This window comes from Vigna umbellata, chromosome 1 (assembly GCF_029865625.1).
Source record: "Vigna umbellata cultivar VRB3 chromosome 1, Vumbellata_1.0, whole genome shotgun sequence".
Classification (NCBI taxonomy): domain Eukaryota; kingdom Viridiplantae; phylum Streptophyta; class Magnoliopsida; order Fabales; family Fabaceae; genus Vigna; species Vigna umbellata.
The window spans coordinates 89280274-89352362 of NC_142165.1; the positions used below are offsets into that span (position 1 = coordinate 89280274).

General features: G+C 34.4%; 5 protein-coding genes across 9 annotated transcripts; 2 read left to right on the forward strand and 3 right to left on the reverse strand.

Moving 5' to 3' along the window:
* The first annotated feature begins 379 nt into the window (after positions 1–379).
* On the forward strand, positions 380–1983 carry LOC148206743 (dof zinc finger protein DOF3.4-like). The gene has a single exon (XM_088114616.1). The coding sequence runs from the start codon at positions 989–991 to the stop codon at positions 1685–1687; it is 699 nt and encodes a 232-aa protein (XP_087970742.1). The 5' UTR covers positions 380–988; the 3' UTR covers positions 1688–1983.
* An 8395-nt stretch (positions 1984–10378) lies between these two features.
* LOC124830600 (uncharacterized) lies at positions 10379–18412 on the forward strand. Of its 5 annotated transcripts, none has more exons than XM_088104657.1 (13): positions 10379–10631; positions 10742–10807; positions 11949–12089; positions 12178–12264; positions 12367–12972; positions 15155–15637; positions 16029–16090; positions 16174–16279; positions 16399–16478; positions 16860–17189; positions 17299–17482; positions 17573–17802; positions 17904–18412. In XM_088104657.1, exons 1-11 carry the CDS (start codon positions 10566–10568, stop codon positions 17360–17362), a joined length of 2091 nt encoding a protein of 696 aa, XP_087960783.1. In that variant the 5' UTR covers positions 10379–10565; the 3' UTR covers positions 17363–17482; positions 17573–17802; positions 17904–18412. The 5 variants fall into 5 exon arrangements, with proteins under 5 accessions (XP_087960783.1, XP_087960782.1, XP_087960784.1 ...); XM_088104656.1 differs by having other exon boundaries at positions 17299–17466; XM_088104658.1 differs by having other exon boundaries at positions 10380–10631; positions 11998–12089; positions 17299–17466.
* Positions 18413–21837: 3425 nt separating this feature from the next.
* LOC124830601 (salicylic acid-binding protein 2-like) lies at positions 21838–24306 on the reverse strand. Its single transcript, XM_047304372.2, has 3 exons — positions 23853–24306; positions 22345–22470; positions 21838–22250 (listed from the first exon to the last, which is right to left on the reverse strand). Exons 1-3 carry the CDS (start codon positions 24276–24278, stop codon positions 21978–21980), a joined length of 825 nt encoding a protein of 274 aa, XP_047160328.1. The 5' UTR covers positions 24279–24306; the 3' UTR covers positions 21838–21977.
* An 18621-nt stretch (positions 24307–42927) lies between these two features.
* On the reverse strand, positions 42928–44405 carry LOC124830602 (salicylic acid-binding protein 2-like). Its single transcript, XM_047304373.2, has 3 exons — positions 44008–44405; positions 43415–43540; positions 42928–43309 (listed from the first exon to the last, which is right to left on the reverse strand). Exons 1-3 carry the CDS (start codon positions 44371–44373, stop codon positions 43031–43033), a joined length of 771 nt encoding a protein of 256 aa, XP_047160329.1. The 5' UTR covers positions 44374–44405; the 3' UTR covers positions 42928–43030.
* A 12257-nt stretch (positions 44406–56662) lies between these two features.
* On the reverse strand, positions 56663–69885 carry LOC124830605 (salicylic acid-binding protein 2-like). The gene is made up of 3 exons (XM_088104661.1): positions 69429–69885; positions 57192–57317; positions 56663–57114 (listed from the first exon to the last, which is right to left on the reverse strand). The coding sequence occupies exons 1-3, from the start codon at positions 69804–69806 to the stop codon at positions 56830–56832; spliced, it is 789 nt and encodes a 262-aa protein (XP_087960787.1). The 5' UTR covers positions 69807–69885; the 3' UTR covers positions 56663–56829.
* Between the last annotated feature and the right edge of the window lie 2204 nt (positions 69886–72089).

A 72089-nucleotide genomic window follows, 5' to 3' on the forward strand; every position in this document is an offset into this window, starting at 1 on the left:
CAGCAATTAATAACAACTGCATGTCCCTTGAAAATCAAATCAAATTATTCTTATAGTATATGCATTTTCTACATGTGCTGGTAATGACATTTCCATAGCTGAATTGGGTTACGTTTGCCTAACTATAGGAAAAAATTTACAAGCTAAAATGAGTAGAGTGTGACATTATCCATAGTTGTTAATAACAAAAAAAATCGAACTTCGAGGCATACAGACAGACAGCATAGATGGGCTAGATTAGCGTAGGCCTAGGAGCTCTACGTCAAACCCGATTGAATAAGGAAAAGACAGGAGAAACGAATATATGGATATAATATTGCAACATGGCATGATTAGCTTGAGAAGTTGGAAGAAGAGGTAATCGTGAACAAAATCTATGTTTATTTATTTTTTAATGAAAACAGTTGGGTAGTTTTGCATTCCATAATTATTGCTACTCCCTCAAAGGCAGAATGCATATAATGGCCCTGCAAGGGCTATAATACCGGACAAGATAATGCTGGGACTACTTTATGTATACTTGTAATTAATTAAGTCGTTGTGAAGAAAACAAAAATAGTTTGTTTGATTGATTGGGGGAAGAAATAGGGGTTTGTGTAAATTGTGTTTGTGGGTTGGTGGTTTGTGTGTGTGCAGAAGGCGCAGCCCTATTAGCCGACCCAAGTAGAGAGAGGCTGTTCTGGAGCCGACTGAAATGTCGTGCTTAACAGAACACTGTAAAGCTGATCCCACTCTGCCTCATATAAGCCTCAGAAGATGTCTCTGTTTCCACCACAGATATTCTCTCTGACCCGCTTTCCTTTCTCTTCTCAATTCCTTTCTCTTCTCAATTCCTTTCCACCTCCTGACTCTCTCCTTCCCCATAAAACCCCACCGCATTCACATCTCAACACCCCAATCCTTCTTCACTCACCACTTACTCCCTACATTCATCTTCCCATAACAAACCCAACACTCAACTCTTCTTCCTCTTAACCCATTACACAACATGCCATCGTCCAACTCCGGCGAGAGCCGCCGACCAGTCAAGCCCCAGACCTCCGCCGGAGCACCGCCACCTCCAGAGCAAGAAAACCTCCCCTGCCCCCGTTGTGAGTCAACCAACACTAAGTTCTGCTACTACAACAACTACAACTACTCCCAGCCACGCCACTTCTGTAAGTCCTGCCGCCGGTATTGGACCCATGGTGGCACCCTCCGTGATATCCCCGTCGGCGGTGGCAGTCGCAAGAATGCCAAGCGTTCACGCACCCACCACACTGCCACGTCATCCTCCTCCTCCACCATGACGTCAGCTCAGGAGCACGCTCTACCTGCATTGGCCCCTGTTCCAACGACCCAAGGAGGCTCCATGCACTTCGTGGACGGTGACGTTAATAAACAGAACAACGTGAATGTCTGCGGGAGCTTCACCTCTTTGCTGAACAACACCCAGGGCAATGGGTTTCTCGCCCTCGGCGGGTTTGGACTTGGGCTCGGACACGGGTTCGATGATATGGGCTTTGGGATTGGCAGGACGGGCTGGGGCTTCCCTGGAATGGTGGATGGTGCCAACATGGGCAGCGGCGTTCCGTCTTCTGGATTGAGCCCATGGCAGTTAGAGAGTGGCGAAGGTGGGTTTGTTAGTGGAGACTGTTTTTCGTGGCCTGGGCTTGCGATTTCCACACCTGGGAATGGTCTCAAATGAAATGCTTCTTTTTATTTTTGGTCTTTTTTCTGGCTTGGGTGCAATGGTGGGCGTGCTTATGGTTTGAGTTTAGGGTTACTTTTTCCTGGGTATAATCATCTGTGAAATTTGAACTACAACTGAGACTTCTCTTTTCCACTTTAATTTTTTGTTTTTGTTTTTTTACTTCTTTGAATTGTCCAGTGCTGTGTATCTTTACTTGCTTACTGTTAATTTTTGGCTACCTGTGTGATTCAATTAGTGGCTGACGTAGTGTTGTTTGCTCTCTGGGATTTAAATATTTCTGAAATTGGATTGATTTTCTCGCGAAATTAAAGCAGTCATGGCTACATGAGTGTTTCATAAACTCATTATACCATTATAGGTTGATATTAAATATAAGATAAACAAAACACACCAATTTCTGATGTTGAAGTCTGTCTTTTCTGTTGGGAGACCAGACTTAGTCCAAGGGAAAATAATAGTACGACATTATCTCTTTAAAATTGTTAAGATTATAGTGAATTCTCCTATTTAATGAATTTCAATTAGCTAGGTAATTCTAAATAATCTTATTCTGGAAAAATATTTGAAATAACCTGTTTGTGTAACTTTTAACGCCGTTGAAAAGAGAAGGAACACTCAAGCATTTGTTTTATTAGTGTATAATGTATAGGGACCTTTGTTGTTTATTTGACTGTTTTGCTTTCCTAAAGTTTAGCTGAAAGATCTCTCGATTTGTGTTGTCTTGTTCCATTTGTTTTTTCGACTTTAGGATTCCAGTAAAGTTGCTTCTCTTCAGTTCTAAGTTTGGCAGTGGTCGTGTCTGAAAAAACGGCTTCAAAGGCTATGATAAATCCTTCTCAATAAGAGCCATTACTCGTTTTTTAATGCTTAATTGGTGTTAGTGTCTGTACTCACAAATTGCTTTCAATTGCCTCTGCCCTTAGTGTTGGTCTTGATGCTTTAAGCTCTGAGAAAATAAAATGAACTAAAATTTCCGCAAGTATCAGAAGAGAAAGAGGTTAATTTTTGACTAAATGATTTTCGGAAGAATTGGTATTTGTTAAAAAAATAATATTCTCAAGATAACCAAGTGTATCATTATATAAGATGTTTTGATAACAAAACAACCCCACCAAAGCATAGTTACATTCGAACTAATTGTATTGATAGTCTACCACACAATTAATGTATATAAAACAGTTGCCAAAGCAGATAGTCTACCAGTGACTTTTGTGTACAAGCTTATTGTTGGATGATTAAATCATTTGAAATTAATGTTTGTTATATTTTCATTCTAGAATTATGTGTGCTATTTAAGTTTTTTTATTTGTAGTTATTGTTCGGTTAATTTAATTAATAGGTAGTTCTATTTAATGTTGCAGATGTTGATGTGTGTGTATATAGTATCTACTTTATTAAGTAGAATTATTGATAAATTTTAGTATTTACTTGTTAATATTGATAAATCCATCATACTGCATAAAAAAGTTAAAATTGATTTTTAAATATAAATTAAGAAATTTACAGAACATAATTAATAATAACAGAGCATAATTAACAATAAAAATTTAACTTATTACATAATAATGGCATAAATCAGTATATGAATATAGCATATATATCAATTATGACTCTAACTGACATTATATGTCTAAATTTTTTCTTGAGTTTTAATTGATGTATAAAATCTTTCATATTTAACATTGATGACATTGACATTTGATCATTCGCATAGTCTAAAATGTCAGAACGCAAAGTTCTTCATAATATCTCAGGTGTCAAATTCATATTTCTCTTTACATTCTTTAATTTCAATCTTGGTTAACACATCACTAACTCAATATTATTTTTTTATTTTGTAAATATTCCCTCTATGTTAAAGTCAAGCATGATTGATTTTTAATTGTCATTCAAATATTATTTCTAGGTGAATAATATAAAACAATGTTAGTTTTCAACTGTAATTGGGTAGGATTCTTTTGTTAACATCAATAAATACAGTTTTTTTTTTTGTTAACATCAACATATAATATGCAAATTGATATTAATATGCATTATCTTTTTGTTTATATTGTTAATTACTTATACTTTGTGAGTCAAAACAATTTTTTACTCAAAATATTTACGAATTTTCTAAGCTATGTTAATGGACTATTTTTTGATGCGTGTAAATCAAGTTTTCCTTCTATTGAAATTTATATTAATTATTATTTATTATATTTTTGGTGTAACTAAAATCTTTCATTTAAAAAAATAAAATTTAATAACTTTATTTATTTTTATTTAAATAATTATTTACAAAATTAAATAGTTTAAATAAAAGTAGTTTAAATTTAATGTTTTTTTAAATCATAATTTTTTCTTTTGAAGATAATATACTCTAAAGAACATATAAAAGTATTATTTTTAATTTATATCATTACAATGTGCATTGGGTTAGTTGTGCTGAGTTTATTTTTGGATTGAGTTAGTTGTGATGGATGGCCTTATCTCATTGAACCTATGTCTCTTGGATCTCATAAAAAAGAAAATGAAAATATACACACACACATATATATATATATATATATATATATATATATATATATAAAAGTTTACTAACTTATATAACTTCTTAAATTATACTGTATTCATAAAAAAAAACAGACTTTAAATATAAAATTATTTTAATAATTTTTATTTTTAATTTAAAATAAAAATTATTCAAATATTTTTAACTTAAAAATTTATAATCATAATATATAAGAGTATTTTTGTCAAAACCAAAGTTTAGTACACTTTAAAATATTGTAAAAATATATATATTTGAATTACCGAAAATAAAATAAAGAAATGAAAACGTTGTTGTGACTATCTTGTCGGCAAGGCAGGGAAATGGTGAAGTTTCAAAGTTTTAAAACCGGTGAAGTCTATTCTTCTGCCATGATCTGCTGTTACCACCATTTTTTTTTTCTCATTGATGTAGTAATATTTCTACTCCGTCTTACATGATGCCAAACCTATTCTTGTCTTTTTGAATAATGCTATTTAAAAAACAAAATCAGGTGAAATAGTTTCAAATAAAATAATAATAATTCAATAGATTTTTTTAAAGTAATAATAATAACTGTTTATTTTTTACTTACTTGTTATATATATATATATATATATATATATATATATATATATATATATATATATATATATATATATATATATATATATATATATATATATATATATATATAATACTGTATTCTGGGAAATAATATACAAAGTGATGGTGTCAATTTTTGCGACATGATAGAACTCAGGGGACTATAGTTTAGTGTTGGGTTATTTCAGTGGACATACATAGATTTGGATTTACTTAGTCATGAGATCATCTGATGGTATTTTTAACTTAAAAGGTTAATATAATAGATTTAATATATAGACTACAACTTTAATATAATAAATTTCATGTCAAACTTTCAATTCCACGTTATTAAGATTTAGAAATTGTGAAAATGTGATATTTTATGATAGTCCATCTATACTTTTAAAATTTGTGTAAAAACAAGTCTCAATCATATTTCACAGTTTTAGATCAATTTTATTAAATGTTAAAATAAATTAAAAATAAGTAGGTGCATCATAGGTTATTTAAATTTTAAATAAAGATAGTATTCCAACATAACAACTTCCACAAAAATCTTACATTAGAAAAGTTAAAAGCAAATTATAATCAAGAGTGATTATCTTACAATTTTTGGGAAGTCGATATATCTTGAGAAACTTAGTTTCATCGACTTTCTGAATCATTCATAGCGTCGAGTGTTCTTCTTTTAACCTTGTTTCTGATATTCGCACTTCATGGATGGATGATGTGTCTGCAAAATACATTTCAACACCCAAATTCGTAAGGTACATCGGAACCTTGTAAAATGTGAACGACTTTCATTTCCCTTAATAACTGTATTATTTATACAATAATTATAGGTTTGTGAACTCTCATCTAAATGGGCAGGGTGAACCCAATAGTCCACTTACCTTTAATGTAGATTATGTCAATCTAAAGAATATCACGATAGACCTACTTGTGACCGGATAGGTAGAGCTAGGCTTGTGGCCCTATTAGAGGCTACTTGTGATCGAATTAGTAGAATCTGATTTGTGATCAGACTGATAGAGGTAGACTTGTGACAGAACTAGAAGAGGTTGACTTGTGATCTGTTTAGGTTATGCATAGTACAATAAATATTATTATTGAACTTTACATCAATTAAAAATTAAAGAACAATTTAATTTTAATATATAATTAAGAGTAATTTAGTATATAATTGAAAATAATTTTCATCTTATAAGTTCATTTATCCATAAAAAAGATGTTATAAAGGAAGCCACTATAAAGAGGTTTGTGATAAGAACATCATTATGTGTTGTGGAGTTATTAACAAACTGTTATTCAGCTAATCCTATTGTCAAGCTTTTCAATATGATATCTTTTTTTCTCTCTTATGTTTCGTATCTTCTATATCCTTTTTCTTTAATTTTTTTTTAATACATAATATACACTCTTTTCTGAAAAACTTTGTAAACGCTAACTTTGTAAAAAAATTTGATATAAAAAAATCACTTCCTTTGTATGTTTTTGTATTGTTTGGAATTTTAGTTTATTACAAATCAAGTTTGCAATGACTTTATCTACTATCTAAACAAAGTATACCACTGTCATAGTGTGAATAAGACACAATGCTGAAACATTAAGTTTAGAAACTTCAGAATTGAGAAGATTATCTTCAAGGATAACCATATAAATGTGTTTACGAAATTTTTATCAAGATTGATAGTGCTTTATTACTTTCTCATTTGAAGACAAGAAAAAGATGATGTTGAGAGTTATTTTATGATTTAAAGTCAATGTAGAGAATTATAGTTATTGACTTTAAATCTTGTGGAGCAACTGAATTTTTAATCATTGAAACATCTAGATCGCCTAATAAAAGGAAACATAAGACTATCCACCAAAAACAATTTACTAGTGTTAAGACTAATTAGAAAATTTTATGCATTTTAATTATAATTATCTTAATGATTTTCTATTATTCTTTAAAAATATATTAAATGTGGTAGAATATTGTATAAAACCTTCCTCATATAAATAAAAAAAGTTTTTCTTCGATTTATATCATTTTGTTTCTTTTATTGGTTTGTTATTATTCAGAACCACAGTAAACAAATGTCAAAATGTATTATTTTACGTAAATATTCGGTATTTTTTAATTTTCTTTGAGGAAAATTTATAATTAAGTGATATCTAAGTTTACAATGCTTTTTAGAATATTTGATTCATAAATCAAATTAATTTAATTTATCTTAAATTATCTTTTGGTTATAATTATTCCACTGTAAACTAGATTTGCACTATTCAAATCAAAGAGAATAATTGAGTTAAGGAGTTTGTTGATCTGGTAAAAATATAAACCAGATAAAATTCTTATCACGCAACTCGAACATGAAACAAAATAATATTATAATAAGGAGAGGTTTGAAGAGTTAAATGGTAACATCATAGTCAATGATCGCTGTGATTCAAAGCAACTCTGTTTCGTGTTCAACATGTCTACTAAACAGCCAACATGTGCCAGGCCTGTGGTCTGAATTCATGACTGAACCATTATTCATCCTCTGTACAAGATTTTATCACTAGTTTTTGAGGGTGATTTTTTTTAAAAAGAATATAAGTAGACAATACAGTTTTCTTTATCTAGTTTTTAGACTATGTTCTTAAGATGTGCAAAGAATGAAAAAAAAGAGATTAGGAGTACTAGTTCTTTTAATATTTTAAAATTGATTTAGTTTTTACACTAGATAATATGATAGGAATATGATGGTCTTGGAAACACACCATCTAATATGCATAATAGTCTTTGTTGGGTATCCAAATGTGAGTTTAAGTCTCACATTGTATAGAAATAAGAGAGTAGAGCAGTATATAAAGATGAAAGATCCATTAATCCATTGCCTTAAAGTTTTGGATAGAGAGTGATGTCGATCCCTTATATAGTTGGTTTAGATGTTATTGGTGTTTGTATAACTCACAGGGAACCTCCTCCTCGAAAGACCTATTCTCCTAGAGAAAAAATTGAGTGTGAGAGACTATGATCCTCTTTCCTTTCCATAATTTACGCAAAAAATAATAAAATATATTTAGATAAACATTCCATGTTATATGAGAGAATTTTAATTACTCATTTCACAACACTACATTTTTCTTTTATGAAAATCTTAACTCTCAATAATATTTTCTCTCTCTATGATTTAACTTTTATCTTTTTAAATAAATAAAAAAATCGAAATAAGAATTAAATATAAAGTTATGTGTAGTATGACTTGTTTAAATTGAAATAAACTAAGTTAGTAATTTTGTTTTGTTTTGATGGTTGATGAGTTGTTTAAATTTTATATGTAATTCTTTAGTGTAGGATAAAGAGAAAATAAAGTTAGTTTCCCATATAAAAAAAATTAAATAAATTTGAAGTATGTTATATGGTTATCCAAAATTATGTGTTAAATTATAGTGGTTTAAATCCTCCGATGGTTCTCATATTTATGTGGAAATATCAATTGGGTCCTCATATTTGAAACTGTCCTGGGTCATAATATTTGTAAAATTGAACAAATTTTACCCTATCCGTTAAGTTGTCCTAAACGGCGTTAAAGTATATTGATGTGGTGATATTGATATGTGTGATCTTATTACGTGGAAATAATTTTAAATAATGACGTGAAATTTGATAACTTTTACTGCTACCTCATCATCCTCTCCACAAAAAACCTAATTTCATAACTCTTGCCGCCATGCCGCAACTGTGCCGCCACCATCATGCCGCAAGGCCGTCGCGTAACCCTAATTCGTTCTCCTCCATCAACGCATAATCTTCTTCACAGTACATACAATGCCTACCTTGCCTCAGACAAGAGCCGCCATCAACAACGCAAGACTTCATGCCACCACCCAATTTTCTCCATCGCATTAGACCATCACCGGAACGCCAACGACGCCTCCATGGCCGCTGCGATTCGCAAATCTCCACGAACGCATCCATAATCTCTGCGAGCCAAATCGTAAGCCTCTTTCATGGCATTCTCCATAATTGTGCGGCCCACGCTCACGGCAAGTCACCATTTTCGCAACTCGAAGCCACCAGAAACCAACCCAGAATCATGTTCTCCCCACCATCAACACTGACCTACAATCAGAAAAACCCCAATCGCAAATCGTCGCGACCATGCACCGCTGTCACTATGTTTGTCTCCTTCATCTCCACTATCGCACATACCTACACAACAAAACCCAATATCGTTTTTCCCAATTCTCTTGCGAACCCTGCGTAGTCATCTCATCACCACCGCAACACCGTGACCACCAAGCCTCCACCTTCGTATCCCGATAGAAAATTCCCTGCAAAATCTATTCATCAAGATTTCCTAATTTACACCATGAGTTTGATTCACCTGTATCATCTATGAAATTGCAAAAAGAGAAGCACAACCATGAATCTCCACGGCGCGGCAGGGGGGAAGAGGCGAAACCCTATTCTCGCATGTGTGACGGTGCAACAGTAGAAGCCCCTTTCCTCCAATCTAAAACCCTAATTTTGGGTAGGGAAGGGGCTGACACATGTGATAATTTTTTAATTTAAATAAAAATTCCACCTAATTAAATAATGCACATCAGCATAAACACGTAATCACATTTTAACACGTTTAGGACAACTTAACGAATAGGGTAAATTTTTATCAATTTTACAAATATTATGATCTAATTGAGACTGTTTCAAATATGAGGACCTAACTGAGATTTTCACATAAATATGGTGATCATATGAGGGTTTAAACCAATTATAGTTTAATGTGTCTTTATGATTTTTTGTATGATTAAACTGAGAAGAGGTTGATATTAGTATTTGTTAAAAAATAAAATAAAAAAAACAAACACTTTCTATGTTGTGTTGGTGAAAGGAACTCTTAAATTGAATTTTGAAATTGAATTTTGAAATTCAGTATTCAACTTAAATTTCCAAACTCCATTCGAATCTAAGTTCAACTACAAATCTTATCTACATATTATCAATATATATATATATATATATATATATATATATATATATATATATATATATATATATCATTTATATTTATTGTGGGATGCTAAGGTTAAGGAAAAGTGAGTGAGGGAATAAATATAAAGAAAGTTAATTTTTTTATCCTAATGAGAAAGTCAATTTGGAAATTTAAAAAAACTTAGGAAAATAGGAAGAAAACTTGGAGGTGCATAAGGAAGCCCTTCACTTTCAGTAGTATCCCATGCAGCCCATTTTTGAGTCTGAAGATAACTTCGTCTGTCTTTAGATTTTATTAATTTATTCTCGTAATTCTCTGGTATGTTATAATGATAAGAAATAGCTTTTGCAAAATTCTTATATGTTTTGGAAAATAAAATTGACAATGTGCTAAAAAATTTATCAATTTATCTCAAGATTTCAGAATAAAATTATCATTATGAAATAAAGTTTTTTTTGAAACAATTTAAAATATATTCTTCAAAAAGTTTCTAGAAATTTTATTCTGAAACATACATTTTAGAGTAGTTTTGGTAGGTTTTTAATATTTATTAAATACAAAACTTTAAAAGATTATTTTTCATTTCAATTCCTATGAATTGGAAGGAGTAAGAAGCAATCAATAAGCAAAGAGGAACCGGGGGATTTGTTCAAATATCAGCTATTGTTTGTAGTAAAGTACAAATTAAAAAGGCAATTGCCACATTACACGTTGAAACGGCAGCGTTCTGATAACTCTCTCGGCACCCAGTAGCTTGCTGCAAGACACCGCAAACAAATCCAAGTCTGACAATTGCGCCGGTGAAATGTCTCCGGCCGCTGAACTTCAGTGGCTCTGCCGCCTCATCGACGACTATCTCCGGCCCTACACGGTGGGTTTCACTCTTCCACCTCCAACGCTACCCTTTCCTTCGTCCTTTTTTTCTTTTTCTATACATGTCAACTCATTCCGTTAACCAAACACGCTTTCCTCATGCCTCAGGAACCATGGGCCTCTGTCTCTATTTCCAAAGAGAAGGAGAAGGAGATTCTAATCGCTTCTTGTCAGGTTTTGCTTTCTTATATTCAAAATAGGTTTAATACCTGGTCCTTATAAAGGGTCAATGTTCAATGTGGTCCCACCTTTTTTTAGAAGTTCAATGTGATCCCATCTTTTGTAAAAAGTGTGCAATCAAGTCCTTTTTGGAAACGGCGTTAAGTTTTTAACGGAGCAGCTGACAGGGTGGACTGAAGTTAGCTACGTGGCTTTGTGTGGGTAATACGTGGCAGTGAGAGGGTGATACGTGGCTGTGAGAGGGTAAATCAGAAAATTAGAGTTTGAGTTGCAGAGAAATTGAGATTTATTGTCGTGTTTCTTCAGAAGGATTTGTAATATTTACCTTCAATCGACTACGCTAAGTGACTGATGTACGTGATCATTGATAAAGAACATGTCTATGGCATTTATGTATATGTGTATGTATATTGTAATTGCTGGTTTGAGAAGCTCTAGGATGATATGGAAACATGGAAACCTGGTTTCACGTGTGGATCTCTGAACTGCTTCTGTTCTGCATCATTAGCGAGAGATTTGATAGAATGCAGCATGATGTTCAAATTGCCGAGCAGCTTTGGAAAGAAGTCTACATATTGAGGTGAAGGCATCTCTGCATTTCTTTGTGCATATATACCCATCTGTGACACTTTCTTTCTCAAGCAACCATCTTGTTTCTCTCGTTAACATAACAACAACGACAACAACATGGGAGGTCTCGAAGATATCAAGAACGAGGCAGTGGATCTGGAGCGGATTCCTGTGGATGAAGTGTTCCGCGAACTGAATTGTACGAAGGAAGGTCTGACGAATGAAGAAGGCGACAATAAATCCCAATTTCTCTGCAACTCAAACCCTAATTTCTGATTTACCCTCTCACAGTCACGTATCACCCTCTCTCTGCCACGTATTACCCACACAAAGCCATGTAGCTAACTTCAGTCCACCCTGTCAGCTGCTCCGTTAAAAACTTCACACCGTTTCCAAAAAGGACTTGATTGCACAATTTTTACAAAAGATGGGATCACATTGAACTTCTAAAAAAGGTAGGACCACATTGGCCCCCTTTCTAGGGACCAAAAGAGGTATTAAACCTTCAAAATACTATCAAATGTAAGGCACCTGATTTATTTATTTATTTATTTTTGCATTTTAGGTCGTGACAAAAATTAAGCTTCGGATTCGTGAATTTGATTCTTCTGCAGAGCTGAAACGTGCTCCCGACGAAGAGCAATGGTGCGGTTCGAACCAGCATTCGTCCGTCGATCAATGTCTGCCTAGAACCGTCACTGAGATGGTAAATGTTAGGACCAGATTTTCATCGACGCACTTTTGTATAACGTCGTTGTTGCAAACATAATTCCGTGTTGTTTTTGGTGACATAGATGGTTTTGTTGACTGTCAAGAGCGAGTTTGTTCAACACGTGGCTGTCAATGCTCTTTCCTTAACTTCACGGTTTGTGCACATAACGGTATGAATGTAGAAGTTAGTTTCCTTGATGAATTTAGGTTACACATTTAAGTCTACCATGTGATTCCCTGTTTTGTTTGTCCTTCCGTGTAATAATATGCAGGGGAACAATTGGGTGAGGTTTATTCATTTTTTATGCTGTTGGTTGGAAATGGCGATCACTAAGATGATCTCATGTTCGTCTGGGCCTTCTTCTGGAACTGAGAATAGTGAATTTGATAGTTTTGATGTTGAGTTTCTGATGCAATATGGGATTAAGGATTTTGATTGGTCTACTGTGGCTGGTGTTCTCCGAGTCCTGCGAGTTATATGTAAATATTTAGAGGAGGAGGACTATGATGATGGCCTTGTCAAAGTGTACCATGACTCTGTCAACTCCTGTCTTTTAAAGATGCCGTGGGATTTGTTGGACAAGTTCTGGAGTTGTGAGTTTGGTAGCATGAAAAACAGCTCTTCTATCAATCAAGTGCACCTCAATAAGTTCAGTGTTATGGAGCCTGTTATGATTTTTCTTGGGACTTTTCTTCAGTTTCTATGCTCCTTGGTTGACCAGAAGGATCTAGTGGAGACTGATTGTGATTCTATTGATAAACATCCACTTTTTATTACAGTAGTGAATCTTGTACCTAGACTTGCGAAATGGTGTCTCCGCAAGCAAGAAGATAATACTGAGAAATGCATCATTAATTACTTGAATCACAAGCTGCTGGTAAGGTTCATCCACTTGTACAATGAATGAGCATGATAATTGAATTTTTGGTCACTTGTATTGGTATTGGTCATTGTTTCCATTTTAAATTTAATGGAAGAGTAGGTTGTTATTATAAAAATGCTTTTTGTCATGTAGGGTTGAACAAGTAAAATCTTATTGCTGACAGAATTTAACAATATGTTCCATTTTAATTTCAAATCTAGTTTCTTTTTGGCATGATAGATATGACCATCTAGATAATATTATGGAGTTGATATGTCGTGTCAGTATGCTTTTTATGTGATTACGCTAGATTTGTACTAGTTTTATTGCAATTGACCTTGACCAGTGAAATGTAATGAGAGGCCAGGTTAATGTTTTGGATGGCTATTATTCAGAGTATCATTAGTGAAATATGTTCTCCTTTTCCCATCTGAACTCTAAAATTCAGTAGTATGCGTAGTCTTCGGCTGTATAGTGTTGGAATTTTTTGTTCATACATGGGTATCAGTGTCCAGGTAGTTGCGCTCAATTAATATTATATTATCCTTGGAAATAATCTCCCACCGAGTCTATATGGATTATAAGGAGATCGTATCTACATTATCCTGAAAATAAAACACTCATAAATTTTCTCAAAAAAAAAAAACTTGTTCTAACTTATTCTAAACCTCGTCCTCTAATTAGAACATATAACATTGGCATAATGAATAGTTGAGTCATCCCCACATTCCAGTGTAAAGAAGACATGTTGCACCAATTGAAGCTTCAGTGTGCTACTAGAAGAAGGGTTATAAAAAGCTTAGGGGCCATTTGGTTTTAGAAAATGCATTTTTGGATTAATTTTTGTTTTTACGTTTAATTACAAAACATCTTGTTTTTATTTTCACTTTGTTTCTTGTTTTCAAAAGTTTATGCTGGAAACAATGAAAAGAAAAATGACAAGAAAACTTGAAATGTTTTAGCACTTTACCAATATAAACTTTTGAAGATAAGAAGAAGAAATGTTTTTGTAATTAAAGATGAAAACTGATATTGGAAAAAAAAAGTTTTTAAGCCAATAGTCTTTTAAGTTGTTATTCATGTTTGCCATAAAATCAATGTCTGGAGAAATAGATTGACTTGCACCGCTGTTGATCTTTTCAGAAAACAGTTGCACACTGAAGTCTTGTTTGAATGTTGGTTGAAAAATAACATAGAATTTGGGTTAAGGGTCTAATTCAATTCTATATTAGTTTGTAACGGGAGGACTATTCATACTTTATAAATTCTTTTCAATCCCCTCTAGTAGATATGGGACTAAATTTGACCCTTGAGGCTACAACTAAAGCAATGCCTAAAGATGGAACAACAATGCCTAACTAGGGGGACACAGTCAAGACTGACCTAAAGCATGCCCTAGCTTAATCTGTAAAAACCAACTTGTAAGATAGGATTACCAAGGTTTATAAGCTCTATTCCAGCCATATGCTTAGTTGATTTAAGACTAAACACCACAATTGAGACTGCAATTAAGACAGACTCCAAAGAGGCCACAACTATCAAAGGTTAGGGGTGATCTCAGTTTAAGACAGCTTTCCAACAATAGCCGCTTCCCCATTTTGGGTTGGTTGCTGGGTTCACTACCTAAAAAATTCAAAAATTAAAATTTATTAATTAATTAAAAAAGGAGCAAATATTTGAAATAGAAAAAAATGAAAATGAGAGAAAAGCTTTTGTTTTAAATATGACAAATTAAATTGGCAATGATATAATAAAAGTCATAACATAATAATCAAAGTTATATATCTTTTTAATTTTTTATTTATAAAACCCTGATAGGTTCAGCTTGTCCTGGCCTGCTTTGGATGGTGGGTTGGGTGGGGCAGCAGGTTAAGTGGGTCGTAAAACTCAACCTATCTTGCCAAAATTGATGGGTTATGCTTGGTGACCTGTTGGGTTGGAATTGTTTTGCTAACCCTGTTACTTGTTCTAGTAACTGGTCTGGTAACAGATATAGTAATCCTTTTATCATTTCATTACCAGGGAGATATTTTTTGTTATCATAAGTTTCTATTTATTACTTCTTTGCTTGGAGAAGTTTAAAGTGAAAAAGAAGTGAAATTACTTTGAACTTAGAACTTTGTTAAAAGACATTTTCTAGGTTGCTATGTTCAGAGTGGAAGGACTCTTAACTATTTATTTACCATGTTTTATGCAGATCCTGATGATTAGACTTGGTTCACTCACAGGTCTAGACTGTCGAATCCCTTTTTCTTGGATTGAACTCCTTCATAACTATTTTGAAGAGTTTTTGCAGCAACCCTTAACTCAATTTCACTCTGATCAAATTAATTGTCTGGAAGGCTCTCCATTTTTAGTGAGTTTGTCTGATGGAGAAGCATGTCTGACACATTCTGACCACCTACAAAGACAAGCTGTTTACCTCTTACTGGCTTGTTCTTTCAGTTTGATCAGTCAAAGAGGAGAAAATGCAAACCACTGTAATTGTTCAACTTTGTCCTCCTGTTTCACCACTAACCCAGATTCAGAGCATGATTGCTTCTGCATGAAAAAGGGATTTCTAGAACTTTACAAGTGGATTCAAAGACATCTTCCTACTGCAATCTCCATCAACCATGATAATTACTTGGAGATATGTATGGACTTCATGTCATCTTTCCTCCAGCTATATCTTCGTGAGGTTTGTCTATCCGTACAGCTTGTGTGTGTATTAGTTTATGGGTATGATGCTTGTTTGGCATGGTCATTGTCTTCAAAACATTTTTAAATTCTGTAATTATAGGATTTTATGACTACCAACGGGTATTTGATTTAGTTACTCCGTCAAGTTTGGGTAGCTCATCATGTATTGTAAACTGTTAAGCTCGGATAATTTGAAAGAGTCCAGTGTTCATATCAAATCATTTCAAATCTTAATCAGACATTTTGAGCATGTATTTCCATTCTTCTTAGGTTGGAAATATATTTGTGAAACTGAGGTATTGATGAGTGTTATTTTTCTTTGGAGTTTTGACTCTTTTAATGACAATATCTTGAAGTTTCATTGGTGTTATTTATCACTTGAATGGCAGGATGATCTATTGTTTGAAGTGCTTTTACTATTGTTTAGTATATCATCCCGTCTCCAGCAACAGTAAGAAATTGTTTCAGTGTTTTGCTATTTTTTATCAACCAGTTAATGGAAGGATCCGCTTTAATGAGATTTGGATGATGTAGGTCTGAAAGAAAGGATGCTGCTTATCAAGATGTAACGAAAGAGTTTCCTTTTGCGTTGTCAGACATTTTTAATCCAGTGTACCATTTCCATCTGTTCCTTTGCGAGGCTAGTATTATGCACTACCTTAGCTCATGAAGATGGACACCCCATTGCTGTCCGCTTTATCAATTATTTATTTTGTAAAACTTAAAAGGGGTTATTATCTTGTTCTTATTTATCTGCAGATACATTATGATCATCAAGTGCTTCTAGATTATCTCATTTCAAAAGATACTGGAATAAGCTCTGCTAAATATCTTTTAAGGTAGTTCATTGTAACTTTATTGGATAATAAAATTTCCTCTTTCCGTGATTACAAATAAACTTGAAAAGCTATAATCAGATCTGGTTGTGTCAACCTGTTTTCTGTGAATGCGAGACCTTTTGAACATATTCCTCTGTATTTCTGAATATCCCAAGGTTATAGTTTGGCCTCTTGCTTTTCTATGATTCATATAAAAGAAAACTCTGGTCAGCTCCATATTTTTAAAGATTTTGTTTTAGCCTAGAATTATTTTTTTCATTTATAAATTCTGGGGATTAAGTTCAGGGTTTAGAATCATCAGATTACATTGTTAATTGTTTTACTTATCCTGACTTGTTACTTAAAAGTTGGCTTTTACTTTTTCTCTTTTGCACGTTGTAGATGCTTGCATTTGATATGCAACTCATGGAAGTTATTTGTGGAATTTCCATTATTTGGAGAATTTTTGGATCAATCATCTTGCAAGAGAAGAAAAATTGTAGGGGATGGTCTGCAGTTGCTAGCAGATGGAATGCCTACGTCAGTTGACAACAGTGGAAGTACCATGTTGCTTATCAAGAATTATAAGGAAGATAGTGGATGTGGCTTCAAGCGTTACAATATCAAACCATTTAAGAAAGCTGCTGAATGTTTATTATCTTTGAGCAATTCTGTTTATAATCTTTATCAAAAGAAGTTGTTTCCTTATAATCCCGAAGTGCTTTTGAGACGGTATGCTTCTTGACAATGCATTTATTGTTCAACAAAAGGGTCAAGCTTTTAGAATTGTGATTCTTTGTACCTGAAGGAAAAAAGTAAGTGATGAACTTATTTCTTGTAGTCTAAGAAGATTTCGAGAGTTCTGCTCTCAGGAAAGGGGATCCCATGGACTAAAAACTGAGTAATTACCAAAACTGCATGTCTGACCCTGAAAGCTTGGCTATCTTGTGCTTATTCTAATGGTTACAGAACAACATTTTTGGGCGAGTAGGATGCTTACGGAATAAAGGCAGGCCTTATCTTGAGTAATTTTAAAATTATATGAAAAATTCTTGTCTGTTATTTCATGGTTAAATTTTAGTTTTCTAGTTGAATAGACTTCTTGCTGTAAACAGGTATTGCTGGCACAAATGAGCAGAATGTGGAAATTTTTTGTGCTGGTTCAGAATTGATTGGGTGTAATATGGCCAATACATTGACATAGATGGGACTTAGTGCCTCAGCTTTCCATATTTTTGGTGCTTGTGTCCTATGTTAACAAGCTGGAATTACTCCAAATCCATCAATTACATTACATGCCATCTCCGGAGGGTCCGGCTACCAATGTCATCTTGAACTTACGAAGGTACAAGTCCATTCCCTCAACTTTTAGCCAGCAACATGATCTTCCTTTGCGAGACCTTTTGTACTATATTCTCAGTAATCTAAGCAATTATTGTGTTTTAGGATGTCTTTCTTGCGGATTCCTTTCTCTTGGTACTTGGAGCTTGCATTCTTCTTCAAACAAGCATGTAATGAGACCAAAACTGGAAAACTTCGTTGCTTTGCTTAAGCCAGTACCCCACCCCTTCACTTCAAGGCTTGCATTAAAATGGTTTCAATTGCTTTATGTTATAATTTTAAGCATATTAGAGGGCGGGAAAAAAGGTCAGGAATATGGAATTATGCTAAACGAAGCACGAAAGTCTCTATTCAGATTGAGAAGGTGTCTTAGCTAAATTACCTTTTTCCAGTTTTGAGAAAGTTTGGATTGAGAAGATCTCCTCCCATGGGGCGTTAAGTAAACCAGGATAAGATGGCTGTTTCACCCACTTTTTCTTCTTGACAGTAACCTGTGGATATGAATCAGATGTACGTGGGTCGAATAACTTTTTCTGAAAAAAAAATCACAATTGTTAAAGTTGACCATGGAGTACCGGCTTCAATATATTTTAAGTCTCTAAAATTATGACTTTGCTCTCTTTAGTCTTAAGTTTGACGACATTTTCTAATTCTTATTTAGTCCTCATCATAAACAATGTTAAAAATGGAAAATATTACTTAATATATTTAGCATAACAAAAGGTATTTTAATCTAAGATGTTTATTTTTATATGATTTAATTAAGTAATATATTTTCTATTTAATTTAAATAAGATGTTATACATATTATTTCTATTTGATTTAATTTAAATAATATATTTTTACAATACTGACTTTATCAATCTATAAGGTATAATAATTTTTATGGATGATAATGGGGTTGGCTCATCTCATTTTGGTGCGTCCTTTATAAGAATTGTGGATTAGTTTTATTGATCTATTCCGTATAAACAAACTTAAAAAAAAATTATACAAATATTGTAACAATAATTTTGAAGAGAAATAACAAAATAAAATAGAAGAGTTGAAGTGAAGAAATAACAAAATAAAATAGAAGAGTTGACTTAGAGATTATAATGTGATAAAAAAAAATTTATGGGTTATGTAAGCTAGCCTATTTCTACTTGTCATTGGCTTGTTCAAGCTACGAGTCATACAGGACAGACCTAAGTATATCAATAGACTAAAATATTTAATTTGTCCCACACTTTTTCTTGTTATAAGTTCACAAGGTAAAATCGATTTTGGTGAGAAGTCATGTGTCAAGTTACATCTAAATCCATTATCTACCTATCACAGTTCTTTTCCACGATTATAACTAATTATTGCTTCACCTAGTGAACTATTATTGTTTTATAAGGCACTTGAAAGACAATCTTGTGAAATTAATGTTTTAGAGTTCTTTCCTCCATTCGTCGTGTGCCAAAATCATTCTTTACATGTCCTCTCTTGTCACAATGGTAGTATTTGAGATGTTTCTTACTTTGAGACTTTAAACTATCATGTGTTTGACTCCCACAAAATTCATATTTTATTTATCTACCACTCATTATAGTCAAAGTCTTTGCTTGGTTTAAACTTTCCATCCTAAGTACTTTGTTTTTTTTCTAGATTCTTCTTCAAGGACTTCCAACAACCTCCTCAAAGTGTAGGTGTTCATCAATATTATGGTTTGTTATATCGATTATTAATTGATCATATAAATCAAGTAAGCTATGAGTAAAAGCTTTGCATATTCATTTCAAACTACGTTGAAATTTGTTGTTGAAATTTGTTGTTGAAAATTGGACAAATAATGCATTTAGAATAATGATGTGGTCCGTTACTAATGTTGATTCATTCATTCAAAAGAGTACTATGTTTGTTCTTGAAGAATATTCTTGTGTAAAATGACTTAACCTTATACAATTTGATGAGAGTATCCAAAATCTTTCTCGTTGTAATTTTTTCCATGAGGTTGGATATAATAATATCTTCCATTGCTAAATGCAAATTTGCAATACCATTATTATTAATTTATTTTAACCTTTAATACGTGATGTTCAAAGGTCATTTTTTAATCGTCGCTAGACAATTGTCTTCTCTTAAAATTGCATTCATCTTTAGTTTTCACAATGAAAAATTATTTTCATTAAATTTATTTATCTCATATTTTGTTGTTGTGACTTTAAAATCAACTTTTGCACTTTTCACTGCGAACTATACTGTCTATAGAAACAATAGAAGTAAACTATGAACCAGCACACTAGATAATTCCTAGAAAAGAGACGTGGGTGAGTAGTGGAAACAGAATAAGAAATCAAACTTATCAAATTTTGATACCATTGTTGGATACAAAACGCATAACTAAAATAAATGAAAATAAAAGAAACAAAATAGCAATAAACAATAATGTAATTTTATTAAAAAAATACATTATTTCTAACTAACGAGGAAACGATAACACACTTTTTTTAATTTTTCTCTCAGGTGGTAAAACAATAAAAAAAAAGAGATTTTGGAATGGTTTCCTGATAAAATACTATATATGCTACATTTATAACATAACATGAAATTTAAACATCAAGGTAAGTTTTTCAATTAAACTCTAATTACAATTGTAAATTAATCAAGTTTTTCTATATAATAAGTTATTTAAAAAAATTGAAATCGAATTCTTAAATTAGTTTCATTCTAAATTAATTAAATAATATATATGATTTTGTTTAACGAAGGCTTTATAATCCGTAGATAATATGAATCTACCCCACATTTATTTCCGTCCCTGCATCTCTTAGGTAATGTTGTTGTATAGTTTTTCATTGACTATTTAGCAATTTCGTGGGTCCTTTAATAATTTTCTTTTTTTAAAAACAACTTACTATTTTCTTATAATTATATATTGCGCAAAACTTTAGAAAAACAAGCCTCTAAAATGGACACCATGTGTAAAAAAAAAATGAGAAATATTTGAATGCAAGAATAAATATATAGAAAAATGGGAAACAAATCTTAAGCTTCCATTAGTATAAATTATAGATTCACGTAAATTACAATATAATATACTAAAATTAAGAAATTACATATAATATACTAAAATTATGTTAATTTAAAACCTATAATAAATAAATAAAATTAATGTCGAGACCATACTAATTTTAATAAATATAAAAAATAAATTAGATTTATGTGAGTGATGTTAATATCAATAAATGTTGATATAAAATAGATTAGAGTTAATTAAATTAAAACTTACTTAAATAAATATTAATGATAAAATTATAAGATAAATACAAATGACAATAATTTTAATATATCAGAATTTTTTTATTAATATAATTTTTCTTATTGTAAGTACATCCATATAATATTATTAGAGTAAATTATCACATTCGAAGTAACTTTTGTCTTTTTCAGCGACACTTTTAATGACGATTAGGCTATGGTTTTAGAATCACAGTGGAATGTTATTTTTAATCAGCATGGATTTGTCTTTCTACAGTAGTAAATCTTTTATCCAATGAATGTTGGTTGAACTTGGATTTTTAAACATAATGTCAATGGATAGATTGATAAGTTTGGATTATCACTTGATGTGTTTTAGAAGTTCGTAGATGAGTTTTATTCATAATTAGTAAGGGAAGCAAAGTTTGTACGTAAAGTGTAAAGGGTTTGAGCATCCCAAATGCTCTATTAAATATGTTTTATATTTTGTTGATAAAAAATATGAGTGATTTGATTATGAGTTGATAATAAATAAAATAATTAATTCAATAAACAATAAATTTTATTAAGATAATTTTAATTCAAACTTTAATATTATTTTAATTTTAAACATAATCAATTTATAAAATAAAATTTACATTAAACAATTAATCTTATTTATATTCAATATAAGATTTTTAAAAAAGAATTTCATAATTCATTAAATTAAATTTACTTAGTATCTTTGCTAAGAACATTTATTTGATTAGTGTGAGTTTTGGGTTAACATCCTGAGAAGAAAACAACTTCATTCATAGCAAAAACAAGAAAAAAATAGTCCAGAAGTTGCAAGCCCTTTATTAATTTATTTCGTGGTAGTAATTTCAAACGAGATGTTATAGTTGATAGAGAAGTAAAATTGAAAGCAACAAGTAGTAAAAGTAAAATAAAGGTTGCATGATGGATTTATGGCTATTAATTTGCTATGTTCTGGAGAGCATCAAATAGTTGGCGAGGCTTGCTATTCATAACCATATGATCTGCGCCTTTGATAGTGAGAACGTTATTGACGGCGGCATTTTGGATCATCCATTGTTGATAATCCACAGGAATTGCAATGTCCTCAGTGCAGACAATATAGGAACGTGGAACTGACCCATATCCCTCCTTCGAGAAATTCTTCTGCCTTGACAAGTCCTCCAGGAAGAGTGATGATGGCCTTACTAAACTCTTGGCCAATTCAAGGTCCTGAAAAATCCCTCCCAGCCTTTTATATTTTATATACTTTGTTTTATGACATTTTCATAACTAAAACAATCATTCTTTTCTAACTAGTAATTACCTGAACGGGAGATCGTTGGTAGAGCTTGTTGGTCAAAAACATGGGACCAAAGAACATTGATGTTTTGTTTCCACTCGGTTCAAACTTAGTATCCATCCATGCAGACGTGGGGGTCCTCTCACCGTACTTTTCAACAAAAACAAAATAATAATATCAATCAAACTTTATCATATTTCTTTTTCTTCACGTGCGTCTATTCATTTGTAAGAAATTTCTTATTAATTATCTTTGATGAGACTCGTCAACTATCATTTATGTACATTAATATATATAAAAGAATTATTTTCTTACCATTACACTTCTAATTAGGATAATAAAAAGATAGGCCGAACAACATTTTTAACTTGGATACCTGAAACAACTTGGGCCTACCATGTATAGTCAAACATTAAATAAATTTGAACTTGTTGCGATATTTTATATTAATATAATCTGATTTCATCAAAATAGTTGGATGACAACCCTTTTCAACCTTAACCCTTTTCAACCTTAAATAAGCTAGCATCCTGCAATCAACTTGACAATCTGGCATAAACCCATTTTTAGTCTGTTTTCATATAAAAAATAAAAAATTTCAATTTATTTTCATATGATATTAAATTTTCGATAAAAAAATAAATAAATCCGACCGTTCGATAGATCTGGTTGTAAAGATATATTCATTTTCAATTGGTAAGTCAGCCTCTTTAAATCCATTTTTAACAAACTAATATTTAATCAGACTTAAAGGGGTCAAATTGACCGTTTTGTCACCCCTACTTCTAATTATATTATATAACACTATTTTGTTAGTATTCGGTTAAAATTATTGTTTTGCACTCTTTTAAAGCAAGGTAACAAACGAAATATTTCTTCACGATATTAGGAGCACAATTATAAGTACTACTTAAAATTTTAGATAGATTTTTAACGTTAGTCTGTTACATAGCATCTTGCTTTTGTAAATTTGCTGTGTATGAAACTATATAACATATACGCTGCAGCTGTTGCTCATAAATAATAACTGTGAAATATATACCTTATATAATTATATTATAATAATTGTGCTCGTGAAGAAATTGAAAACTTATTTGAGATATAAAATAATAAAGAGTGATAAATTACATATTACAAAAATAAGATTAAATATATTATTAAACTTACGACTAAGCTTTCAATTTTAATTTCTAATATAAAATAAATATATTTTTAGTTCTTTAATTTGCGGGTAAAATTAATTTTATCCATTGTTTCAAATTCGACACACGAGTTAGCTTTTAACATTATTATATTACGAAATCGTTAATAAAAATCTGAAGGAAAAAAATATTCTAATTACACGTTAAGAAAATAAAAACATATTTGTTAGAGAAAGAAAAAAGCATGTGATTGAAAGAAATATTTTGAAAATGTATTGGGTTCATGTACGTATCTTTCATTTTAATTAGTTTCCAAAGTACTGGGCAGCAATTGCATTTGTATAAGTAATGAAAAAAAATATGATGAAAAGTTGAAAAAGTAGCAGATACCTTTTCTAATACATAAGAAGGGCGGTGTTCTGTGTCAGGAAGAAAAGCTGATACGAGAACATTACGTTCAACTTTTTGTGGATATTCGTCGGTGGCATGTGCTAGGTTGAGTCCCCCGAGGCTATGACCAACTAGAATGACCTTCTGATTAGGGAGAGTTGTGGCCAATAGCTGCAACAGAGGTTGATTGTACACTGCGAAAGTATTAACATCGTCAATTTTCCGCATGTTGATGCCAGAAGCTGCAAGGTCCAGTGCTGTGACCTTGTGACCTGCAGATTCCAAGAGTGGCTTCAGCTTGTACCAACTCCAAGCTCCATGGCAAGCTCCATGCACCAGAACAAAATGCTTCCTATCTTTACAGTGTCCCCAACTCATCATGCTCAAACAAAAGATAAAAATCAGAACAATTTTTTCTGAACTCATCTTCTATATATTCTTCTCCTGCTTTTCCTCGTCGATCCTTTCCCGCTATATATAGACTCAGAAACGGTTTGGTTTACGTCTTGTCGGCAAATTAAAGGTAATTAACATGATTACAACAGTTTTTTTTTTTATTACAGACTCAAATTACTGGTTTTCTTTTCCTAAATACACTCGTTAACATGTTAAGCTTCAGATAAATTAATTCATGGATATACACTTAAATCATTTGCAAATTCTGATTGTGTTTGACAAGTTACTCTAATGACTTTAAGTTTTTAATTAACTTATAAATTGGTTTTAATCAATCTCACAAAATTTTCAAATAATATTAGACATTATTACAAATTTTAACACCTCATGTTAGTATGTTAACATTTCAAAATTAATCAATAATATGATATTACAAGAAAATGTATTAAAATAAAAAAATAAATATAAAATATGAGAAAATAGCACAAAATTAATGATAAAAAACTATATTAAATCATATTTATATTTATTATAAAAAAATTTAAATAAATACATAATGATAAAATATTAAATTATTTATATTATTTTTCATAAATAAAAGTCAAATCAAGTAACTTATAATGATAATTGACTTTTTGGTATCGTGGTGGATGAGAGAAATTACAAAACGCAAACGTTCATGTAATTCCTTCACGACGTGGGTAGCAGAGAATATGAAAGGGAGAAAAATCATATTATATTAGTGTATCAGAAAACTTCTCTAAGTTTAGATCAGAGGAAGGGTCTTAAGATATAAACTTAAGAAAGTAATACATTCCTAAGCTAAAGTTAGAATCTTTTTTAAGTTTAATTTATTTAAAAATTAAATATTTATTTATAAAATTTACAATAATTTGATCAATTAATTTATTTTTTAATAATTATATCAACTTTAACCAGCGAACAATATATATATATATATATATATATATATATATATATATATATATATATATATATTATAATATTATAGACGTCGGACTCTCCTTCACAACGCATATTTAAATGGTTGACAGGATAGTTGAAGAGTTAATTTTTTGAGTCAATGAAACATCCGTTGGAGGGGTCCCGATGTTTATAATATTATAAACGTCGGGCTCCCGGACGTCTAAAGTCCCACTTATTTACGAAAATGCTACCAGTCAATTATTTACATTAGTGTTTTCGTAGACGAGCATCTATTGGATTACGTTAGTGTTTTCGTAGACGAGCATCTATTGGATGACATTAAAGGCCAATTCTATATTAGTGTCCTCCTTGAACCGACAACTAAAGTTATAAGATTGTCCTTAAACTTTCTAACGTGTTTAAAAATCATATTGTGTCGATATCACATAAAATAAACGTATAAAGTGTATATAACATAGACAATACAGATTATCTAACGTTTAATTGTTTATTTTATTTACAAAAATTTCACTAATATTTTTAAATGTTGACTTTTTCTTGACATTAAATGTTGGACGGTAAAAACTGATTTGGTAATAGTGAATCATGGATATACGTAAGTATATTAACCAATAGAAACAAGTTTTATGTACACTGTCTTTTAGTTTTTTTATCCCGATTTAACATCTAATAAAAACAATATTTTTTTATTAACTCATTTTAAATTATTTCATATTTTAAAATAAAAAATATAATTGTTGTGACGTTGAATAGGTGTTAAATAAAAATTAGGTCCTTACATCAACCGTCGTCCTAAACAATATTCAAGTGGAACATAAATAATTAAGGCCCACAAAGGTAATTCTCGATTGAAATAAAATAATTCCAAGATAATTATTTAAGTTAAGGAAGCAATAGTCTTATAAGTTTGGCAGTGAATTAATACTTACATATAGTTTATTTAGTTTGTTAATGACCGTTGACAGTGCACATATAGTCCTTCGTTTGCTTGGCTCCTACCCTCTCTTTATCTCTTTGCCCCCACAGTATATATTACTCCTGCCCTTCTTTTTAGGAAACTTCTGATTGATGTTAATTACAAAAGTAATTGGATATAAATGTAATTTTATTTTAATAAATAAATGTAACAATCATTAAAAATAAATATGTATTTAATTATATCAATTTGTAATGAAATTCAAACTAACTTAATGAATTTTTTCAAATAATTATTTTTTATTATATTAAAAATAAAATATATTAATATTTATTACACCGACTATTTAACCTCTTATAATTAATAAAAACTCTTCATAATACTTTCTTCTTGTAATCGAGTTGAAGGGGGAATACTTATTTCTTGCTGCATGATTCATTCTTAATTATGATGCAAATATTGACCGACGTATTTTTTAACTATTTCTCGTACTAACTTTTCAACTCTTACCTGTTTGCAATAAATACAAAGAAAAATGCTTATAAAAATGCTTACATGTTAACATCTACAATATTCTATATACCTAAAGAAAAAAAGAAAATTATGTAAATATATATATGATATATCATGTGGCTGAAGAAAAAATGTGTAAAATACGTGTTTATAAAAAACTATATGTATATCATTATCTTAAAAATTGTTGTTTTTAGGTTTAATGTCTCGGTAGGTCCCTATTTTCGGCGTGAATCTCAAATAGGTCCCTTTTCTTTTCGGCGTCTCAATTGGGTCCCCATTTTTGTAAAATTGTAACAATTAGGGGTCTGCCGTCAAATTGGACAAACGACCGTTTAATTGTTTCTTACGTGGCATGAACAGTGTTTTCAGTAATGACACGTGGCATGATTCCCATCTGACACGTAAGAAACAATTAAACGGCCGTTTGTCCAATTTGACGGCAGACCCCTAATTGTTACAATTTTACAAAAATGGGGACCCAATTGAGACGCCGAAAAGAAAAGGGACCTATTTGAGATTCACGCCGAAAATAGGGACCTACCGAGACATTAAACCTTGTTTTTACTTAGAACTGTTTTATTGCTATTTTGAATCTATTGAAAATTTAGTTTGTCAATGAAACAATGGTCATCAATATGGAAAGAAAATAAATATTGTTTTTAAATGGCCGTATATGCTGCTGATACAATTTCTCTTTATATTACTTCTAGCCTCGAATATTTTAAAAGGATTAAAAAATATTTCTTTGACACCGTAGGATGATTCGTAAAATACATGGTATATTTTATAGTCTAATACAAGTAACTATGCATACTGATGTGGTCATGCATGGGAGAATCAATAAAGGCTGTTGTGGTAAGAGTTTCAACTTCCACCCATGACTTGTTGTGTGGTGATGCAGGGTAACATTAATGTGTTAGTCTAGAAAGTTTAAGTGGTCTAGTTTCATTCATCAAGTTTATGAACGAGTTTACAATTCTTATTTTTATTATTTTTAAAATTATAAGATATATATATATATATATATATATAGACAATTTAGATATAAATAAATTAAGTAACATGAAACATCTGAGTTTTAATGTACTATACCCGGTGACTGATCGGTTAAGGAGAATCTAGAGTCAAAAAAGGCAACCGACCGGCTGTCAGACAAACACTAATCAGGAAAGCTAAATATCATTAATGGCCAATTAATACGTTTAATGGTCATGTTAAATGCGAATATACGTTATTTAAGAGTGATTGACAGGTCATATTGCACAAGAATATGATATTAATGGACAGTTAGCAAGTATATTAACAAGTATTATTGGATTTATTGCCATATCAAATATGAATTAATGAACTTCACTGCCACAAACTCTATAAATAATACAACTGATGTCAGGTACGATCATCCTTTTCTATCATAATAAAATATAGACCATTTGTTAAAACCGTTCCTAACTTGAGCGTCGGAGTGTCTTTTTCAGGTACCTCCCCCTCCTGCCCAAAGTTACAACCAATCGATCTAAACTGGAACATACAAGCGGAGTACACAAGTTGAAGGTTAGTGTCTCGGTCTCACAAACCCCACCAAAACATTTTGGCGCCCACCGTGGGGCCGAGAGCAAGCAGAAGAAGCCTGAATGTGACCACAACAAATATGGAAGGGCAGAACATCAGAGATTTAATCAAAGAGTTACAAGCCCATATTGAGGCATAGGCGCAGACCGTACAAGCGCAGGCGCATGCACAACAAGAGATGCAATAGAGGCATGCAGAGGAGATGACGACGCTAAGGGCCGAACAGGTCCCTCTCGAGCGGTTCGCCTCAAATCGAGAGAATGATAAAGAAGCAAGCCATAATCACGCCAACCCGAGCAGTCGTGGTAGAAGGGAACCAACACCCCTGCAGACCATTCAACTTACCAGTTTACTTCCCTTTACGGCGACCATCATGCAAACTCCAATGCCAGAAAAAACTCCGCCCGTATTGGATAAATATGATGGTTCAGCTGATCCGGACGATCACCTAATGACATTCGGTAATGCAATGACATTCTATACTAACAACGACCTGGTCATGTGTAGAGCCTTCTCATTATCACTCAAGGAAGAGGCTTTGAAATGATACAACACTCTTCCTCCCAACACAGTGGATTGCTTCGCCACTGTGGAAACCCTCTTTAGAAGGCAATACGCCTCCAATCGGAAACGGGAGATAGCACCGACAGATTTGGTAAATACTAAATAGGAGAGAGGGGAAACTTTGAAGGCCTTCATGAAAAGGTATATCGAAACCGCATGACGAGTTAAAAAGGTCAATCACTCTTTTATCATTAACAATTTGCCTTCATGCTTAAGGCTAGGATACTTTGCTGAAAAATTGTATGCACGACCACCAAAAATTATTGAAGAGCTCCAAGAAAGAGCGGTTGAGTTCATCCGTATGGAGAAAATGCGATTGTCACAAAGGAAGCGGCAACAAGAGGCTGATGTAGGCGGAAATAGAAAGGACGACAAGCGATCGTTTGGCAGCAATGATGAAAGTGGGGAGCTTCCCCGAACGTTCAAGTTTCACCACTATACAACCCTCAATGCACCTAGGGAAAAAGTTCTCGAAGAAGCCCTAAACGTAGAACTTCTCACACCTCGAAGGAAACCTTCTCCGAAAAACGCAGATGAAAAGAAGAGTTGCCGGTACCATCAGAATCATGGACATACTACAGAAGAATGTATCACACTGAAAAATGAAATAGAGAGTCTCGTTTGGGCGGGACACCTCCGTAGGTATATAAAGGAAACAAGAAGCCTCCCCAGAGAAGGATATTGGCGAAGAAGTCCCGAGTGGACGTATCGAAAGGACGAACGGAGGCGGAGCTATAGCCACAGTCCAAGTCGTCATCGTGAACGATCGGTCTGTGGATTTATAAACTGAGGAGAAGCATCCAAAACTTTATTAATATCATTTTTAAATTCAATTTCATTTGATTTAGATTCTTGTTCTTGTCTTATGCTTCCACTATGGAATAAATTAAGCCTAGCATTTCATGCTCAGTCACTGGTTGCTAACTTTATTAAAGTTCATGTTCAATGACAAAGTCTCTCAGGAAGAGTTTGAAGACAAAGACCGAGTGGTAAATCCCACTTGGCCAAAAGGTAAATTCCTCTCGTTGAAATCAAAGACCAAGAGGTAAATCCCTCTTGGCCGAGAGGTAAATCCCTCTCGACAAGCTTGAAGGCAAAGACCGAGCGGTAAATCCCACTCGGCCGAGCGGTAAACTCCTCTCGTTGAAATTAAAGACCAAGAGGTAAATCCCTCTTGGCCGAGAGGTAAATCCCTCTTGTCAAGATTGAAGACAAAGACCAAGCGGTAAATCCCACTTGGCCGAGAGGTAAATTCCTGTAGTTAAAATCAAAGACCAAGAGGTAAATTTCTCTTGGCCGAGAGGTAAATCCCTCTCGTCAAGATTGAAGACAAAGACCGAGCGGTAAATCCCACTCGGCCGAGAGGTAAACTCCTCTCGTTGAAACCGTTTGGCTCAAATAAGATACAACAACCTTCCTCAAACTCATAAGTCCTATAGTTAACCTCGGCTAAAGCCGCACGGTTAACTCGGACTTGGGGGGCTTAATGTACTATACCCGGTAACCAATCAGCTAAGCAGAATCCGGAGCCAAAACAGACAACCTACCGGCTGTCAGACAAACACTAATCAGGAAAGCTAAATATCAATAATGGCCAAGTAATACGTTTAATGGTCATGTTAAATGCGAATATACGCTATTTATAAGTGATTGACCGGTCATATTACACAATAATATGATATTAATGGAAAGTGAGCAGATATATTAGTAAGTATTATTGGATTTATTGCCATATCAAATATGAATTACTGAGCTTGACTGCCACAAACTCTATAAATAATACAACTGATGTTAGGTACGATCATCCTTTTCTATCATAATAACATATAGTCCATTTGATAAAACCGCTCCTAACTTGAGCGTCGAAGTGCCTTTTGCAGGTACCTCCCCCTCCTGTCTAAAGTGACAACCAATCAATCTAAACTGAAACGTACAAGCAGAGTACACAAATTGAAGATTAGTGTCTCGATCTCACAAACCACACAAACCCCACCGAAACATTTAATAATAGAAAAATACATGTTTTATGTAAAAGACAAGAAGGATAAAGATATTGTACCCTAGTCATCTAAAACCAAGCGAATCGTTTTAAATGGATGAAGATGCCTCATTAACAATTATGAAAGTTAGCCTCGTAAACACCAATCAATATCTTCTTTGTCATATGACATGTTTATATTAGAATAACAAGTGATGACGGAAGGAAGATGGCTCCCATATCACATAAACGTAAGAAAGAAGATAAAGTTTTGTCTGAATAGAAGTATAATGTCACACACTGTTATAGAAAAGGCATATCATAAAGAGATTTTTCACTATAAATTCCTCATCCATCTTGATCACATCATAATAAAGAATTTGACAAAAATCATGACGGTTTGGCCATTGTTGTGATTGTTGAATATCACAATGTTGTTATACACCGTCATTAAATAAATGAATTTACATAAAACATAAATTAAAATTTAGAATTAAAATATCACAAGGTTGGTTTTTAATCATTGTGATCTTAATTCAATACTAGCAAACTGATATCACAACTGTTTGAGATATAATTGTCGTAAACTATATTATAACAGTTTTTCTGCAACCACAGTGGAAGTTGGTATTTCTTTAAATCTATTTACAATTTGGTTATACTAAAAATAGGTCAAAAAGTTTAAAAAAATTCAAGTCAATTCAAACAAATATAATAAGTAAATAATTTTTGAACAAAATTCTTAAACATTTTAAATTATTAAACTAAATCTAATTATTAACTCTAAATTATTATATCCAGATAGAAAATAGTTTGTCCATGTTTTACGAACTTAGGATAATGCTTTATTATCCATTGATTATTCGTTAAAAAAATTATATAAAAGTCAATTGAAGATAGAATAATTACATATAAAAAAGCATTAGAACATATATTTAAATGGGTATATAATATTATCTCATCCCAACCGTTTTCTTAATCAATTTTCATCATTATTGTTATCCAGTTACACTCAAAATTATAAGTTTATTTATTATACTATATATAATAGTTAAACTCATTAGATAAATTATATGATAATATATAGTAAATGAATAATATAATATTCTAAATAATAAAATTAATCAAATGTATCTAAATCACTAGTGTAGAATTGGCTTTTAACGTCTTCATAGACGTCCGTTCACAAAAGTCCCAACGTAAATAATTGACCGGTGGCATATTCGTAAATAAGTGAAACTCTAGACGTCCGTTGTGGAGGGGGACAGACGTCTATAATATTATAGACGTCCGTGGGAGGGGCCTGGACGTCTAAGAGGCTGAACAAATGAACGCTTCAACTCCCCTGTCAGCCCATTGAACGTCCGTTGGGGAGGGAGACAGACGTTTATAATATTATAGACGTCCGGCCCCCCATATCTGACGTTCAGGGTGCTGACAGGGTGGTTGAAGAATTAATTGTCTTCAGCCCCTTAAACGTCCGTTGGGAGGGGGCCCAGACGTCTATAATATTATAGACGTCCGCCCCCCAGGACGGAAGTTTAAGGGGCTGAAGACAATTAATTCTTCAACCACCATGTCAGCACCCTACACGTCCGATATGGGAGGCCGGACGTCTATAATATTATAGACGTCCGTCTCCCTCCCGAACGGACGTTCAATGGGCTGACAAGGGAGTTGAAGCGTTCATTTGTTCAGCCTCTTAGACGTCCTTCCTGGGGGCGGACGTCTATAATATTATAGACATCTGGGCCCCCTCCCAACGGACGTTTAAGGGGCTGAAGACAATTAATTCATCAACCACCCTGTTAGCACCCTAGACGTCCGATATGGGGGGCCGGACGTCTATAATATTATAGACGTCCGGTCCCCTCCCCAAGGAAGTTTAATGGGCTAACAGGGGAGTTGAAGCGTTCATTTGTTTCAGCCTCTTAGACGTCCGTTTCCCCTAGGACGGACGTCTATAATATTATAGACGTCCGGGCCCCTTCCACGGACGTCTAAAACCCCCGGCGAATATAAATTTTAAATCTGCAAAGACGTCATATTAGTGATGGTCCGGACGTCTATAATATTATAGACGTCGGGGCCTAGAGTACCGGACGTCTAATAGTATTTATACTAAAACGCGAACCTGCGAGCAGTTGCGCTCACTGTTCATCGTCTTCCCCGCGAACGCTGTCTGCGCCATTGCTTTTTCAGGTGCATTTTCTCTGTTTTGGACCGTTTAAATTTACTTTCAATCCGATTACATTGCCTTGTGATGAAATATCTTTGATTTGAACCGATTAAAAATCATTTTCGGTGCTTTTTGGTGCAGTCTCTTGCGTGTTCTTGGGCGGCTTCTTTGACTGTTTTTGGGCTACGTTTTAGGCCGTTCCCTCCTCGATTTCCCTCCCTTTCATTTCGAATCTACTTTTCAGGTTAGCTTGTTGGTTGATAAATTTTTGTATGCATGTAATTGGGTTTTGTGTATGCATGTTTTTTACTCTAAGGTATGCATGTGTTATTGGCTTTTGAATATGCATGTATTAGTTGTGTTATTATAAGTATCAAATCATTGAGTGACACTTAGTTCCCGTTTGAAATTTAACACAAACGATTAATCTTTTAATCGTTTGTGTTAAATTTTGAATTGTCCGATTGGACAGTTTGAGAAAATTAATTTTCATAATTTGCAATAACATGTCAATTGGAGTTTATGGATAAGATTGATAAAATTTCGGTCCAGTATTTGTGTTGTTCTCCGGATGCACATTTGATTGTGGTGCATGTAAGATAGTCAATTTGGTCTTTCATATTACTTTTATTTACATTGTTATAGTTTCTAACAACTTAACTTTGTTGTTTTAGGTACATGGACAAAATCGTTGTAGACCAAGGTCGGTCTTCCATGTACGGATTTGTTGAACCTCAGACCATTCAACCGTCTGGTAACACACTTCAAAACAGACAACATTATTTGCAAACATGGATGGATGAGTCAAAAAGAGAGGTATACCTTGTGCCATACATTGAGGGGTAGGTGTTGTTATATGTGGTCATTTCATTATTATAGTTTCCTTAATTAGTTGAATAACTATTTGTCCTTCTTGATAGGTCGCACTGACAGCTGATGGTCATCATTCCCAAACAATGTAAAATTATATGGTTTTGTTCGTTGCACAGGAGGATGAAAAATGACTTGAGAACCATGCTTCAAGGGTAACTGTTTCTCCAAAAATGACTTTGAATTTGATGTCCACCTTCAACTTTTATGATAAATATAGTCATATTAATTATACTTTGTGTTTTCAATCTGTACAGAGTTATTGGTAAATCTCGTGGTCAATTGGTTCAAATTTTGTATCCAAAGGTTGTAAGTCATTTATAGTTTCTAATTCATTTTCTATGTTATTGAATGATCTAAATTCTTAACTATTTAGTTTGTCATTTTAGTGTAACCAGCAGCTAGATTCATGGGAATATGGCTTCTATGTGATGTGTTGGATTAAGACCATTATTCGAGCTGTCATTACAGATGACTGTAATGAGGTAATGATGTATACCATGAATACATTACAAATCAAATTCATCTTCAAACATATATGAAACCATAATGAATCTTTCTTGAATTTTGCAGCGCTTTAAGAGTACAACTCCTATTCCAGACGACACAATTAAACAGATAAGACAGGAGTGGACCGCTTATCTTCTGCAAAGATGGAGTTAGGAATAGTTTTATTTGTTGTTGAACATTGCTTAGTTTTAGTTTAAGTTTTATGTTGATAGTTTTGGTAGTGGATTATAGTTTACATTAAGTAGAACTTTGTTTATATGAAACGATTATTTATATTATTGCAAAATTGTTCTGGGACAATTTTCTGCTTTTCAGGTGTGGTTTTATTGCAAAAATAAATTAATTTTTAAAAAAAACACCCAGTAGACGTCGGTTAGTGCAATGTCGGACGTCTATAGACATCTGGCAGTGCACAAACGGACGTCCAACCCTAGCCCCTACCACAAAACAATTCAGGCAGGTAGACGTCGGGGGAGCGAGGAGACAGACGTCTATGGGGACGTTAAACGGGCACGTGGGGACGTCTATATGGACGTCCGAGGGTGTACACCGGACGTCTATATACACGTCCGGCCTGACACATCGGACGTCTATATAGACGTCCGATGTGAACCTCCGACGTCTGAGTAACGTCACCCACAAAGACGTCGGGGAACGTCGGACGTCAAAAGGCCAAAAGAACGGATGTCTAAAGCCCTTTCTGCACTAGTGAATCATATATAATTTATAAATAACAAATACTATTAACCATATTCAAAAATCAAACAAAAAAGAAAGTCAACTTACTTGCAATGGAGACTAGTACTAGGACGAAGACCACGAGAAAAGTAAGTAGAAGAAAACCACGATAAAAGCAAGAGAAAACCACGAGGCGGAAAATGTGACTAGGGCACACAATGTGTTTTGAAGAGTGTTCCTTTGAAGAAGGAAGGAGTAGCGAAACGAGGGTGTGAAAGGAGGAGAAAAATGTTTGTGGCGACGATAAAGGTGGAGAAGTGCGTCAACCACACATGGAGGGTGGAGAAAGGTGGAGAAGTATTAGAAAATGGGTTTTTAAGCCTAACTCAACCCCACAAAACCGGCTTATAAGGTGAGGTTTGCACCTCACTTATATATTATAATTTGACCTTATCTTTAGTCGATGTGGGACTTCCAACACACCCCTTCACGCCGAGGTATAGACATCTCGTGCGTGATAGTAGAAATTGGGTGGTCCGATAAAGCCCGATAGCGGGTGGAATATAAGAATAGAATGCCCACTTAGAACTCGCTATGATAGGCTCTAACCATGGCTCTGATACCATATTAGGAAGTGGGTTTTAAAGTCCACTTCTAACATGATATCAAAGTCATGGTTAGAGCCTATCCTAGCGATATTTCTTGTTTCTTGGGCATTTCTATTCCACCTGCTATCGGACCGTTATCGGACCACCCAATTTTTACTATCACGCACGAGATGTCTATATCTCGATGTGAAGGGGATGTGTTGGAAGTCCCACATCGACTAGAGATAAGGCCAAATTATAATATATAAGTAAGGTACAAACCTCACCTTATAAGCCACTTGTGGGGTTGAGTTAAGTTTAAACCTACCTTCTAATAAGAAGTGAATACACTATACCAGAACCATGGTTGTGAGGGTGGCGGAGGAGCAAACCCAAAATTGTTCCTCATTGCAACGATTAATGCTTTCGAAGGGTGGTGTGGCTTGCTCTCCTAAAGAACGGTGACAACAATGAACTCAACGACGAGGAGAAAGAGTAAGTGGGCAACTATAGAGAAATGCAGTGAAAAATTAAGACACAAAATGTGAGAAGTATGTGAAAGTGAAGTTAATATTTCATATAACTACACTTAACTATCGCAACTTTCCATTTCCATGACAGTTTGAGATCAAATTATCATGATTTTTGAAACTTTTATGACAGTTTTTAAGTAAATTGTCAGCTTTTTAAAAAATTTAACTTCGTTTATTAATGAACATATGACCATTTTTTGTTTCACTACATTAACTGTAGAAACGTCTTAAATCTGTATCGTGGAAGGGACTTTTTACTCTAGTGACATTGCAGGAAAAATTAGGAACTGCTCCTAATAAAGGAAGAAACTAAAAAGGAACTAAAATCTAACAATATAAAATAAACAGAAACTAAAGCTAACTAGCTAACACAGATTCCAATAGTTTAAAGCTGGATTGTCTATACTTGATGTACATGTAGAATTTGACTACGTTAAATAATGAGTTATCCAGTTTTTCATGTTATTTCTTTGTCTAATATTTACTTTATGATTAAATTTTCCATGTTGTATTTAAACCATTATGATGTAATTTATTTTCACATACTATGTGAAATTCTAACTCAATTGTCGATCGCCCGCCAAAATGATGATATCGATCAGTGAAAAGACAGTGATTAATTAATTTTCATCGATTTGACTAAAATATTTGTTCATGCAACTCATTACCATTTGTATGCATTTTGTAATTTTGTTGTTCTTTAAATTTTTCTCTTAACATATATAACTTGAATAATTTGGGACAAAATTTCTGAGATTGAGAGTCTGCTGCGGTGGAAATCTCATCTAATGACTCCATGGTAAAGTATTTGGAAAAGATCAACATCTAAGAAGAGAACAAGAGGATTGAATATTTGGTTCATCGAACCTACAATTGTTACTTCCATTAATACAGGTGAACAAATTATGTTCAGGAACATATAAAAAAGAAGTTGGTGAGCTGAGAAGTGAGATAAGGGCGAAGGATGCAGATATAAAGACAATGGCAACATTCCTAGCTCGTCTACTCACAAAGTCATCAATGCATGTTCCTACTAAATTTCTTGATCTTTTTTTATTATTATGCTTTAATATATCTATGGAAATTGTAAAAGAAAAAGATAATTTGAATGTGTCTTAATCATGTATTGGATATAGATATATATACATAATCTTGTTCCATCATGTAAACATGTGGTGATATGACCTAATTCATCTTACCTTTAGTTTCAAAATTAAATTAATCCAATAAATGAGATGAATTATCTGAAGTTAAAATTGGAAATATGTTTTCTTAATTTTTTTTATAAGTAGCAAAACATCTTATATATCTTATATTATAAAAGAAGGAAGTTCAGAGTGTTTATCTTTAAAATTACAGTTTTTTTTCTATAAATATATTAATAAATAAATCATTGACAGTTAATAAATTCAAAAGTCATGATTCTGAGTACACTGAGTACACGTCTCTTTCTTATGTATAGTCCTAAGTTTTAGCACGAAAACAAATTTAAATTAAATTATATCATTGGTTGCTTTCCTTGGAATAGCTTAACGTTTCAATTGGACTTGTGTTGTCTTTATCCTAGTTACTTCGTCTGTGTCTTTTATGAATTTTGTTTTGATAATTTTTTATGTTTAATATACATTGTGAGAAGATATATATCTTTATTATATTGGAACTATTTGTATGATTTCTATTAAATGTATTAGTATTGAATATAGGGTTTGTATCTTAATCGATGTATATCTTTTTAGTAACACATAAATTTATATAGGATGTACTAAACACATGATAACGATATTTTTTATACCTATCTTTGACAGTCCTAAGTTTTATTGATGGCTCCAACAATGAGAATTGTAAAGCCATTAAAGAAATGTTTTACTCAATGTTAAAATGTTCTTTTCTAATGAATATAGTTGGTGGCCTTTGCAATCTTAAATAAAAATGATTCAATTATAATTTATTTAATGTGTATTTTATGTTGAGAGTGTAATATATATATATATATATATATATATATATATATAATATAACTTATTTAAAATAAAATAATTAACAACTATAAATATATATTTAAATCATATCATATAATGATTTTAAAATAATTAGTTTAGTTTTATATTTGTGTAATTTATATGATCTTACTCCTTAAAATAATATACTATCTTTCTTTTTAAAATAATATATGATCTTTTAAGTTTTTATATTTGTTAAAATTTATCGATATAAAAAAGTGGTGCAGTCAGAGTATCTTTATAAAAGAAGTTTCTTTATACTAATTGTACTTAGAATAAGTACAGAAAGTGATGAGTGATAAAATTATAATAAATTATAAAAATTCTATACCGTTTACACTCAAACTAGGTGTAGAAAGTCGTTTTTCTATGTTGACTAAACCTAGGGCATGATAAAATTACATGATGACATTAATGCAATATTGGAGAACTTTTCCTATACTTGTTAGATAATGTAACTGGCATATAGAAGCTTTGATATTCTGTTCCAAATCTCCTTGCGCGCTTCATTTTCTCTCTTATCCGTTTATTCACCTTGTCCCAAATCTTGTTTTCTCAAAATTGTCGTTAAACTTCGCTTGTTTGTTTTCGTTCTTTGTTGTCACTAGTTATCATTGCCTCGTTCGTTGGTTGCCTCGTTCACTGGTTGCCATTTGCTTATGCCATGACGAGTGGGTCAAATTATCGTGGTTGTTGTTGTCACGGTTGAAGTTCTCGTTTGTGGTGGGTGAAGCTCTCGCCGTGCTTGCTCTTCCAATATGTAGTTATTATAATAGATTTCTAAGTTGCAGTGCGTGTGGTATGCTGTAGTGTTGCTATCGTGGTGTATATTCTACCAAAAGTAATTGTAGCCTGTTAAATAGAATGTGAGTTTAAGCATTGAAGTTTATCTCAAGAGATTAAACTCTGATACCTTTTATTTATCTGCAGAGATTTCTTAAAACCATGAGAGCAGTACAAGGGACAATGATAGTGGCATCAAACATACAAATATTTTGGGTTTTAGTCAATTATGGGGCATTTGTTCTAGGTAAGCTCTCATATAGATATATAGATATTCTTTCTATTGGAATTATTAGGTTACAATCTCCATTTTACAAACTAGTTTTTTAATGTTGAATATTCACATGCTGATAAGACCGTCACATTCTCTATTCCACTCATGAAATACTTATATTCTTCTTGCTTTATTTAACAGGTTTTTCAGCCCTCTTGGAATGGTTCCAGTAATTGCATTAGCTGGTTTTGGGTTATTTGACCTAGGCTTCCCTATGGTATAACTATAACCTATTTGCTAATGATACAATTTGTCTGTGATCTAAGTTAAAAATTATAATCCATATCTCCTTGGCTCTTGCTCCTTACCATAGTTTTTTGAATTTTTTCAGGTCGGTCATTGCGTTCAAATTGGAATTCCCATGTTGATTCTGTTTGTAGCTTTCTCTCAGGTACCAATCAAATTCACATTGATAGTTCAAGTTGTCAGAGCACCAACAGTGTAATAATTGAGAGAAATTTGCACAAATGATTTTATCTTGGTTCGGATCTTACCAATCCTACATTCAGTCGCTTATCTCAAATCAAGATAAAAAGTTCACTACTCACAAAACAATTACAATCAAAGAACCAATTTGTAAAAGTTTAGAAACCACTTCTCTTCTTACCCCAAGAGATGAAAGTCACTTCTCCTATAACCCACAAAGGATGAACAACTCCTCTGAATCTTCACAAAGGATGAACACCTCCTCCGAATGGCGAAGGATGATAGGCTTTTAACTCAACAACAACAACACTCAATCACACTCCCTATGAAAGTTCTCGCTCTATGCCAACACACCAAGTTCTCAAAGCCACAATACAAGGGTTTAACAAACCCTAAAACACTTAATTTGATAAGATTTTTTAAAATACACTTATTTTGTATTTTATATTTCGTCTTTTAGAATGAGAGTCTCAATTTAATTTATAGAGATTTCACGGATACCTCCAATCAATTATCTAATTATGATAATTAATTATGCATTTAATGAATGCACAACGGTAAAAAAAAACTTGCTTAAAAATTCTCATAATTTCTCATTATAATCAATTATGGCAAGTCATAATTGATTACTCATAATCGATTATTATAAATAATCAATTATCTTGAATATAAAACGAGGTTTTCTGATTCAAAATAAATGTTAACCCAACTTAAGACAAGCCATATCCTATACATAAATCTATTAAAAATAAGATCACCTGAGACTTGACTTTGAGATATCATCACAAAATTTATGTTCTTTAATTTTATGTTAACACAGGTAAGCTAATTAAAGCACCCTGTGTGAAATATCTTAAGTGAACTTTTTACACTTGACTCTAAAATGTGGTTTTAACAGAAGGGTATTTGAAGTCTTACATGATAACAACGTGGGGAGGGCCACAGAAGGGTATTTATTGTGCATGTCTAATATTTGCTGATTTTTCTCTATTGACAATACAATAATTAATGACAATGTTTCGACTCTTTCTGTTTACATGAAAAATTTTCGTACTAGAGAGCTACCTAGATCGATTTGCCCTCCTAATATCAACCACAGTGATATGGGCATATGCACATCTGTTAACAGCTAGTGGAGCATACAAACAATATCATGACTTAGCCCAACATAATTGCAGAACAGACAGGGCCAACCTCATTTCTTCTGCTCCAAGGTTTGTACCAAAAAATCTCTTAAAATACTTCAATTTGTAATCATAATTTAGGTGCATGCTGCACTTTTGAGCTGTTGCTATTCACTCTTGAAGATGTTGCCACAGGATAAAGATCCCATACCCTGTTGAGTGGGGTGCTGCAACATTTGATGCTGCTCCTGCTTTTGGAATGATGGCTGCTGTCTTAGTCTCCTTAATTGAGGTCAATGCATGACTATTGAAAGAAGAGTTCTAGCAACGCAGTCTCTGACATTCTTCTTCTAACACATTCTGTATTATTGGTTAACAATTTATTCATAGGATTTCCTAATTTTCAATAAATTTCAACTGAAAACAAGTTTTTAGAAAATGTGTTAATATCATTTTTGTTACTAAAGACGGTCCTAGTGGAAATTCAAAATTGTGAGAGTCAACTGGGGCTTATAAAGCTACATCAGGACGGAGTGCAGTTAGGAGTTAGACAAAATCAAACATTTTGTTCAATATCTTATTATTTTTTATTTTAGTTATTCAAAATATTAATTTTTTTTATTATGTAATATTACATTAATTACTGTAATCATTCATTAACATCACTTTAGAATAATATTTGTATTTATGAGCACAATTGTAGGTTATTTTTTTTTATATAAACATACACATGATAAATGGAAAGAGACAATTCAATACCTTAAACTATCTTGGTATAAGAGTTTTTCCTTTCTTGCTTTTAGAACTTTTCCAATATTTGAATAAGTCTTGAGTGCATCCAAATCAAGTTTCAAAGTCATTGTCTTCTAGTATAGCATTGAGCGACATTGTGTGGTGTTAAGCGCTACCAAACCCAAAAGCCATTGGGCTCCATGCTTGAGCGTCTATATGGGCGCTAAGTGCTACGAAGTTAGTGAGCTCTCTGACTTTTTGGACACTTAGCAATTATTTAGGGCGTTGAACGCCACTTCTCCTTGTAGGTCTACGTCTTATTTTTTTTCTTAGTAATTCGTTGGGCGAGGGATCTTGCTCATTGAGTGATCCCTGTTGTAATAGAATTGTGATTGTTTTCTATAATTTGTTTGTTTAAAATATGTTGTATAGAATTTTCATCCTTGTTTATATTGAAGTTTTTTTTTAGGTTTAATGGATGATGCAGGTGGATATGATTACATGTGGTATGTGATGAGATTGTATATGATATTGTAAGGAGTTCAAGGAGAAATCCTTAAGATGGTTATGTGTAGTGTATGTATTGATATAGGTTGCTCTGTATTAAGGTTATTTGGACACTCTTAATAACTTTCAATCTCAAGTAAAGAAGAATGATTATGTCGTGAAGAGTAGCAGAAGGTCCTTAGTCTATGGTTATTTCTTGGTCATAGATGTTTGACGGATTAACCTCGGTGTGTGGTAGTATGTGTGGGCAAGTTGCGTTATCGCCACCGGGTGCAGGACCCCTAGAGTTTGATATCAATACATGTATCTGGATGGTTAGGTCTACAGGGAAGGATTGTATGTCTTAGGATTTATTGATTTATTTGTGTTATATGTGTACTTCTATAAACTTCATATATATAATTGTTTTTAGTACATTAGTTACCATTTCTTTTTTGTTTGTCTGCTTGTGTGTTTATTGTTTGTAATAATTATCTTAGTGGTGTGAGCATATGAAGATGTTCTAGTTGATTCAGTGTTGGAGTGATGCTAAAGTTTAGAGTTAGATTTTTTGTAAATTAAATTTTGCAAAATAGTTGTAGGCTTTTGATTTGGTGTAATAGTACTTTTTGTATATATTCTCTTTGATAATTTTTTCTTTTTATTCTGTCAATATCCAATTTCGTCCGGATAAATAAAATTTTGAATCGTCGTCCCGTCGCGATTACGGTTGCAACATATTCGTTTGTAAGTTTATTTTTTAATAGTTGTATACTATTAAAATAAGATGTAACATTCAACTATAAATTATAAATTTAATCAGTTTGACACACATACATACATATATATATATATATATATATATATATATATATATATATATATATATATATATATATATATATTACTATTCGTAATCTATGTATAAAAGAAACCTTGAAACGCAGATAATTTAGAAACAAAAATAAGAGAAATTTTGACGAAACTAGAACAAGTTTATTATAAGTATTGGAAAAGCCACATTATAGTTTGGATTACGATCTTATAATTCTATAAGACAAGTGAAAGTGAAAGACAACAAACACGTTTAAAGCATGATGATGAGGTAATTAATATTTAGTAGCTATCTGTTGGAGAGAATCGAAGAGTTGTTGTGGGACGCAAAGCATAGGCATGTGATCTGCGCCTTTGATCTCTAGAACGTCATTGAAGACAACATTTTGGATCATCCAGTGCTGATATTCCACAGGAATTGCAAGGTCCTCGGTGCATAGAACAAAGACACGTGGAACTGACCCATATCCATCTTTCGAGAACTTCTTTTGCGTTGACAAGTCTTCCATGAAGAGTGACGATGGCCTTGCTAAACTCTTGGCCAATTGAAGGTCCTGCAAGATCCAAAACTCTTTAATATTCATTGAAAACCTTTCCAAGAGATGAATTAAAAACAAAGATCATTGATGCAAGTGCCATAACTCTTAATAGGTAGTTACCTCGATGGAGGTGAGCTGATACAGCTTGTCAGATATGAACTTGGGACCAAAGAACATTAATGTTTTGCTTCCACATGGCGAAAATTCAGTGTCTAACCATGCGGCCGATTCAGTCCTCTCATTGTACTGTTCAAGTAAAAATCATTCTCTCATTCTACTACTTAATTGTAATTGAAAGCAAAAGGAAAAGAAACTTGTAAGGATAATTGAGGATCAAAAGATTTTTCACTTGTTAAGAATGATCTTTGCAAGAGAGTTCACATACTCCTAATTTCTATGCATCGTAAACGGAAACTGTATAATTAAGATGTTCGAAAATTGGATTTATTTGAGGCATTTTGACCAGAGCAAGAGAGAAGTCGGATTACTGTTTTGAATGCTTCAAACGTGGTATAAGGTTAATTATGTAAGGAAAAAGGAAGAGAAAACGACAACATAAAAGTTTTTTGTCTTCTATATTAATTAATTGAATATAGTGGTGACTTTTGTCTGTCAATGAGTAACATTATTTGCATTAGGTGGGCAGGCATTTCACTTTGCAAATAAAATAGTTCAAAAATTTGCAGTGGTAGTATGAAGTATCAGAAGCATACCTTTTCCAGAACATAAGATGGGTGGTGTTCAATGTCTGGAGTAAAAGCCGTTAAGAAAACACCAACCGAAACTTTTTCTGGGAATTTCTCCATGGCAAGTGCTATGTTGAGTCCCCCAAGGCTATGACCGACCAGAATAACCTTTTCATTTGGGGGAATTGTCGCCAATAGCTGCAGTAAAGGCTCAGAGTACTGTGAGAAAGTATGAACATCTTCAATTTTCTGCAGGTTGATGCCGGAAGCTGCAAGGTCGAGCACGGTCACCTTGTGGCCAGCAGATTCCAAGCGGGGCTTGAGCTTGTACCAGCACCAAGCTCCATGGCAAGCCCCATGCACCAGAACAAAATGCTTATTTTCTGAACCCATGTTTTCTTCTGAGGCTTGTAGTAATTACTTTGCATTTCTCTTCTCTATTTATAGTGAGTAATGGGTCAGGGCTTTTCAAATTTTGAAAAGTCAAATCATGACTCACATTTTCTTTTCTTTCCTTATCAAGACGTATTGTGCAGAAATTTTTCACGAAACTAAATGCGACAAGGAAAAAATAGCACAGGAACAGGAAAAAAAAGCTTGAAAGACAATGAGCACATGTCAAGTTTTGATGTGGGTTTGGGTAGGCGCAAAAGTTTTCAAGTAGTTGCATTATGTTCTTTGATTTCTTTTTCTCATATAACATGTTTTTTTTTTCTTTTAATTTACGAAGATCATGGATAGCACAATTTTGTAAGAGGTTAAATTTTAATTTTTGAAAAACCAAATTCTAACTTCTTCTTTCAATAATTTTTACAAAAAGATACCTTAGGATTTGGATTTTCGAAAAACCAAATTCTGATTTTGTTTTTAAATGGTTTTTGCAAAAAGTTATATTAAAAATCTAAAACAATTTTATAAAACTTTGAAGGTCTAAACAATTTTTAAAAACCGTATAAATCTTCAACAATTTTTAAAATAGTTAAAATTTTAAATAATTTTTCAAAAACAGTTGAAGACTTAAATAATTTTCAAAAATTATTGAAGATTTAAACGATTTTTTAAAATTGTTACAAGTTTAAACAGTTTCAAAAACTGTTAAAAACTTAAACGGTTTCCAGAATAGTTGAATTCTTAGAAGTTATTCAAAAATATTTGAAGGTTAAATTAATTTTTAAAATATTTTTTAAACTTTTGTTTTTAATTTAAAATTAATAAATAATTTTATCATACAATTTTATCATACATCTTTTTTTTTTACATCAAGAGTAGAACATTTAGAGTTGAAAACAAAAATAATTTGAAGATACATTACTGTATTTATAAATTATTTTCAACTATTATAACTTTTTCTCAATAAATACTTTTAAAAAAATTGTTGATTTTCTACTGTCAACGTCAAAGTTGCAAACTTATACCACTGCTCTCTTCCGTATGATTTTCGAAGACTGCACCGCCTGTACTTTTTTATACTTATCATATTTTATTTGACTGTCAAAAAAAGTTGTAGCAGATTCGTTGTTGATGGTAATCAAATCAAACAAATTATTGAAACTAAGAGGTGAATCACATGCCACATAAGGATAACTAGTACCATTAAAATGGTCATCCAAGATTCGGTTTCACTTGTTATAGGTTAATTATTTGATGAGGGGATAAATATAGTCCTCGAGTATTATATTATTTTAGATTTTGTTTTTTTTTCGAAGTTTTGTTTAAAGAAACTTGAATTTTTAATCGGGCTAATTTAATGTCACGTTGTAAACTTATAAATTTTGTCTCTCTCCACAACAACTATCACATCTTCTTCTTTTTATCCTTCCACCAACATGTCACTTCTTCTCCATCGTCTTCCTAACCCTAATATCCAAGCTTTTCAGTTTTAATGACCCTGATTCTGTTAATGAAATGCATTTTTAATCTCTACTGATAAGAAGATATTTGTATTGATTACGGGTGATGGTGTTGTTCTTGCATTAAGGTTGTCGGCAACACTAGTAGCGACAGCCTTTGGATCACGGTTAAGGATGAACACATTTCAAAAAAAAAAAGTGATGTGGCACACCGTTAGTCACATCAGATTAAATTTAACGTTGTTGTTTGTTGAGGACTATAAATTTGAGTTTTTTAAGGAAGATGATAAAAATGAACAAAACTTTGGAAGAGAGACTGAAAACATACTTAACCTTTTAATAAATCAAATCAATCTAGTTTATTTACTAGTAGGTTTAAAATTTTTAAATTTGGTTTGATTCATTATAGATTAGTGGATTAAATAGGTTGATTCACTTACTCACTAAATTATAATTTTTTTTTCTTTTATCTTAAAAAAGTAATAATTTTTTTAATTAAAATATAAATAAAATTTAATCCAAATGCAATAAAAAATGATGTCAAACTCCAAATATAATTCAAAATATAAAAAATATAATACAATCCAAAATCAAGTTAAACTCCAAATACAATCAAAAAACACAAAAATACAAAATAGATTACTATCTATCATCAAATCATTGTTGTTACTTATATATCTATAATGTTAGAGTCTAGAATGAATAAATTTATAACATATCTTGATTTAGGATTTTCATCATTTTAATATAATTTAAAATTTATAGATGAGATGGTTATCCAATCTAACTCTTCACAGATTAACTGTGTGAGTTAAATTTTTAGTAAACTAGGTTCAATTTGACTTGTTTAAAATTTGTAATTTTTTTTTAAATCCAATCTCAAACTAATGATGAACTGAATTAACTAATATATTTTAACATATTGACAATACTAATTACAACCATGGTCAAGATGAAACCCTCTAAACTAGATCTCGAGGGCTTTAGTATATGTGACAAAAAGTTATATTTTTCTCTGAGCAATTTCTTCAATTTTGTTCTTAACATAAAATAACAGCGAACGTCACATTAACTTTTGATATGAAAATATTGGTTTCCTAATTTCATATTAAATAATCACAAACATTTAATCATTGATTACATGCATGTTTTAAAAGAGAATGCACGATTATATAAAAACTATTTGTTGTAGCTTTTGTTTGGGTATATTTTGGTTTTTTAAACTCATTTTCATTCACTAGTACAGAAAAGACTTTAGACATATGTTATTTTAGGCTTTTAACGTCTGATCTTTGTCCAATGTCTATATGGGTGACGTTAATGAGACGTCTATATAGACGTCCGATTCATACTGGTCAGACGTCTCTGAGGTTGCTCCTAACTCATGGTGATTCGAGTTTACAACTTTATATTTTAGTTGAAGAGAATGTATTGTACATTTTTTTATTGGATGGTTTTAAAAACATAGTGGAGGGAATTGGAGGAGTGCAAAACGCAAGAAATCGCCGCCGAAGAATGCCGTCGAAGGACACGAGAATAACTACACTAAAACCCAACAAAAATACATTTTAATCGGTTCAAATTAAAGGTAATGCATCAAAAGTGATGTAATCGGAGTAAAATTAATTTAAAACGGTGTAAAAGTGAGAAAATGAACCTGAAAAGCATAACCTATAGAGAGAAATCGAGACAAAGATGATGAATAATGAATGCGCGTAACGGTTGTCTCGCGTTCGCTGTGTTTTAATGCCGACATTTAGACATCGGTTCCCCCAATAACAGACGTCTAAAGTGCTTTAGAAGTCGGTGTGACGGGATCAGACGTCTAAATGGAGTCAAAAAGTGACTTTTAAATTTCTGGGTTGTGTATTTAGACGTCGGTTCCCCCAATAACAGACGTCTAAAGTGCTTTAGAATTCGGAGTGGAGGTTTCAGACGTCTAAATGGAGTCAATAAGTGACTTATTAAATTATTGGGTTGTGTATTTAGACATCAGTTCCCCTAATAACAGACGTCTAAAGTGCTTTAGAAGTAGGAGTGGCGGGATCAAACGTCTAAATGGAGTCAAGAAGTGACTTTTTAAATTCTTGGGCTGCGCATTTAGACGTCGGTTCCCCCAATAACAGACGTCTAAAAGTCAGAGTGGAGGGATCAGACGTCTAAATGGAGTCAAAAATTGACTTTTTAAATTTCTGGGTTGTGTATTTAGACGTCGGTTTCCCCAATAACAGACGTCTAAAGTGCTTTAGAAGTCGGTTCCCTCCATAACAGACGTCTAAATAGAATAAAAAAAATTTGTAACTTTTTCGTTTAGTTTTGGCGTCTATTCGGGGGAGCCGACGTATATGAGTATTTAGACGTCGGGCCCCTCCATAGCCGACGTCTAAATAGTTGTTTTATTTACGAAAAATGCCACCGGTCATTTTTTACGTTGGATATTCGAGGTTCAGACGTCTAAAGGGTGACATTAAAGGTCTTTTTTGCACTAGTGATTGTCAGCTGGTATTGCTCCTAGATTTGCTTTGATTTGATTCTATAAACTATTTTTATGTGTTTGCTTATGTTTATAAAAGATATATATAGAGAAAATATTGTTGGAAATGATATAATTTGCTTCATAAGATTGTGATGTTCAAACGAATAAGAAAAGACGGAATTGGGTGATAATATGTGTTTGTATTAATGAATTTGAAAGGAGGGTAGAGAGAGAATTTGCGAATGAAATGCATTTTTAATCTCTACTGATAAGAAGATATTTGTATTGATTATGGGTGAAAACCCCATTTTATCCGTCATAAAATGAGGGAAAAAGTAAAATATAAGGTGATGGAACAAATTCCAAATATCTTATATCTGATTCCAAACACTTTGTATTCAGTTCTAACCATTCATATTCGGTTCAGTTAGAGTTGTCAAAACGGGTAACCCGGTCTGACCCATCACGGGTTGGCCACTTAGTGAGTCAACCCAACCCGACTCATTTATTAGTGAGCCGAAAAAATTTGAACCCGACCCGACCCACCACGGGTTGGTGGGTTAAACGGGTTGGATCATTAGCTCACTTAATTAACTTTTTTTTCAACCTCTTCTTCTAAGACTCTTATGACATGTTACTTTGATCGATCAAATTCAAACAGTAATAATTGGACCAATTGATATAAAAGAAAATTGAACAAAAGAATATATAGTTATATATATTCTAAGCTATCAAACATAAAATTTTGTTAATTTAGTTTAATGAGACATAGACAACCGTTTGACCAAGAAACTACATATAACCGTTAACAAAAATATATAGCACAAGATAAATTTGTCATGCTTGTATATAAGTCTAAAAACAAGATAAAACAAATGACATATTCCTAAAATATCCAATCTATAATATTATTCATCTATTAAATTGAAGTCATGAATAGATAAATGCACAGTATTATGCTCTCTTGAAACATCTTTTTCTTTATCTCCATCTATAATATTATCCAATCTATAATCTTAGGATTTTATTTGCAGAGGAAAACTTTTGGAAAGACAGCAACGCGAAACACTCTATTGCTAAGTAAAGGTTGTGCATTTTAAATAATTAATTTAATTAATTTGATTCCAATAAAAAAAATAGAATTTGAATAATTAATTTAATTAATTTGATTTAATTAAAAAAAATAAGTGCGTTGGTGACTAGGGATGGCAATTTTACCCGCGGGCACGGGTATCCGTGGGTAAAATCCGCGACGGGTAGTTATTATCCGCGGGTATTTACTACCCGTGGGTAACGGATAAGGGATATTTTAATACCCGCTTCTAAACGGATCGGGTACGGGTAGTATACTACCCACCCCGCGGGTATCCGTTACCCACAAAAACTTAAAAGAAAATTAATAATTTATATATCTTTTAATTAAATTTAATTAAAAATAAAATAAAATTATATTTTATTAGGTTAAATTTAATTAAATTTAAAATTAAATTTAATTTATATTATATTACATATTTTTTTGTAATTTTATTTAAGTTTTATTTTAAAAATATATTAAATATTTTTTTATTTTATGCGGGTATCCGCGGGTTTTAAAATACCCGCGGATATTTTTTAAACGGGTACCCGCGTGGGTAGCGGGTCGGGTAGCAGGTACAGTTTTATCCGGCGGGTCGGGTTGCGAGTAAGCATTACCCGTGCCCGACCTGCCCTGTTGTCATTCCTAAACTTGACCCACCACGGGTTCAACCCGTGTGAGTCGGGTTCTTAATGAGGCGGGTCAAAATTGGCTCGCATAAAAGTTTTTGCATTTTTTTCCAACCCAACTCGACTCAAACCCGTGATGAGCCAGGTTGACTCACGGATTTCAACCCATTTTGACGACACTAGTTCCAGTACTTCATGATGCAGTATTTTGTTTCATGGATACATACATATAATTCATAGTGTAAGTGATTTCAAATATGCTTGATTAAGTTTGTTACCAATAAGGAGTATTGGTAAATCTTGAAGAAATTTGTTTTGATGATGCTACAAGAAGTTTTAGTTGAAGAAGATATTAGAATTAGTTAAAAGCAAGTTGTAGAAATTAAATGTAGTAGGAAATTCTTGTAGCAAGGTGCTCTGCCTGGTCTCGTGAATAGGAGAAGCTCGTGTTTCGTTTGTCGATAGTCGGAGCGGTTCTCTTCGAGTTGGCAGAGTGTTCTTCTTCCGGTTCGTTCGTCGAAGGAATGTTTATTTATCTGCTTTATTCACTATTTCTTGTAATCTGTTAAATAACTTTTTAGTGAAAAAGGTTAATCACTATTTATAGTGATTAACGACTGGACGTAGATTCTTTTGAATCGAACCAGGATAAAAATTGCTTGTGTGATTTTCTATTCCCTACACTCTTTATCTTTTACGCATATCAACTGTTTGATAAATTTTCTCTAAGAAAATTGTTTTTCTAAAACGGACCATTAAACTTGATTTGTGACCGTAACACGCTTTCCGAATATTTTATTCCGCTGCGCGACTCTATAACGGTACCGATTGTTCCAACAATTGGTATCAGAGCTTGCTTTGATATTTTTTCAAATTTGTTTCGAAAATGGCCGGTCATCAAACTCAAGTATATGCCGAGGGTGCTTCCATTAACAGACCTCCATTGTTTACTGGTGATAACTATGGTTTTTTGAAAGTTAGAATGGAGATTTTTATGGGATCTATTGATAGAGGTATTTGGGAAGCTGTACAAAATGGCCCTTATATTCCTATGAATACTGTTGATGGTGTAGAGACTGAAAAATCATATTTTGATTGGACTGTTGAGGAAAATAGAAGAGCCCAATTTGATATTAAGGCTCGGAATATAATTTTTTCTGCACTAACCATTGATGATTTTTTCAAAGTTTCTGTTTATGAAAGTGCTCAGGAAATGTGGGAATTTTTAAAAGTCACTCATGATGAAGTATCGAATGTGGCTAAGTTGACTTGTTCGAATTCATGCTCTACATCAAACTCCTCAAGCTCAAGCGATTCTAATGAGCAAGAAAATCTATGCTTGATGGCCAATGATAAATTATCTGAAAGCAAAATCTTGAAGGAAAAGAAGGACTATCAAGGTTCCTCTTCAAGTTTCAAATGTTATGGATGTGGTGAAAGAGGCCATGTGAAAGCTTATTGTTCAAGCAACAAAAGAAGTAAAGAAAGAAAAGAAAAGAAAATTCACAAGAAGAAGAAGGTTCACATTGCCTTGGAGGATAATGCATCAACCACCTCTAGTTCAAGTGATTCTGTTGAAGAAATAAACTTGTGTTTGACAGCTAATTTTGATGATGCTGGAAGCCAAGTAAGTAATTCTAGCTATGAATCTAGTAAATTTGATTTGCAAAAAGCTTTTCTTGAATTGCTTGATGAATCTGAAAAATTGAATGTTGCTCATAAAAATTTGAAAAAGGAATTTAAAGAATTGCGAATTAAATATGAGAAGGCATTAGATGAGGAAGTAAGTTTGAGAAATAAAATTTGCAACTTGGAAATGAAAGAGTCTTCAAATGTTGAACATCCTGTTGAATGTCTTTCATGTAAGAATCATATGCTTGATATTGATATTCTTGAAAATCTTCTTGAAGTTGCAACTGGAAATAATAATATTGAAATGCCTATAACTGTTAGAAAGGTTTATAAAAACAAAAGTGTTTTTAAAAGTAAGAACCAAATTAAAAGAACTCGTAGGGTATGGGTTGAAAAAGGAACTGTGTCTTATAGAAACTCAAATGTTGTCACATGCTTTTATTGTATGAAAAAGGGGCACACTTCTAACAAATGTAGAATTAAACATTTTGATGTTCCAAATGGAAAATATGCTTGGATTCCTGTTATAAAGTAAATTGTCTCTAACCTCAAAGGACCCAAATGAGATTATGGGGACCAAAACTCTATTGTTTTGTTTTGCAGGTTAATTTTTCAAAAGGAAAAAAAAAGACTCTATGGTATCCTGGTATTTTTTAAGAGCTTTGAAATAATTTATGAATGTTAGATGTGTCTTAGGTTGAAAATTTGGCCCAACTTTGTGTTTTTCGAAAATTAACGTAAATAATCGATTACCAAGGGTAATAATCGATTATCTCGTCCTCAAAATTTGGATTTTGGCAATTTGGCTCGCAAATAATCGATTATTTAAAGTAATAATCGATTATCTTAAGTCACAACGTAAAAAAAAAAAAAAAAAAAAAAAAAAAAAAACTTTTTTTTAAAAAAAAATTTTTTTGAGTCTGTTTTTAAAAGGGGATTATTACATTCAGGGGAAGATATATGAGTTTGTTAGATATCTTGTTTTTATCTCTATTATGGATTAATTAATATTGTTTGTACTTCTTAGTTAGAGTTGAATTTCTGTTTTTCTTATATTCCATAAGGTATTCTGTTCTTTCATGTTATGAAATTTTAATTTTATTTCTGTTTTGAAATGCATCAATTCTTTTGTTGAGGGGGAGAAAAATTTGAGGGGGAGTTGTTTTTCCACTTTTTTACTTTTTGCTTATGATCAAAAAGGGGAGAAAACTTCTAATTTAAGTAGTGCAGTTATTACTAACATGTTTGTAAGTATGGAATCTGTGCAGGAAATTAGAAATGCTTTTAAAATTGAATTTTTGATCATCATCAAAAAGGGGGAGATTGTTACCAATAAGGAGTATTGGTAAATCTTGAAGAAATTTGTTTTGATGATGCTACAAGAAGTTTTAGTTGAAGAAGATATTAGAATTAGTTAAAAGCAAGTTGTAGAAATTAAATGTAGTAGGAAATTCTTGTAAACCTTGTAAAACTTGCATTTTTAACCTGCAATAATCGATTATGATTAAGTAATAATCGATTATCACAAGTCATACTTGAATAATCGATTATCACTTCATATAATCGATTATCACATCTTTGAAAACCTGTAACGGACTTGAATAATCGATTATTCATGGCAGTTGGGAGCTGTCCTTTGACATTCAGTGTACTTGGCTATATATTTTGATTTGGAGAAATCAGAAGGTAACGTTGTTGAACAGAAGCTCTTGCAGAATACTGTTTGTCAGAGGAAGTTCTCAGAAGCTATAGTTCAAGTTCCCTTGCTTGGTCTCGTGAACAGGAGAGGCTCGCGTGTCGTGTGTCGATAGTCGGAGCAAGCTCTCTTCGAGTTAGCAAGGTGCTATGCCTGGTCTCGTGAATAGGAGAAGCTCGTGTTTCGTTTGTCGATAGTCGGAGCGGTTCTCTTCGAGTTGGCAGAGTGTTCTTCTTCCGGTTCGTTCGTCGAAGGAAGGTTTATTTATCTGCTTTATTCACTATTTCTTGTAATCTGTTAAATAACTTTTTAGTGAAAAAGGTTAATCACTATTTATAGTGATTAACGACTGGACGTAGATTCTTTTGAATCGAACCAGGATAAAAATTGCTTGTGTGATTTTCTATTCCCTACACTCTTTATCTTTTACGCATATCAACTGTTTGATAAATTTTCTCTAAGAAAATTGTTTTTCTAAAACGGACCATTAAACTTGATTTGTGACCGTAACACGCTTTCCGAATATTTTATTCCGCTGCGCGACTCTATAACGGTACCGATTGTTCCAACAAAGTTTTCCTGGTTCATGCTTTTTATTAATAATAATAATAACTATTGTTATAATTATAATAATAATAATAATAATAATACAATTTTTGTCATGTTAAAAATTAATTTTATTTTTTTCTCTCCTTATAATCATTTTAACAATTATATTAATATTAACAATTATCATTTTATATTATTTTTACTATTATTTTTATTACTAAGATAATCTTTAACTTCTATCAATTAAACCGTAGACTCATGTCACACACATGAAAAAACTCATAAATGAACTCTTTATATAAAAGAACTCATTAATAATATCATACTAACATAATAACAACATCATAATCACAAACAAATGATATAAGAATGGTTAAACAGTTATAACAACAAGATATAAGTAAAAAATCACCATAATTTTAAGATTTTAGATTAAAAATTGTATCAAATAACATAGATAAAATAAGTCTCTTCACACACATAAGAGAGGGTTTCTATGATATCTTAAATGTCTCTATATTTTCTGTTAATCACCTTACCATGCCAACTTAATTAACTTTTCTACTTTGTTTTCCTGCTAAATTTTGTATTTTTTTTTTATCTTTTCAAATTTTTTCTCTCTTAATTCTTCTATCATTTCGGATAAAATGTTAGTTTTTCTCTTTGTCGTATTTCTCAACTTTACTTCTTATTTTGGTTTGGAGTTGAGATTATCGGTTTTATTGTAGAATGTATATATTATCTTTCAAGTATTAATTTTCGTGATCATGAATGTCCTTAGTTAAGATGTGAGGTTATTTGTAGAAAATATTCCTATATTAAAGTCAACGATCAATCAACAATTATATTAATTAATATATATTAAATATAATTATATATTTTTTATCTCAAATTCATATTTATAGTTTTGAAAATAACTTTTAAATCAGTAACAATTTAATTACAATTTAATTGATAATAATCATATTTTATTCTAAACTAATTCATGTTGATAATAGTTTTGTAAAAATTGAATAGTTACGCACATCATGACAAATAACCTTCGAATTTCTTCTAATTTATTGCCTAACCTGACTGTACGGTAGGGTCATATAATACACTTCTTCTATCAATTATTGTATTGTCTAGGCTAAATACTTAATTATTGCATCTTTTATCTTTTTCTATTTTGTCTTTTTTATCCATTCCCGTACTCCACACGACAAACAATTAATTCTTGTTGCTTTATCATCAACTTTGTTTTGTTTAGTAGAAACAATCTTCTTTTTCATGAATTTTGCTTTTCTATCAATTCTGGCACTATTTCGGGCAACAATTAATTATTGTTTCGTCAAATGTTTTTCTTCCCATTCTTGTATTATTTAGAGTAAATTTTATGCTAGACATGTTAAGAATTTAAAGTGAGTCAAAAAATATATATTAAATAAAAGTAAGTAAATTAATAATGTATAAATAAAAGAATTTATACATTTATTATTCTTAAGTTTTAAAAAATTAAATAGGATATTATAATATCAGTTAAAATTTATTAACATGAAATCTTCTATGTATTTTAAAAGAAAGAAAAAAGCTGATAATATAAGAATGATGGAAAAGATATATTAGACATATTATATAGACTATGATTGACTGTCAAAAACGACTTTTGAATATCAGTTATTTAATAATGGATGGTGAAAGCTAAAAACATATCATATTGCTTTGGTGAAATCTGAGCAGCTTGAGTTCACTCGGGTTTACTGGGTATGGAAAACATGGACATTTTTTTAAGATTGAGTAAAGACAAGGTGACATACTTTTATTTTCATTTAATATATAATATAAAGATAAAATTATGGTTATAAAGAAATGAATTTTTATATTTTTTTAAAAGAAAGAATAAAAAGTAAAGAAAATTAATATTAAATAAATGCAAATAATTTATGTATTTATGATATTCTTTTAAGATTTGTTGGTTATAAGTAGCGGAACGTTTGTGTGGTGTGTGGTGCTAGGTGGGGTTCAACATCATTTCATTGAGATGTTGGGAAGGCTTTGTTTGGAGAAGGCTCCACTGATGGAGTGGTGGATCCATGTACCGCCTCTGGAATGCTCTTTCATAATGTTAACATTAATCATGACACGTTAAAATATTGTCAAAATTTTCCTTTCTTTTATAATAACTTATTAGCTCTAAATTTTTTAATTGAAAAAAGAAAAAGAAAAAATGTGATTGTTCCCCACCTTTTGTGCACTACAAAAGTTTCACAATGACTTTTATATATATTTGGAATGCCATTGTATAGTCTTGTTTTTGTTTTTACTAACGATAGAATGACATATTTTTATATTTATTTGATGTATAATGTAAAAATAAAATAATTATAAAAAAAGTAAATTTTTGTATTTAAAAAAAGAATAAAAAAGTAAAAAAATGTAGTGTCAATTTCTGATCATTTGGAAGTTAATCCACAACATTATTGCTCAAAAACACAATTAAATAAAGTCAATTTTATTTTTATCTTTTAAAAAGCCTATTATTAATCCGTTAAAAAAATTAATGGATCGGTGAAATATGAAAAGAATTGAAAATTTTGATGATAAAATACATGATAAAAAAATTTTGAATGGAAAAATTTATATAATGATAACAGTTAACTAAAATATATTTGAGGTTAAATATCATAAAATATATTTTCTCTGTACGAAATAGTATCCTAACATATAACAACAAGATTAACTTTCATCAATTTTAACATAGACTAGTGTTCATCTTTTGCTTTTCACAAATACAAAACTTTATTTCTTCTAGTAGTCATTATTTTTAAACAAGAAATAAAGTGATTAATAATGGAGGGTCAAACATGAATTCTCGAAACAACACACACTAAGAACACAATATAAACATAACTTATTTGAGAAGTTTCAGTCATTCAACAAAAACAGATAAAGTGTGGATGAATTCATGCATATTTAGTAGCTATATGCAGGAGAGAATGAGATAGTTCTTGTGGCTTGCTAATCATAAGCATATGGTCTGCACCTTTGATCTCCAGAACCTCCACATTCATTCCAGCATTTTGAATCATCCAGAGCTGAAAATTCAGTGGAATTTCATTGTCTTCAGTGGAAACAATAAAAACAAGAGGAACTGACCCATATCTCTGCATTGAGAAGTTGGTCTGTTGGGACAAGTCTTCTATAAAGAGGGATCCTGGTCTTAATAAGATCGTCGCCAATTCTATATCCTGCAAAATCCGATCACTATTACAAAACCATGTCACTTGGTTTGGACAATATTAATAAGATTTTTACATCTACTTACCTCAATGGAAGAAGCTTGGTACAGTTTCTCGGACAGGAATTTGGGACCGAACACAATTGTCGTTTTATTTTCACCCTTAGAGAACTCAGTGTCCAACCAATTCGTTCCCAAGGTACTCTCAATCAACTAAAGAAAAAAAACAAAATCACTATAATAAGTTAATATTTCTCACTTTTTAAAAAACTAAATAAATTATAAGATGTAAATGTGGACTCAATCTATTTACAAAATACTAACTTTTCATTTGATTTAGGAAAATGATATTTTGATATAGGTTTTTTTATGTAATAATATATTATATAATAAATAATTCACGGACTTATTATACAACTACTTCGTAATATTATCATCAATATGTCATACCCTCAATACATTATAATAATTTATTTTGCATAAAAAGGCATATTAACATATGTTAATTGAAAAAACATTAGTAAATGACTTTTTTATGACTATATATGCGCGTGAATATTTTGTTGGCTAAAGTTAAAAAATGTTAATAAGTATACTGTACATATAACGATATTTTACTTCAACAAAAAAAAAACATTATCTTTAGTATACTTATTAAAATAATTTGAAACAAATTAGAAAATTTATTACAATGAAACAATTTTGCACTCAAATTACACAAGGGAAAAATATTAACTTTACCTGTCTGGGTAAGTAAAACCACGATAACACGACTTCATGAAGAAATCACACTATGAGAAGACGACATATAGGTCAAACACCTCTTCGATTAGTGTTAAATGAAGAGTGAAAAATAAAAGAATGAACTTAATAAAAGAAATTGAAATTAAACTTTAATTTCAACATTGCCTATATGGACTTGGACAACTAGTCCTTTTATAACCTTCATTCATACAATAAGTATTTTTTTTTTCTTATTTAGACTTGGATAGTATTTAGTTTTCTTGATTACTTACGTTGAATGAGGAGTCATATATGAAATTTAGTCCTATATAAGTAGATAAATAATCATTTGTTACTACCAAGGGTAGGCAACCGATCGTGGAGTGGGTTATTACCGAGGGTAAGCAACCGACTACGGATGGAGTTATTACTGAGGGTGAGTAACCGACCGCAGCTTGTGTGGCTACCGAGGGTAGGCCACCGATCGGGTGGTTGATAACATAACCGATCGGGTAAGCACGAGGAAAGGAGATTGCAGACAGCCGTTAAATGTTCATGAATGCGTGGTTAATGAGGTAACGGTCCTTGTCGAGTATTTAAAGTGAGCATTGAAAGCCATTAAAAGGTAAATTAATGAATAATATTCCCTGTAATTGTATAAATAGAAGTCAAAGGGGAAGGTAAATGTTCTGTTCAATTTTATAATTATAGACTTGCGAGAGCTCATTCTGACTTGAGCGTCAAAGTGTTTGCTGCAGGTCAACCCATTTACACTGATACCGAGCGCAGAGGAGGCAAGAAGAGGAAGACCGATCGGAGGAGGAGGAGTGTTTCTGGACGGAGGTAGCAAGAGTGTTCCCCGGTCCCGTTCAGCAGAAACATTTTGGCGCCCACCGTGGGGCCGAGGGAAGTAGAAGATAACCTTTACGACCATAGGGATGGATCAAGACCCAGCTGCGTTTATACAGGAGATGAGGAGAAGAATGGAGGCTATGCAGGCGAAAATAGAAACTTTGAGGGCTGAGCGTGATGCGGCTAGAGGGGCGCAAGCTAATCGTCCTGCGCGCGCCTTGTCACCAGTGGTGGAGATGTCGGAAACTGATCCGAATTCAGAAGATGGTACGGACCCGATGACTAGAAGTTATGATCAAGAGAGGGAGCAGAGTGAGGTCGAGTCGCATCGGGCTGCTAACCGTCCGGCCACGGCTGGTCGGGTTAGAGCATTGCATCCGTTCACGGCCACAATCATGGCGGAACAGATTCCGGACCGAATGTTCCCAACCTTGGACAAATATGATGGCTCGGGTGATCCGGAAGAGCATTTGAGGTCTTTTGTGGACGCGATGACCGTTTATTCGCCCAGGGAGAATGTATGGTGTAGGGTTTTTTCTTTGTCAATAAAAGGAGAAGCCTTAGCTTGGTTCCACTCACTGAGACCTCGAACCATCAATAGTTTTGCTACTCTAAGGGATATGTTCGAACGACAGTTTTCGGCAGAACGAGCGCGAAATCTGACGTATCTAGAGTTAACTAATATAAAGCAGGAGAAAGGAGAAAGTCTTAGGGCTTTCATGGACAGATTCAACCGAACCGCTCGACAAGTAAAGGGGGTAGGCAAGAAATTTACCATTAGCACTCTGGCAACCGCGCTGAGGCCTTCCCAATTTGCTGACAACCTGTTCGCGGAGCCTCCATTAACTCTAGATGAGTTACAAGAGAGGGCTGCTAGGTTCATAAGGATAGAAGAGATGAGGGCGGTACAGCGAAGGCAGCAAGAGCAAGGGACGAGCGCGGGGCAGGAGAAGAAAGAAGGCAAGAAGCCGTTCGTCCCAAGCGAACGGCCAAAAGGTCAAAAATTTAGAGATGGCCCGAAGGGGGGTAGGTATGAGCGATACACCCCGCTGAACGCACCGAGAGCGAGGGTGCTTGAGGAAGCCCTAAGTGCGGATCTGTTGAAGATGAGACCTTCCAAGTCATCACCAAAGGCAGATGGAACTAAACACTGCACATATCACTTGAACATAGGACATAGCACCGAGGAGTGCACGGTGTTGAAAGATAAGGTGGAGGAATTAATCCGAGCGGGTCATTTAAGGAGATTTGTGAAGGAAGAGAGAGGGACAAGAAGTTCACCCAGGAGGACTCGGGTGGAAAGAAATGATAGAAGAGAGGACCGGCGTCCCGACCGTAGGAGGAGTAGAAGCTGCAGCCATGAGCGATCGCTGCGAGGGACAATAAACACCATCTCGGGTGGATTTGTGTGTGTGTGTGGGGGGGGGGGGGGGGGGGGGGGCGTCCGCGTCCGCGAGGAAGAGAAACTTGCGGGAGCTTAAGAGCGTTCATAGGGTGGATGTGAGAAAGCGACACATGCCGCCAATCACATTCACAGATGAAGATTTTCATGCTCCCGATCCAGATGAAGATGACCCGATGGTGATAACGGCAGTTATTGCTAGGTATAGCGTGGGAAAGGTGTTAGTGGATCAAGGCAGTTCTGTCAACATCTTGTACTGGAAGACATTCCAGTAGATGGGCATATCAGAGGACCTGATCGCCCCATACAACGAACAGATAGTGGGATTTTCGGGGGAGCGTGTGGACACTAGGGGGTATGTGGATCTTAGAACATGCCTGGGGACCGAACGGAGTAAGGAAGTGAAAACCAGGTTCTTACTGGTGGATGCTAACACTTCCTATAATGTGTTGTTGGGACGACCATGTCTCAACGCATTTGGGGTGATCGTCTCCACGCCTCACCTCACACTGAAGTTTCCACTGGACAATGGAAACATCTGTGCCGTTCGGTCGGATCAGAAGATCGCGCGAGAATGCTATATGGCAGGTTTGAAGGTTCAACCATCATCGTCGGGTTCGCGCAGTCGAAGTAGGAGGAGACGATCGGAGGTAGCAATGGCAGACTTAGATCCAAGGATGAATATTGACGATCGTATGGAACCGATGGGGGAGACGAAGCCCTTCCGATTGGGGCCGAAGGAGGAACAAATTACAACCATCGGGAGCAAATTGGAGGAGGACCATGCCAATTTAATTGGCACTTTGTTGAAAGATAACAAAGATTTGTTCGCATGGACTGCAGCTGATATGCCAGGAATCCATCCGAGGGTAATGTCACATAAGATGGCATTGTTCAAGGAAGCCCGACCGGTAGCCCAGAAGAAGAGAAGAATGGGGGAGGAGAAGCGGTCGGCAATAGCAGTGGAGGTGAAGAAGCTGTTGGAGGCTGATTTCATTCGGGAAATCAAGTACACAACGTGGCTGGCGAACGTGGTGATGGTGAAGAAGATGAATGGAAAGTGGAGGATGTGTACCGACTTCACCGACTTAAATAAGGCATGTCCCAAGGACTCTTATCCACTACCAAGTATTGATGCGTTGGTGGATGGAGTGTTAGGGTTTCAAGTGCTAAGTTTCCTGGATGCTTATTCAGGATATAACCAAATCCCAATGTTCCCACTAGACAGCGACAAAACGGCGTTCATCACCGAGCGGGCAAACTATTGCTATGATGTTATGCCGTTCGGGTTGAAAAATACAGGGGCCACCTACCAACGGCTGATGGACATGATATTTGCTGACCAGATTGGTAGGTGTATGGAGGTATATGTGGACGACATGGTGGTGAGAAGTCGTTCGGTAGAAGATCATGTGCGAGATCTGGCAGAGGTTTTCCAGCAAGTTCGCAAGTATGACATGCGCCTCAATCCGGCTAAATGTACGTTCGGGGTACCAGCGGGAAAGTTTTTGGGATTCTTGCTAACAACTAGAGGCATTGATGCGAACCCTGATAAATGCCAAACGATATTGGAAATGAGGAGTCCTCGCAAGTTGAAGGAGGTTCAGAGGTTGGTAGGAAGACTCACCTCCTTATCCAGATTTCTCCCCAAGTTGGCCGAGCGGATAAAACCGATAGTGAGAATCATGAAGAAGAGTTCAGGCACGAATTGGGACGACCAGTGTGAGCAAGCCTTTAACGAGGTAAAGCACATGTTGGTCAGCCCACCGGTCAGGGGGCGACCCGAGGAGGGACGCCCGTTACAGCTATTCTTGGCGGTTTCGGAGGACACGGTCAGCTCGGCATTGGTATAGGAGCAGCCTGAATTCAAATTGGTGTACTTTGTCAGTCGCACATTGCAGCCGACGGAGACTAGGTACAAAAGGGTGGAGAAGATTGCTTTGGCCTTAGTGGTGGCAACAAGACGCTTAAGGCCGTACTTCTAGAGCCATCAGGTAGTAGTGCGAACGGACCACCCGATCGCAAAAATCTTGCACAAACCTGACTTGGTAGGGAGAATAGTAGGATGGTCTGTGGAGTTGTCAGAATTCAGACTCCAATTTGAGTCGAGGGGATCAGTCCGAGGGCAGCATCTGGCTGATTTTGCAGTTGAGTTACAAGAAGAAGAAGGACCTTATGAATGGATCCTTTATGTGGACGGTTCTTCGGAAAAATCTGGTGGAGGAGCAGGCATTGTTTTGGAGGGACCGGACGGCTTTATTGTCGAACAGGCAATTGTCTTTCGGTTCAAGATAAGCAATAATCAAGCTGAGTACGAAGCTGTACTAGCCGGGCTCGAATTGGCCAAAGACTTGGGAGCAGCTTCGGTCAAATGCCGAACAGATTCTCAGTTGGTGGTAGGACAACTGACAGAGAGCTTCCAGACCAAAGATGATCAACTGCTTCGCTATTTCAACAAGGTGAAAGAGTTAGTGAAGCAGTTCAGGACGGTTGAGTTCAAACATGTGCCGAGGGAGCAAAATGCGAGGGCGGACATCTTGTCCAAGCTCGCCAACAGCAAAAGAAAAGATCACTTGTCTTCCGTCATAAGGCAAGTCATGATGAACCCATCGGTGGAGAGCTTGGCCGTTCATGAGATATCCGCTCCGCCTGACTGGAGGAAAGAAATAAGAGAGATTATTCAGAGTTAGGAGGGTGGACTACATGTTCGGGCACAGGAAGCAAAGAAGGTCGCTCGGTATCTAATGATAGGAGAAGACCTTTATAAAAGGGGATTCTCTAGCCCTTTGTTGAAATGCTTATCTACGAAGGAAGCCGAATATGTCATGAGGGAGTTGCATGAGGGAGCGTGCGGCATGCACACAGGACAACGAGCGTTGCGGGCCAAGGTGATACGAGCAGGATATTTCTGGCCGACGGTGGAAAAAGATTGTAAAGTGTTCGTGCAGAAATGTTTGAAGTGTCAAGAACATGGCCAAAACTTCAATCGGCCACCGGAAGAGCTACACAGCTTGATGTCACCGTGGCCGTTCGCGCAGTGGGGAATGGACATTGTCGAACCTTTTCCAATAGGACGAGCGCAGAAGAAGTTCCTGCTGGTGGCCATTGATTACTTCACCAAGTGGGTAGAAGCGGAGCCGCTCGCAACGATCACTACCGCTCGGGTACAGAAGTTCGTATGGACGCTCGTGTGCAGATACGGGATTCCTAAAGTAATAGTCACGGATAACGGGCGGCAATTTATAGACAAGCGTTTGGGAGAATTTTAAAAACGATTGGGAATTAAACATGTGACAAGCTCGGTAGAACATCCTCAAACGAACGGTCAAGTGGAAGCGGCCAATAAGGTCATCGTGGACGAGCTAAAGAAAAGACTTGGGGAAGCCAAGGGCTTATGGGTAGATGAGTTACAGGAGGTCCTGTGGGGGTACCGCTGCACGCCGCATGGTACAACAGGTGAAACCCCATTTAGTCTAACATATGGTGTAGACGCGATGCTGCCGGTGGAAGTAGGGGAGCCCTCCCTACGAAGGAAGATAACCTTGCAGGATAATAATGAGGAAATGCGAGTAGAGTTAGACACTCTAGAGGAACGAAGAGAAGTGGTTATGATCCGAGCGGAGGCTACTAAGCGACTATTGGCAAGACGCTACAACACCAAGGTAAAACCAAGACAATTTGTGGAAGGAGACCTGGTGTGGCGGAAAACAGCAGAAGCCCGGCGGAACCGATCGGCAGGAAAGGTAGCTGATAATTGGGACGGCCCCTTTAGGGTGGTTCAGAATTTGCAAAATGGAGCATACCGTTTGGAGCACCCGACGGGAAGGGCTATACCCAATACGTGGAACGCATCTCATTTAAAATTCTATTTCAGCTAAGAGATTTGTATACACCATTCATTATCAATAATACATTGCTTATTACACAGAATTTGTTATGTTGTACACAGAATTGTGCTACGTCGACAACCGAGCGAGTGAGGCAGTCTCTTCGTGAGCTCTCACCCTGGTCTTCGAGCACGCTCCCCGAGAGCTTCTAAGACCTAGACCGAGCGGGTGAGGCAGTCTCTTCGTGAGCTCTCCTCACCTTGGTCTCAGAGCACGCTCCACGAGAGCTTCTAAGACCTAAACCGAGCGGGTGAGGCAGTCTCTTCGTGAGCTCTCACCTTCGTCTTAGAGCACGCTCCTCAAGAGCTTCTAAGACCTAAACCGAGCGGGTGGGGCAGTCTCTTCGTGAGCTCTCACCTTGGTATTAGAGCACGCTCCCCGAGAGCTTCTAAGACCTAAACCGAGCGGGTGGGGCAGTCTCTTCGTGAGCTCTCACCTTGGTCTTAGAGCACGCTCCCCGAGAGCTTCTAAGACCTAAACCGAGCGGGTGAGGCAGTCTCTTCGTGAGCTCTCACCTTGGTCTTAGAGCACGCTCCTCGAGAGCTTCTAAGACCTAAACCGAGCGGGTGAGGCAGTCTCCTCGTGAGCTCTCACCTTGGTCTTAGAGCACGCTCCCCGAGAGCTTCTAAGACCTAAACCGAGCGGGTGAGGCAGTCTCTTCGTGAGCTCTCACCTTGGTCTTAGAGCACGCTCCCCGAGAGCTTCTAAGACCTAAACCGAGCGGGTGAGGCAGTCTCTTCGTGAGCTCTCACCTTGGTCTTAGAGCACGCTCCCCGAGAGCTTCTAAGACCTAAACCGAGCGGGTGGGGCAGTCTCTTCGTGAGCTCTCACCTTGGTCTTAGAGCACGCTCCCCGAGAGCTTCTAAGACCTAAACCGAGCGGGTGAGGCAGTCTCTTCGTGAGCTCTCACCTTGGTCTTAGAGCACGCTCCTCGAGAGCTTCTAAGACCTAAACCGAGCGGGTGAGGCAGTCTCCTCGTGAGCTCTCACCTTGGTCTTAGAGCACGCTCCCCGAGAGCTTCTAAGACCTAAACCGAGCGGGTGAGGCAGTCTCTTCGTGAGCTCTCACCTTGGTCTTAGAGCACGCTCCCCGAGAGCTTCTAAGACCTAAACCGAGCGGGTGAGGCAGTCTCTTCGTGAGCTCTCACCTTGGTCTTAGAGCACGCTCCCCGAGAGCTTCTAAGACCTAAATCGAGCGGGTGAGGCAGTCACTTTGTGAGCTCTCACCTTGGTCTTAAAGCACGCTCCCCGAGAGCTTCTAAGACCTAAACCGAGCGGGTGAGGCAGTCTCTTCGTGAGCTCTCACCCTGGTTTTAGAGCACGCTCCCCGAGAGCTTCTAAGACCTAAATCGAGCGGGTGAGGTAGTCTCTTCGTGAGCTCTCACCCTGGTCTTGGAGCACGCTCCCTGAGAGCTTCTAAGACCTAAACCGAGCGGTCTTCTTACAAGGAAAACCAAGCAGGAAATGAAAAGCTAAGTACGAGAAGACAATTAAAACAGGAAAATACAAGTACACAAGAACAAAGGTAAAGTGGCAGAAGGAAATTGAATTCTTCATTGATTGCAAAATGTTGTTACAAATACATGTTTCAAGAAATAAAGCCCTAAGTCTAGGCGCTTAGGATTGGCCTGCGGTTTCGCCGGTCTCTCCAATCACCTCGACGGCAGCTTCGACATCCTGGCCGACCGGAGGGCAAGATGGGGGAGCATGGATGGGAACCAACTTGCCGTCCACCACCATCATGCTCACGTCGATACGGGGATCGTCGGTAGGCACTTGGAAAAGAAGGTGGCATTGGGCGAGAGCTTTGTCAAAGCCGAGCACATGCTCGTTCACTACTTCATCACCCAGCAGCTTGACTTCGGCCTCCAACTTAGTTACCCGATCGAGGAGAGAATCCCGTTCGGTAGTCAATGTTGTGTTGGAAGCAGTGGCCTTCTGAAAGTCCAGCTGGACATCATCCAGAGACCGTTGCATGCGGCGCTGAGTAGCACGAGCTTCGGTCAACAGTGTGCTGGCTTTCTTCTTATCCTCTTCTGCCATCCGTTCGGTTTCGGCTAGCCGAAGAGTAAGGTCCTGGTTGGCCTTAACAGTAGACTCGAGCTTCTCTTGGAGTGATTGAAGCTCGGCGGAAGCAGAAGCTTTCTTATGGGCAGCATAGGCCTGACATAAGGCCGCCCGTGCCGTCAGCTCCAGAGACATGTTGGAGGCCTCTTCCTCGGTCATCCCACTGACCAGGGCCTTGTCCTCGGCAAAATGGTCGAAGCGGAGATGTTTGGCCACCCAGGAGGTGGGACTTAGCAGACTGGGGAGAGGAGGCCCGTCGGGCAAACTCCTCTTACATGAATGGACTCCGCAGAGGTGTCCCAAACGGCTTTTCGTTTCCCTTTCTTCTTAGGGGGGGACTTGGAAGGAGCTGGATTGGTAACAGTCTCGCCCGGAGGTGGAGGAATAGAAACCTGAGGCACTGAATGAGGAGCGACAGGTCCGGTGGTGGTGGACGGGGCGTGGGAAGAACTCCCGCTCGGTTTTCTCACATCGCCCCCTCGTTGAGCGAACAGGCGGGCGAAAGTGCTACCCTTGGACAGATCCATCTGCGCTAAATAATCTGCAAAGACAAACGAAAACTTAGATAAGTTCAAAGGGTTGCTCGGTAAAGGGCGGCCAAAAGTAGCTTACCGAACACATTAGAAGGCATGTTCTTGTTACCAAGAAACCCGATCATAACACGACACGAGGATTTGGGGGGTAGCTGACAAAGCTGATTGATTAAATCGAGGTCCTTGGTACTCATCTGCGGCTTTGGCCAGGAGAGGACCTTCCGAGGGTCTCGGGTCCAGTAATGAGGAAACTTGGCATCCCGGGTGGGGCCGGGGTTGCAAAAACTTTCATATCCAGCCTCCGTCGGCACGACTTTAAAAAAGTGATTTTTAAAGTCTTTGTAGGAGCTGTTGTAGAGAGTCAACAGGTGCTTATTCCCGACCGTCCGCAGGGATACCCACGGTTTGGTCGGGTGTGGTTGCACGTGGAAGAAAAAGAGGAAAGCCGGGGGAGTCGGCTTAAGCGCCAAGCCAGTGCAGATAGCAGAAAATGCTTGCATGAAGGCCCACCCGTTCGGATGAAGTTGAGTAGGGGCCAAGTTGAGGGTTTTCAATACACCCATCTGAAAGTCAGTGAAGGGCAAGAGAACCTTCAGATCTTTAAATAGAGTGGCGTAAACATAGAAGAAGTCAGAGCGGTAGTTCTCCCGACCGTGGTAGAAGCGCTCGGTCCTCTGACAGATAGCAAGCTTGAACTGTCTCGCGTCATTAGCATTCTTGACCAGACAGGTATGGGTGACCAGATTCCGGAATGCGTCACGATTGTAGAAGGAGGAAGGAATCTGTCTAACTTCGTCAGGCACCTAGTCATAACTGGGGATAAGAGGCCAATCTCGGGGCTTCCCGTCCCAAGCGCCGGTGGAGTCTACATGGATGGCGACTTCTTTAGGGGCATCACTATCCACCAGAAGATCGGAGGAGTTCCCGGAGGGCGAAGCCCTAGCACCATGACTGGCAACGACGGCTATGGAGGTCGACAGACTGGCATTCTCTTCATCAGCGTACCCCTTCCCCTCGTTGCCGGAGAGATCAGACGACATGATTACCTGAGAGAAAACGGAAGGAGCAGAGAGATTCGGAGGAGAAGAAGAGGCTGGCGACGGCAAGAAGATTAGAGACAGTAAAAATTAGGGTGAAAAGAAGGATATTTATACTTAGGTTAAAACCGACTCAATGGATAAATCTAGAACGTCAAAGGTCGCGAGATCTGACGGTTCAGGAGATGTGACGTTTCGGTGATGGGAGGATCTGACGGTTTAGGGGGGGAAGACACTTTGTTTTTTCACATTTCCCGCCTAAATGTTACGGGCGAGACTTTTCAGTTCCCACCAGAACACATGGTCAAATTTCATTAAACGGAAAGGAAGGTCGGGCGGAGGTCACTTCAAAACCGTACGCAAAGTACTTTGCTAGGGCTTGGGGGGCTTGTGTTACTACCAAGGGTAGGCAACCGATCGTGGAGTGGGTTATTACCGAGGGTAAGCAGCCGACCACGAATGGAGTTATTACTGAGGGTGAGTAACCGACCGCAGCTTGTGTGGCTACCGAGGGTAGGCCACCGATCGGGTGGTTGATAACATAACCGATCGGGTAAGCACGAGGAAAGAAGATTGCAGACAGCCGTTAAATGTTCATGAATGCGTGGTTAATGAGGTAACGGTCCTTGTCGAGTATTTAAAGTGAGCATTGAAAGCCATTAAAAGGTAAATTAATGAATAATATTCCCTGTAATTGTATAAATAGAAGTCAAAGGGGAAGGTAAATGTTCTGTTCAATTTTATAATTATAGACTTGCGAGAGCCCATTCTGACTTGAGCGTCGGACTGTTTGCTGCAGGTCAACCCATTTACACTGATACCGAGCGCAGAGGAGGCAAGAAGAGGAAGACCGATCGGAGGAGGAGGAGTGTTTCCGGACGGAGGTAGCAAGAGTGTTCCCCGGTCCCGTTCAGCAGAAACATTTATGTTACTATGGGCTCATAGCCGACCGATCGGTAAACATTTATCTGTGTCTTCCTTTCATATGTCACTTCTCTGGAGCTATGAAAAGCCTTAAATTGGATAAGGTAAAATGAATATCTGTACTTGATTGTATGAAAGGAAGACACAGAGATATAGGAAAAATGACTACTTTGACACAAATTTTTTCTATGTTTGGATTCAATTGACACTTTTACACCACGTGAGGACGACAATGAAACTTTTACACCACGTGAGGACGACAATGAAACTTTTTTAAAAATGAAGATGAATTTGACACAATTCAACCAAACTGGGGACAAAGGAAGCAATTAAACCAAAAAGAAATAACGAGCACATTATCTTATTAACAGAAGAATCAATCAGTAAAAATACTAACAAAAAAAATACTTAAATAGAAATAAAATTAATTTTAGACACTTAATAAAATAAATATAAATAAATATTTATAATAAAAATGAAATTAAAATTATCCAAATTTCTAAAATACTTGAAATATAATTACTTGGAAGCAAATATTTGGTTTAGTTCGAGTGTCCATGCTTTATTTATTTTAATATGTTGAGTGACATTTATTTACTGCACCCACTGGAACAAGGCAGTAAACAAGGCAGGTTTGAAAGAGTAAAAGTAAACTATGATTGAAGAGAGTTGGTCTTCTGACTCCTAACCAGACCTACTTAAAACCGATTCTTTTGGGTTTAATGGCGGGTTAAATGAGTTCATAGGAGTTAGAAGCATGTCGCATATGAATAACATAGCAGAACTATTCCTTAACAAATACAACATTATCAACCATATAAACTAAGCATTGCATTTGGTCTGGAGAAACAAAAGATAGAAAATATGTATGAATTATTGCAAAGAAGCTGAGAAACTAACCTTTTCCAAGACATAGGATGGCTTGTGTTGAGTGTCTGGAATTACTGCAGTTACGAAAACACCAACGGCTACCTTTTCTGGGAACTTGTCCATGGCAAGGGCGATGTTGAGCCCTCCAAGACTGTGACCTACTAAAATGACCTTCTCATTTGGGGGAAGTGAGGCCAATAGCTGCAACAAAGGTTGAGAATACTGTGAGAAAGTATGAACATGTTCAATTTTGTGAATGTCGGTGCCAGAAGCTGCAAGGTCCAGCACCGAGACCTTGTGGCCTGCAGATTCCAAGCGTGGCTTCAGCTTATACCAAACCCAAGCTCCATAGCAAGCCCCATGCACCAGAACATAGTGCTTCCTGTCTATACACTTTTCTGAACTCATTATCTTTTCTTGTTCACTACTTTCTATCCCTTCTCTTATTTTTAGACACTGAAAAGGGTAGAGGCTACTCTCTCCTCGAGTAGCTGAATTATTGGCTTTCAACGGTCGAGTTACATCTTTTACTTATTATTATTATACCTGGCAAAAGCACAGTCCATGTTGTATATTTCTTTTTTCAACTTTTCAAAAGTATTTGGAATTATTATTAAATATTTCAATTAAATAATAAATAACAACATTTTTAATTGATTCTTTGAATAGTTCAATATATAAAATATTAAAATATAAAAATTAAATAAGGTTTTACGTCCTTTATTTTAAGCCAACAACAATAACCTTGTTAGACTTTTTAAATTGTGTTTCAGATTAATATTAGAGTTTGAATTTGTGAAAACTCTCTGAATAATTCAAATATTATTCTAAAATGCATTTGACATATAATTTTTTTTTAACACAATTAGATTAAAAAATTAAATTAAAAATATTATATTTATTTATTTATTTTTAAAGTTTGAGAATTTAATTGTATCAAAAATTTGAGACATAAAAAAAAATTCAATTTCATTAAAAAAAATTTAAAAGACTAAAAACATATTTAATTTTTACAAAAATTATAGTAAAATAAACTATTTTTAAAGTTAAAAAAAGTACGCTTACAACAGTCATAATTGATACATATAAAATATCAAGAGTGATAATGGTTTCACACACATCCTCGTTGTCAATACAATTAAATATTTCAATTAAATAATAAATAAAATAATTCTTAATCGATTCTTTAAACAGTAATAAGGTTTTGATTTTAAACTTAATTTTTTTGACTAGGTTAAAATAGTTAAAAGTGATCAAAATATATCTGGTGTGAATTGGAAGTTTTTTTATTTCTTTTAAATTTTAAAAAATTTATCTAAATAATGTCAAGTATTAGTGTTACGTGTTATATTTTATATTTAATTTGGTTTTTATATTTATTATTTTAATTTAATTTAGTTTTAATTATTTAAAAAATGAGTAATTTTATTATTTTTTAAATTAAAATTTAATTTAATTTTTATATAAATGTTATACTGATATTTTTATTAAATATTTTTATAATTATTTGATTTAAGTTTGATTTTTATTAGATGTAAAAAATATGGTTAGAGTTAGTTTAAAATAATGAAGATTTTTTCTTTTAATTTTAAACAAACTCCAATACTATTTTTTTTAACTTTACATCAATATAATAGTTAAATTTTAATAAAAATATTAATATAATATTTAATAAAAATTCAATTTAGTATAAAAAATAATTTTAATTTTAATTTGGAGGAAGACAAAATTATTCATTTTAAAATAAGAAAATCAAAACTAAATTAAATAAAAATAACATAGACTAAATGAAATATAAAACACTAAAACGTAACATCCTGACATTGATATTGTCATGTGATACTAGTAACTTAACACTTGAACAAATTTTATTTTAAATTAAGAAAAAAATAACAAAATGATATCCATGTACTGTTACCTATTATTGAAACCACATTAGAGAAAACAACTAAATTAACAAAAGTTAATTAAAATTTTAGAATCTTACTAACCACGAAAAAGAAAAAAAGAAAACCATATTAAATAAATTAAAAAAATAAAGATTAAATTAGTATTTAAAAAAAGGCTTAATACCCTATTTTGTTTCCAGTTTCGTTGGAGAATGTCAAATTAGTCCATCCTTTAAAACGTGCGTCAATTACGTCCTTACTTAATAAAATTTATATCAATGAAATCTCTTCCGTTAAATCCGTACAAACGACGTTAATAATTAACGCGAAACTGGAAACAAAATAGGGTATTAAGCCTTAAAAAAATTATTTTATATATATATATATATATATATATATATATATATATATATATATATAAATTGAAGATCGATTTTTTTTAGTATGGGTTGGACTCTCCATCTTGATCCCTATTCTCAATGCTTCCATCAATCTTGCCGTTCATTTCTTGAGTATATGACATCGTGGCTTTCCATGCAAGGTTGTATTTCATGCGCACTCGCTCCTCACATCATATTACTTCCTAAAACTAATGAAATTTTTATATTGTAATCTTAATCTTTTAAGTATTTATACTTAATATTATTTTTATTTTATTATTTAAAGATATTTTTCACCTCAATTCATTAAGTATTACTGTGGAAAAAATATTTCTACCATTTTCATAAACAATGCAATATTACAAACAACTTTACCTGAAGAGATAAATCTAATAACAAATAGTAATTATATTTAAAATTGT

Bases quoted from the DNA above. Each gene is read 5' to 3' on its own strand.
- LOC148206743 (XM_088114616.1), top strand. From the start codon at position 989: ATGCCATCGTCCAACTCCGGCGAGAGCCGCCGACCAGTCAAGCCCCAG.
- LOC124830601 (XM_047304372.2), bottom strand. From the start codon at position 24,278: ATGAGTTCAGAAAAAATTGTTCTGATTTTTATCTTTTGTTTGAGCATG. The intron at 22,471-23,852 runs GTATCTGCTACT...TTTGTTGAAAAG, and splicing joins CTTCTTATGTATTAGAAAAG to TACGGTGAGAGGACCCCCAC. The intron at 22,251-22,344 runs GTAATTACTAGT...GGGATTTTTCAG, and splicing joins ACCAACGATCTCCCGTTCAG to GACCTTGAATTGGCCAAGAG.
- LOC124830605 (XM_088104661.1), bottom strand. From the start codon at position 69,806: ATGAGTTCAGAAAAGTGTATAGACAGGAAGCACTATGTTCTGGTGCAT. The intron at 57,318-69,428 runs GTTAGTTTCTCA...TTTTTTCTTTAG, and splicing joins CATCCTATGTCTTGGAAAAG to TTGATTGAGAGTACCTTGGG. The intron at 57,115-57,191 runs GTAAGTAGATGT...CGGATTTTGCAG, and splicing joins ACCAAGCTTCTTCCATTGAG to GATATAGAATTGGCGACGAT.
- LOC124830600 (XM_088104657.1), top strand. From the start codon at position 10,566: ATGTCTCCGGCCGCTGAACTTCAGTGGCTCTGCCGCCTCATCGACGAC. The intron at 10,632-10,741 runs GTGGGTTTCACT...CTCATGCCTCAG, and splicing joins ACTATCTCCGGCCCTACACG to GAACCATGGGCCTCTGTCTC. The intron at 12,090-12,177 runs GTAAATGTTAGG...TTGGTGACATAG, and splicing joins CTAGAACCGTCACTGAGATG to ATGGTTTTGTTGACTGTCAA.
- LOC124830602 (XM_047304373.2), bottom strand. From the start codon at position 44,373: ATGGGTTCAGAAAATAAGCATTTTGTTCTGGTGCATGGGGCTTGCCAT. The intron at 43,541-44,007 runs GTATGCTTCTGA...TTACTTGAACAG, and splicing joins CATCTTATGTTCTGGAAAAG to TACAATGAGAGGACTGAATC. The intron at 43,310-43,414 runs GTAACTACCTAT...TGGATCTTGCAG, and splicing joins ATCAGCTCACCTCCATCGAG to GACCTTCAATTGGCCAAGAG.